This window comes from Humulus lupulus, chromosome 3 (genome assembly GCF_963169125.1).
Source record: "Humulus lupulus chromosome 3, drHumLupu1.1, whole genome shotgun sequence".
Classification (NCBI taxonomy): Eukaryota; Viridiplantae; Streptophyta; class Magnoliopsida; order Rosales; family Cannabaceae; genus Humulus; species Humulus lupulus.
The window spans coordinates 241,947,738-242,019,826 of record NC_084795.1 but is presented as its reverse complement, the minus strand read 5'-3'; the positions used below and the strand labels follow the sequence as shown (position 1 = coordinate 242,019,826).

Below are 72,089 nucleotides of genomic sequence, written 5' to 3'. Positions count from 1 at the left end.
AAAATATGTTTGTATTACATATTAAGTATGGCCATACAACTTTTTAAAAAGTTTTTTTTATATACGGGTTTTTGAGACATTTTGTTAAATGAAAACATTTATATTTCGCATTATTGAGTCTTGAAAATCTGGGTTGTTACAGTTGGTATCAGAGCTCGAGTTGAGCCGGTTCTATAAACAACCCACACGTACACTTCGCAAAGATAAACCGACACTCACTGTAAGTATTGTCTTTTCATATATGTTTCCTTTGCTTTCTTTTATTTACCTCAATTCTATAAATTCTAGGTTGTGGTCGATATACCTTAGATAGGTGACCTTGTGATAAGAAACCTACCCATGATCCCTATACTTAGGATCGATTACTATTGAATCTTTAACGATGAGAATCCGTGACGCTTCGAGTATGATCAACAACATCGGCGTGCCATTTGGCAATGGACTCATTACATGACAGAATTCCTTGATAGAGCCAACATACCCGAGTGACGGAGAGTGAGATATGCTAGCACTTATTTGAGAGGCTCAACACGTATATGGTTTTTTCATAGACATTGGTGACTGGATCGTGACACGTGGGATGACTTCCATTTGAGAGGCTCAACACGTTTGGGCCATGGATTGACCTATCTCTGTGGTTAATAGCATACCTCGAGGCAAAGCGGTAGAGCCAGAGGAGGATCTCGAGAATTTGGACGAGGATACCGACATAAAGCTGGATATCCTGATGGATAGCCTAGATTAGGTTATGTTGTGAGAGTCTTGTTGATATTTTTGTAAAGACCTTGCAAACATACTAGGTTGTAGGACTTTGGTGTAGTTGTAGCAGGTAGATGTAGAAACCCGACATGTAGTTAGGGTTCTCTTTTTGGATTGTCGTCCTGCTAACTAAAATCCTATGGGATGATCTTTCATGATCATTTTGTATTGATAGGTTATATCCTTGAATATTATGACTAATTGTTTTGAGTCGAATCATTATGGTTCTTCTTTCTTGTTTATGAGCAAAACTGGTATGCTGATTATTTGCTAGGTTACTATTCTTCCCTACTATACATTGTGGTATAAAGACTTTCCATGGTGCCTAACACTCGAGCCAGGGGAGGTTAAGCTGTTAATCAACCAGACCCAGTAGAGAGAGTGGTCGTTCATCAGAGGAAGGGTTCGAGATTGAGGACAAAGAGTACAACCAGAACCAAATTTGGCAACTCAGATAGAGGCTCTTTGATTTATGGTGGCTACCGAAAGGGAAAAGGTAATCTGCATTGATAATAACTTCTCATCCCTATGCGCTTAGGTGCTTTTCGATTTTAAATAAAAAAAATGGCAAGGACAAGAGCTCAAAGAGGAAGGGGTGTTGCTGGCTGAGGCCAGGTCATGCTTGCTGATAGGCTCAGAACACGCATGTCACTAGACCTCCAAATCAAGCTGCTAGAGTTCGCGAGATAGCCGAGTAGATAAATAATATGAAAAGGCTAGTGGAGACGCAGGGAGCCCAAATTTAAAGAAGGCAAAACAGACAGGAGGACTCTGATGCCCTCCAACAGATTAGGCCATGTGCCTCCTAGTATTCAACTTCTTGGATACGATAATCATAAAGGGGTAACCTAAGGCTTGTCTCGCATCTTCCCCTCAATGCCAGCATCCATCAAATCACTCATCCGATTTGCATATATCTTAACCCATCATTGCTAAAGTGGTAGGATTTTTAATAATTCTTACAAGATCTTCTTACGGTGTTTCATCATTTATTTACAGAGGTATACCTGCTACTTATCAATCGCATGTTCGAAACAAAATCTCGGTCATTACTCCACCCTAACCTTGGCTAACCAGCATTAATGTCAACTTGACATTCCATGTAGAACATATAAGTCCTTAGCCCTTCATCTATTGTGAGGTATAAATGATCACTCTTTCTGTGTATATACAGACGCACCCTAATCCATGATGCACGACATTAATATCCCATGTTCTAAGCAAGGACAGTGTCCACCGCATAGTCCTCCTGTACCAGTCCATCCCGTTCATATCCTAATACCATGACGTGTGAATCAACCCCCTATTCCAATCTCTGAGAATCGGCAAACAACTATCCATTTAGACAAACTTTAGATTTCTATATTACTTTAATCAAAGGTATAATAATTCCCAAAGATGATTCAGGTAAAAGTCAAGGTGTCACACTAGTCTCACCATGTTTCTAATCCCTTAAGGTGTTCCTTTAACAATTACTTTACGGTCTCTATCTTAAATGAATAATATGCAATCCCATCACTTCCCATAAGGTGGCCTTGAATATCTTATGGAGCCTTACCTATAATCTCTGCTTCCTCAACCTCAGTAATATCAATATATGTATTACTCCTATTCTGTTCTTAACTGGAAGTAGTCCAAATCATTCTTGATCGAGCTAGATATGACTTGTGCAAATAAATCCTTCAGTCTTGGCGATGGATATATATTCTTAACAATTGCCTTATTTGGCTTTCCATATACCGTACGTAATTTCATAGACTTGGCCTTCTGCTTAACCCATGGTGTTGATATGTCCTATGGTAAGATGCTCCGTTTGATCACCTTTAAGTCAAGTAACTCCTTTGACTGAACCCTTTAATTTTGGCTGCTCAACTAGTGTCATTCTTCATGATGTTTCTGGTATTGGTTCAATTCTTGATTTATTCCCATAGCACACTCAATTTCCTAGTCGCGACAGCAATCCGGAAAAATCCTTATAAACCCATCGGAAATCCCACTGACCAGCCCAATTTCCCTCTGGTCTAAATAACATAACCCTACTGGTACCTACCACCATGGCTAGGCATCCCGTAGTCGCAGTCGATTCCTCTCCTTTTAAATTCGAAGTCACCTTTCTTTCTTACAGTCCATGGTTTTCCCTTATTGGAAAACTAATCCATACTTAGGATCATACCGTGGTCATCATATAGCCATCCAAACCAATTCTTACTGCTAAGTTTCTACCTATAATACTCTATCCCATTCTATGGAAATTATCAACTTTCCTAGTAAATGCAAAATCTTGAGCCCCATAACGTAACATTTATCTGGTAGGTATCACATGTCTATATTTCTACTAAGAGGTACATAGCACCAAACTCAGACAGTACAATATAAGGAACAAGAACTAGAAGGCCAACCTGTCATTTTCGAGGGACTAGCCTAGGACTTTGGCTGCCTCCAGGTAGACTCTCGAGCTGAGGTCGAGCTATCTGTACTTCTTGGTTCTTCTATCTTCGATTCCAAGCAATTTTTCTTGATGTGCCCAACTATTCCACATAGAAAACATGCCTTCGCTCGGAATTTTCCCAGATGGTGTCTCCTGCACCTGACGCACATTGGATAACTTCTCCAGACCTCATTTTCGCCTTGGTGGCTGCCTTGAATACTATGACCCCTCTTGTCAGGACCAAAAGTTGTAAAACTATCAAGGGTTTTTCTTTTCTGACTACTGGGGCCTTCGCCCCTACCTGCTGCCGCAAATGGGGGTACCATTGCCTGAGTTTCCTGCCCCACGACACCCTCGCTTCATATCTCACCTCCTGCATCTCCTATAACAAGGGCCCTCCCTACCGCCTGAGCGTAGGTTTATATTTCATGGATTGGAGCGATCCTAACTTTTTGGGCCACCCCAAGGTTCAGCCCTCAAATGAATTGTTCCTTTTAGGCCACATCCATTGGTACCAAATCAAAAGCAAACTTGGTCGACCCATCAAATTCGTTGACATACTCTATCACTGTCCTATTGCCTTGAACCAAATTGATAAACTCATTGGTCTTCATAATTCGAATTGTGTCACAGTAGTACCTCTCCTTGAACAATTGTCTGAATTACTCCCAACCCATCGTGACAACATTCTCGGTCTGGGATACCACTTCCCACCATATTCAGGCATCCTCCCGCAGCATGTACGTGGCACAAGCAACTCTTTTATTTCCTTCTGCTCCTATATAGTCAAGGATGGAACTAAACATGCCCATCCAATGTTCATCTCTGAACAAATCTAAGCCCCCTTCAAAAACAGGAGGAAAATGCCTCTGGAATCTTTCATACAACAATTCCTACCTGCTTACACCCTCAGGCTAAACCAAAACTGATGCCATTGTCATCGAAATGCACGGAGTGACGTTCCCAGATTGAACCCATTGTCTAAACTACCTATTATCTTCCTCTTGCTTTTGCAGTCTAGCCTGCATGCTAGCAAACACCTGCTGCCAATCCCAGGGGGCAGATGGAGAATTCTGGTCCGACTACTATTCGCAACCCCAACATTAACAATGCCTGCTCCACTTGACTGCCTCAAATGCATAACTTCTAAATATGTCTACAGTCAATGACTCAATCCATCTATTATGGTGATCCAATCTAAAACCACTCCCCGAGAAGGGCCAGGGAACATAATAGCCACATACAATAATCATACCAAAATACAAATGTATAATGCTCATGCTCCCTATATTAATAAGCACATAAGGCAATTCAAATAAGCAACTAGACAAATATTTCACTTAATACCAACCGACCTTGAGTCGAGCTTGTCTCTGGGAACGAGTGTACATGTTCGGTCAATTTCTAGGAACCATAAACCTTGGCATGCTCTAATACCAAGTTGTAACGCCCTACTACCATAGAGTCATTACCATGTGATTTTAAAATGTCCATTAGCTCGCTAATCAAGGTATTAAACCAAAAGGTATGGTTAATTAAAACAAAGACTCGTTTAAATAAGATTTTGGTATTAAAGGTTAGACTTTCATTTAAATCATGAAAGTGTTACACTTGGATCCAAAAATATTGTTTAGAAACATATTTACAACTCAAAAAGTTACTTTACAGTCGACCTAAGCGACAAAATAAAACATTTATAACCTGCTCTGCAAAATACCCCAACCGTGGTGGTTAGGTAGGCCAAACATGTAAGCACCGCTCCATGCTCTCCAACTTATGGTTGATTGACCTTTTTCTTGCCCTTACCTGCACCACAGAGCACCCGTGATCCGAGGCCCAACAAGAGAACTTCAAAGCACAACATACAATAATTTATTTCAACAAATGAATACTTAATCAAAGACAACAAACAATTTACAAGTTTCTATTAGAATACATAATAGCACAATAGCACAACTGTACAGTTGCATAGCAGCAGCCTTCGCCAATTGGGGTACGCTATCAGGCAACAAGTTTGCATTCTTAACCGAGCAGGTGTGTACAACATACTTAGAGGGTCTCGCCCTGGCGGCCTCCATTCAACATGCTTAAAAGTGATCTTAGCCCTTTGCTGCTCCTGGCCTTTTTCATTCCTAACCTTTGCCGCCCTCGGCCTTTGCCGCTCCCACCTCTTGTCTCTCTCGGCCTTAGCCACTTCCGACTCTTACCGATCGGTCACAAACACATGTATGACATAATAGCTATAAAAAATACACATAGAACTACAGACAACATATCTCTACATGCACAAATAATTTTCTTAACTTGGGTCCCGAGCTGACAACCCAAAGCGATCCCGATCATTATCCCTAATCCCGTGCCTGAGCAGTAAAACCTAGTCACAATGTAATGATAACTAGACATCCATCAAGACCTGAACAATTAAGATCTTTGGATTAAAAATACTAGCCTTTGGGACTTTGAATTCTACTTAATGAGGTAGTAGAATCCTTCTCGGGCCTTAAGATTTGGGGTTTCAGAACTTAAAACCTCATTTTGGTCATTTTCCCTAATTTGAGATGCGGTCTGCCCCCTAGGGCTGCGACCTGCTGCAAGTCAGAAAGCCTTGGGCTTTCACCAAGGGGACACAGGCTGTGGTGCGCCTCAACCTACACTGCGGTGCCTGGGTAGAAATTTGAGGCTCCCAAGCCTCCAAGTTCACGCGGGTCACGACTTGAGCCCCAAAACCCAAAACTCATGCATTTCCACTATGTTTTCCCCCAACCCAACTCACCAAAACACACCCAATTCAACTCCTACTCTCAGAATTAAAACCAAAATTCTTATCTAGGCAACTTAATCAATACAAACACTCCAAAAACCAGCTCATAACCTCTTCAAAATCTAAAAATCATACCAAAAGCTTGAACCTAACCAAAACTTAACAAAATCACAGTAGAAACTTAAAATTTCAATACCAAAATCCTTTCCTCAATGGTTGATACGACCTTGAGCTATTTCCAAAGAACTTCATTCCTCCAAGTCTTTCAATTCCTTAGCCAAACTCCTCAAAATTCACTAAGGCCTCAAGCACACCAAAGAGAGGGAGATAGTTGAGAGACAGAAGGGGAGATATTATAGCTGAGATTGTTCTACTTCTTTTGAGTGTTTTGTTTTTGTTTCTCAAAGGTTCTAGAGGTCTGATTAGCTTAGGGCTATCGTCAGCTATCTAATGTCCAAAATGCACCTAAGTAGATTCCTTAATCCTTTAATGTCACCAAGGGCAATCCTGTCATTTTCCACATCCCACTAATTCTTCTTCGAGTGTTCTTATAATACCCCATTTAATCCTTCACATGCTTAAATATTTTCTAACTCACTACCTATTACCTGGTAAATCCCAAACACGTGCAATCTTCCCAAAATACTCCTAGGCTCCCCCGAGTCGGGTATTCGACCCCGTTGTGACTATTTCGCTATTCCGCACCCTAAGACCGTCTCGGAACACACATCACAAATAAATTTCCACAATCTCGTGGTATCAAGCATAACACACATATAATTCACATTTTTATGCCCTCAACAGGGCAAAATTACAATTATCCCCCTATTAAACAGAATGATCTCACATGCATATTTAATTCACCTAAATATGCATTTCTAATAACATAATCATTTAATCCACATAATAACATAATTAAATCAATTATTGCACTCCCAACACGCTAATCAAGACACTATGCCTTATTGGCCAATTTGGGACTTTAATGATACACTTATTAGGGAATAAGTCCAAATCCCTAGTTCAAACTAAAGCCCTAACTCTTGGGCTTAAATATTAACTCAATTCGGAAGTGGAATCGTCCCTTGAGCCCCTAAGAGGCCCCCTAGAACAGGTCCTAATACCCTCAAACTAAGTCTAAAAAAATCTCTGAAAACCCATGTTTTGGGGCACCTGGCGCATTCACGCCCACAGAAAGTTAGGGCTTTCTGGGGCACTATCGCTGTTGTGCCCTATCCTAGCACAGTCGCACTGGTAGCTTAGAAACCTCAAAATTAAACAGAATTCATAGGGTTCTGGGACACTAGCGCGGTCGCGCTAGACCCTAGCTCTGTCGCGCTAGGTCCCTAGAACCTAAAAATCGAACCCAGATTTTCATGTTCTTCCCCAAATAAACCCCCGTGATTTTAGAACATGATATCACAGAAAAAGACCCAAAAATTGACCTTAAAATGTAGCAAGCTCAACCTGAATCAAACAACAAATTCCAATAAAACACAATAATTGACAAAGTTTAGAGTTCCAAACCCATATTCCTACAAATATGAAAATTCTAAACAAATTCTTAATTTCCAATTAAATTCCAAGCATAATAACAACTAGTAAACATGTTTCTATCATTTACACACAACAACTAAGTAGATTGGGTTCCCAATTTCGAAAATTTAGACCCAACACCCAAATTCCCACCATGAATAAGCAAAGCATAGAAGGAAGAAAAAATAGAAAACAAATCTATACCTTTGCTGTAAAATTGCAAAATCCTATGCCCAAACATAGCTCCTAGCAGCTGCTAATCCTCACTTGAAGGCTTGAATCTCCTTTTTAATCCTCAATTTCCCAAAAAATTGACCTTTAACTTGCTAGTTGTGTGAGAGTAGTTTGGAAACTTGACGAAATAGAGGGAAGGAGAGGAAAAATGTGAGATAGATATCTCTAAGGGCTGCTGCCCAATTTTGTCTAATTTCTTGGTCAAATGACCATTATACCCTCCCCTCTAAACTTCTTTTCAAAGCACATCAAGGGCAAAATTGTCTTTAGCCTTTAACTCCCACTAAACCTCAAGTTATACCTCCAATTCCAAATTTTATCATCTAATCTTCAAAACATAAATATTTCTTCCAAAAAGTATTTAATTTACCAATAATTCCCAAAATAATGCATAAATCACAAAATACCCCTACGCTCGACCTGAGCCGGGCATTTACTCACATTGTGATATTTTATGCTAAAATTGCTCGAAACGACCCACTCGTGTTGAACCTCACAAATATCTACATAATAACGTGGTCCTAAGAACATGACTCACAAAATTATGATTATAACCTCAACAGGTCAAAATTACAAAAATGTTCATTTTTTTTAACAAAAGCATGTCTCTAAAGTTATTTAATACACATAATCATGCATACTTAATCATATAATCACAAAAACAACATAAATAAATTAATTCACATGTAATTACCCCACGTGCCCTCCCGACATGCTAATCAAAGATCTAAATTCTATTAGAAGTTTCCGAACGCTACACACTAATATGATATAGTCATCACAAGTCTTAGCATATAAGCACTTGTCCATGTTGTTGTGTCTAGAACCATTAGACACAATGACTTTGTCAAACTTCTCATACCATTGTTTTGGAAATTGTTTCAAACCATGCAATGATTTCACAAGTCTACACACTTTATGTTCATTTCTTTGAAGAACAGAACCCTTTGATTGTTCCATATAAACCTCCTCTTCGAGATCTCCATTTAGGAATACAGTTTTTGTTGCTATTAAAAGTGTAAATTAAAGAAACGCAACGGAAATGAGTTTTTAAAAATTTATTAATACCAGCCAGGTTCATACATACATAGATATATTAAATCACATACAAATATACTAGAGATTACCTCTTGAAGCCTATGAAGTATCCACAAATATTTTTGTATAGAACATCAATATTCCAATCCAGATTCTGAAAGCTCACACCTTGATCATTCATACCAATCCTCAAACACACAAGGACATGTGTGGGCATGTAGGATTCAAAATGTTAGTTTAGGATTCTCTAGATGTACTCAACATATGAGATTTGGAGAGGTTTGATTGAGAGATAATGTATCAGGTTTATAAAAACTATCGCTTTCTTTTTCATAGAGAGAGCCTCACTGTAACGTCCCAAAATACCTAATAAGGCTTAGGGCCTTGATTAGTGGGCCAGGATGGCAAACTATGGACAATTATGTGTTTATGTGATATTTATGAGTATCATTGCATGATTATGTGAGTTATATTATAATATGGCTTGATTTGTATGTTTAGGTGTATTAAATATGCATGTGGGCTCGTTTCTTATTAGAAGGGAAATTTTCGTAATTTGGCCCATTATGAGTATATTTGGCATATATGTGATGTATTTGTGAGACCACATTATAATGTGGATATATTAGGGTTACTTCGCACGAGGTGATCCTTGAGAGCAAGTTTACGGGAAAGTAAGGATGGGATTAATACTTCACTTAGGGTGAGTCAAGGGGTATTTTGGGTATTTAATACATTACTGAGATATTGGGTAATGGGAATGAATATTTGAGGATATAATGGGAGTTAGTGAGATGAGGAGCAAATTCTGGGAATTTTGACTATTTCCCCCTCAGGGGTGTTTTCGGGACCCCAAGCCTTGGGTTTTACTAAAAGTTACTTGAGCTCGAAGTAACCTGAGAGAAATAGATATATGCTCAAAACACTTTCTCTCTCTCTCCCGTTCTCCTTTTTACCGTTCTTTGCATTTTATAAGGAAACTCGAGTTTTATGACTCGGATTCAAGCAAGGTTAGAGTCGTAACGATTCTAAGGAAGATTAAAAGCTTGATAACTGGAGGATTTAACTAGAAAACGGCTCAATCAGATGTAATCCAAGCTTTAAGTTTTGAGTTTTTGAGTTTTTAAGCTTTGATTGGATTCTGTGTTTTGATGAGTTGTTTAAGACTTTGGTTTTGATGGTTTTGGGCCATGGAGTTGATTGGGAACTTTGTTTTTGGGATTTTGATATGTTTAGATAGGTTTATTGAGGGTTTTTAAATGAGAAAAACAAAGGAAAAGGCTGGGTTCCAGGTCGAGTCGCGACCCTGTTCTTGGGAGCCGTGACTCAGGCTTGACGAAGAAGATGCACCTAGCTGTTGGGTAGTTTTGGTAGCGGTGCCTGATAGGCGCACCGTGGCATGAGGCGCAGGCAGAAAAGAGGCTGGGTCTCTGTCTTGGGCGGGCTGCGACTTAGAGTATTGGAGCCACGATGCTTAAGGGGATTTTTTGTCTTTGGGAGATTTTGAGTGTGGGAATTAAAACCTAAGGGCTTGGGATCAATCCTACTACCTAGTTTAGTTGGATTTGACGTCCCTGAGGCTAGGATTCGGTCTGGAAGCCTTTATTTACTCATTATTGACAGGATTCTATACTTGATTGTGACTAGGTTATCGCTAGGGGCTCAGGATCAGGATCGTGCTTGAGGATTGTTCCTATTTTACATTACACTACCCATTATGTGATGTACATGATTACAGCTTGGCCTAAATGTTGAATATAGTTTCGATTGGGCATTGGCCCTGTAAATGAGAATGATTATGATTATGCCTGTACTTATTGATTAAGCATGTTGAATTCTTTGTATGTGGATACTTGTTATATGATAAATGCCTGTTAGCATTATACACTTGAGAAAAGCATTGACTTATTAGTCAAGGATGGAAATATCGTTGAGCGCTGGTCAAAAAGCATTGATTTAGGAGTCAAGGGCGGCAATAGCGCGTAGGGCACTAGTCAATATGATTAAATCTAATCATGAGCGTATCATACGCTTGTCTGATCTAATGGTCGTAGAAAACTAAAGCGCCAGGTACGCTGGACTAATTCCAAGGCTGGTTATACAAAGGATAGGGCAATGGGCCTCGGGGTGACTTATTAGTACCAGATCCTAGGGCGCTAAGCCCCTGAATGTTTTATTAATCATGTAACATGGTCAACAGGCCCTAATATGATTCAGTTAATCATTTATGTAGGTAATTTGGTCCCATATGACACTGCAGTCATTTATATGAATGGTATGCATGCATGAGTAGGGTTATTACTATCGGTCATGTATATTATGATTTGGAAATGTGTTAATCAATGCTTATGAGCATGTTTAAGTTTTCTTCCTCTGCCTTGGCTCACAGGTGCTATGTGGTTCATGTAAAGGGAAAGAAAAGTTGGACCAACCATGATTTTGAGAGCTTAGGTGGCGATGTGTACATATGCGGTCGCTTGACCACCACGGCCAAGGTTTCTCAGAGGAACTAGGGTTAAACCCTATTTTGCTGCTTTGGTCGACAAGTTGTAACTTTTGAGTTGTAATGACCTATTTGGAACTATAACCAACTTTGTAAACGTTATTATGGGATCTCATGTACAATTTAATATTTTAATGAAATATCCATTCCTTTTGACCGAAATTGTTAACCATGGACCATTAATTACATTTAGATGCACATTTTTGGTTTAATGACTCATTTAGCGAGTTAAGCACTATTTAAAATACAAGTGTAACGGTCTTGGCTAACCAGGGCGTTACAACTTGGAATCAGAGCGTGCTAAGGTTAAGGTTTCCTGAAGATAGGCTAGGCATGTACACTTGCCACTAAAGACAAGCTCAACTTAGAGTTCTGTAACTATTTATGTGGTTACGTGCTAAACTGTTAAAATAGGATATAAATGCCTAATCTGCATGCCTTATTAGGTAGCATGATATATACTGATAGAGCCTTGCCCTTGATTGCTGCATGATTTAAAAGGATGTGCTTATTAGCATTGATATTTCTTATGAATGCAAAGGAACCGCTTATTAGCATTGTTATTATATGGACATGTACGTCAAGACATGCTCATTAGCGCTATCATAGATACATGTATGCCAGAAAAATGCTTATTAGCATTATTAATTGTTATGAATATCAAGAAGTGCTTATTAGCTCCAGACTTGCATATGAATATGAATCGACATGCTTATTAGCATGATTGTTGAATGTGAATGACTATTTGCAACAATGTATAAGCTTGGAAGTATACTTCCAAGGCAGATTGAATAATCATCTGGCATGGAAGATCAGGGCTAGAATGATAGACAGGGTCAGGATAATGACTAGGGTTAGACCCCATCGCTAGCTCCTGAGAACTGGCTTGCTGATTTTCAAGCCAGGGTATTGAGGTAGGAAGAAGAAATTTGCCTCCTAAGACAACAACAGGTTCCTACAGGGAACATTTTACCAGAGGCATCGCCTGTGATAGTGCCAATAGTTGAGCAGCAGCCAGAGGCTGGGAATAAATGCAAACTTCTTTATGAAAGGTTCAGGAAACAACACCCTCCAATCTTTGAGAGTAGTGCAGATTTGGCTAAGGCCAACAATGGATGAGCATGGTTACCTCCATCCTAGACTTTATGAGGGTGGCTGGTAATGAGAGAGTGGCTTGTGCCACATATATGTTTTTTGAGGATGCTTGAATCTGGTGGGAAGTGATATCCCAGACTAGAAATGTTACTACCCTGGATTGGGAAAAGTTCCGGACTCTGTTTAATGAAAACTATTACAATGATGCCATCAGGGCGGCAAAGGATGAAGAGTTCAACATATTAATTCATAGCAACTTATCAGTGACTGAATATGCCCAGAAATTTGATAGATTGACAAAGTTTGTCGGGGAATTGGTGCCCACTGATGGGACCAGAAGGGAGAGGTTTCTCTAGGGGCTACATCCTATGTTAGCCCGGGATGTTCGCATTACCACTGTGCGAAGAGTGACTACCTATGCGCTTGTTGTTGAGAAGGCGCTCACAACTGAGAGCGCAGAGAAAAAAATCTGGCGCGAGAACGCAGCCAGAAGAGACACTAGGAGGGTGGGAACTCCATTTATGAGTTCAGGTAGGGGCGGGGGCCCCAGTGATCAAAAAAGGAAGGCTCCTGATGCCTTTCTAGCTCTAAGCCTTGACAGGAGACCACGTGGTATTACAATAGGCTGCCAGGGTGACAGTGAGGGCTGGAGGACTTTTCTAGAGTGCGCCAGATGCAAGAGGCGCCATATAGAGGAGTGTCGAGCAAAGACTTGCTTCTTGTGCAGGATACTGGGACACTTAACGAAAGATTTTTCGAAGGCAAGAAACCCAGAACTAAGATAGGTGGACAACTCGACCCCAGCTCGAGTGTTCACATTGACACAGGCAGAAACTGAGGTTTGTCCCTTAGTAGTCACAGGTCAGCTTTTTAGTGCTGGAACCGCTTATAATGTTTTGATTGATTCTGGAGCTACACATTCTTTTGTTGCTAGTAGAATTATTGATATACTGCATAGAACATATGATTATTATGCTGTAGGGTTTGGGACTTTATTACCCATTGGAGAGTTAGTAGTATCGAGGAGAGATGGGTTAGATCATTTCTAGTGATGGCAAAGAGTTGTTAGTTGATTTGATAGAGTTGGTTATGTCTGACTTTGATATGATTCTGGGTATGGACTAGTTAGTGAAGTATGGGGTAACCATAGATTGCAGAAGCAAAATGGTAGCCTTTAAGCCTGAAGGTGAGGATCCTTTTGTATTTTTTGGCACTGTGCATGGACCCTGTGTACCTATGATATATGTATTGTGGGCTAGAGATCTATTGCAAGGTTGTTTCATAGGATTCTTAGCCAGTGTGGTAGATACCACTAAGGTCGTGCCAGTGGGACCAAAGGAGACCAAATTAGTCTGTGAGTTTCTGGATGTGTTTCTAGAGGATTTACCAGGGTTGCCGCCACACGGAGAGATTGAATTTGTTGTTGAACCGGCACCAGGAACAGAGGCAGTGTCCAGGTCACCTTACAGAATGGTCCCAATATAGTTAAAGGAATTAAAGGTACAACTGCAGAAGTTGTTAGACCTGGATTTTAAGACCCAGTTTCTCACCATGGGGTGCACCAGTCATGTTAGTAAAGAAGAAAGGTGGTTCTTTAAAAATGTGTATTGATTACAGGGAACTAAACAAGTTAGCAATTAAGAACAGTTATCCTCTGCCAAGGATAGATGATCTGTTTGACCAGTTACAGGGTAAGATGGTATTCTCAAAGATAGATCTTCGATCTAGTTATCACTAGCTGAGGATCAAGGAGGGAGATACATCGAAGACTGCCTTCGTACCAGATATGGGCATTATGAGTTCTTAGTCATCTCCTTTGGATTGACTAATGCTCTAGTTGCTTTTGTGGATCTGATGAACATGGTGTTCAAAGATTACCTAGACCGGTTTGTGATCGTCTTCATTGACAAAATTTTGGTTTATTCTCAGTGAGAGTCAGAACATGAGCAACATATCAAGTTGGTTCTACAGAGGCTGAGGGAACAAAGACTGTTTGCAAAGTTCAAGAAATATGAGTTCTGGTTACCTTAGGTAACTTTCCTTGGTCATATTGTTAGTATGGATGGGATTAAGGTAGACCCAGCTAAGATTGAGGCAGTCAGAGATTGGTCAATGCCAAGAAATGCCTCAGAGATTAGGATTTTCCTAGGTTTGGCAGGTTATTACAGGCGATCTATGGAAGGGTTCTGAAGGATTGCTATTTCATTGACTAAACTGACACACAAAAATCAGAAGTTTGTGTAGTGAGATAAGTGTCAGAACAACTTCTAGGAACTGAAGCAGAGATTGATTACAACTCCAGTTCTGAGTCTTCCAACAGATCAGGAGAAGTTTGTGATATACTGTGATTCCTCAAATTTTGGTTTGGGTTGTGTTCTTATCCAGTCAGGGAAGATGATTACCTATGCATCATGCTAGTTGAAAGATTATGAATAGAGATACCCCATTCATGGTCTAGATTGGTAGCAGTGGTCTTTGCACTAAAGGTATGGAGGAATTACCTTTTTGGGGAGAAGTATGAGATATACACTGACCACAAGAGCCTGAAGTACTTTTCAAATAGAAAGACCTGAACATGAGACAGAAGCATTGGCTGGAGTTGGTGAAGGATTATGATTGTGAAATCCTGTATCACCCAGGGAAGGCCAATGTAGTGGCAGATGCCTTAAGCCGAAAGGGTCCGGGATAGATATTTAGTGCAAGACTGATATCCAGAGAGTTGGCAAAGGATATGACTAGAGTTGGTATAGAGTTACTGGTGGGTCGAATTGCCAATATCTTGCTATAGTCTACGCTATTAGAAAGGATAAATAAAGGTCAGTTGGGTGATCCACAACTGACAAAGATCAGAGAGGATGTCCTAGTTGTAGTGTCTATAGATTATACAATGTCAAATATGGGCTTGTTGAGATACAAGGGTCAGATCTGTGTTTTGATGGACACTATTATCAGATGGGAGATTCTAGATGAATCTCATATTACTCACTCTTTGCATCCAGGCACCATGAAGATGTATCAGGATATGAGATCGCTGTATTGGTGGCCTAGAATGAAGAGGGATGTGACAGAATATCTGGCTAATTGCTTGACATGTCAACAGGTCAAGGCTGAGCATCAGAGACCAGCAGGGCTATTAAACTTCTGGACATCCCAGAGTGGAAAGGGGAGGAAATCACGATGGATTTCTTTGTAGGGTTACCCAAGATCGTTGGTCAACATGATTCAGTGTGGGATTGGAACGTCCATACTTGGACGCACGGTGTGGCATGGTTCTTGCAGTTGCACACGATTCAAACATGGCTTTGGGATTTAGTATGTATATTACATTTATGTTTTCAATTCAATCATATAATGTGTTGATGGTACTAATGAATTTTCATTTGTTTACAGTATATTGATGACGCTCTGTACATGCTATGCTGCCGACGCCACTTTTATCAAGTCTCATTTCGACAGGATGCTGCGATCATGAACACTAACTTCCCCCAAGTATGCCTAGGTCATTGGAATCATTTCAAAGAGATCGGCACTAAGTATACATGGGACGACGATTATTTAAAAATGCTGAAGGGTGATGATAATTAGTTCCTCGCATCCTGGCACAATGTGAGAGAAGTATATTTTTCCTTGTACATCTGACAAGCTGTGCATTGGATCGCCATTGAAGTCTCCATTCCATTGTGGTGCATCTACATTTATGATTCCAACCATAGCGTGCTTAGTCCGACTCTGTTGGAGGTAGTGATCAAGCCTTGGTGCTTATTCTTTCCTTCGTTGTTATGGTGTTCTGGCATGTTTGACGACCATGAAAACCTCCAGACATATCCTGAGCAGAGAGCAAAGCCTTTTTCGTATTGTCGTATTTATCCCGAAGAGTGTCCTCAGACTAAGACAAGGTATTCCTCTATTTAATTAGTGTTTTTTGAAATCTGAAAAATTAAAGTTATTTTTTTCTTGTATTTACACAAAATAGATTATATGCAGTGGGGATTGTGGTATGTTTGCCATCAAACATATAAAGCATTTGGTTTCCAAGCTACCACTCGATACCGTTATCGATGAGAACATGCAACGTATCAGGACCAAGTGGTGTGTGGACCTATTCTATCAGAATTTGTCACCGTGATGCTCTTTACATTTTCTTGATACACCTCTTTTATAGTATAGTATATAGTTAGTTTTGTATATGGTTGTTTATCAAACATTATTTTTTGATAAAGTTATTAAATAAAAAACTACTAAATTCACATAATGTGTCTGCCTTGACAAAACTCAATGGGTCAAACGAACTACCTAGATAGGTAAAAATTAATACTTAACTAAATCTGCCTCGATACACATCAATAGGACTCGATTGGCCTCGATAGGTAAATTAATGCTTAAGCAAATCTGCCTCAATTGGCCTCGATAAGACTCGATTGGCCTCGATATGACTCGATAGGACTTGATATAGTCATAATAATACACAACAATATATGCCTCGATAGGACTCGATTGGCCTCGATAAGGTCATAATAATACACAACGATATATGCCTTGATAGGACTCGATGTGCCTCGATGGGTCCATATTAAGGCCTATCGAGGCATACCGATTACTTTGTCGAGGCCAATCGAGGCCTATCGAATCCTATTGAGGCAGAGAGGAAACATTTTTTGAAGAGCTATTTATTTAGATCAAAACTAACAAATTATTAGGAGAGGTACTTGAATATAATCAATTGAATTATTATAGAACACAAATTTTTAAAGCCTAGCCTTACATGACTTCCTATTGTGCCCACTCCACCACATCTGCTACACTGATGTAGCATGACGATCTTTTCCCCGTGTGAAGCATAGCGGTTTGTATTTTGCCTACAGTAACGCCCTACTTCATTAGAGTCGTTACTAAGTGAGTTAAAAACGTGTCTTTAGCTCGCTAATCGAGGTTATAGGTTAAAAGTGTGGCTAAACTATAATAAAAGTCGTTTAAAGGCATTTTATATACAAATGTGGTCATTCATTGAAAACATAAACTGTTATACATTTGGGATCCCAAAATACTGTTTAGAAAATACTTTACATCTCAAAATAGATTTAAGGTCGACTTAGGTGACAAAACAACTATTATAGTACATTTTCCCAAAATAACCCTGGTCGTGGCAGCCAGGTAGGCCGAACATGTACTTGTCACTCCACGCTCTCTATACTAATCGTTGGTCGACATTTCCCTTGCACTTACCTGCACCATAGAGCACCCGTGAGCCGAAGCCCCCAGCAAGAAAACTCAACATAAAGCATATAATACATAGATGACAATTCACAGTATATAACAAAATTGCCACAAGCTAAGCACATAGCAGCCAACACCATCCCAAGCGCTATACTAAGCCCTAGGATCGCGGTCTTTATCGAGAGGGTGACTTCAGTACCCTAGGAGGGTTTCGCCCCCAATGGCTTGCACTCTGCGTGCTCAACGCCGATCCCAGCCCCTTGTCGTTCCCAGCTCTTTGCCATTCTCGACCCCTTAGCTGTTCCCGACCTTCGCCGTTTACTCACACACATGCGTCACATAGCATTACTTTGACATATATATAAAAACATACTAAATATAAACAATCGGGCAATGTCCTGCAATTCAAACAATAGGGCCATGCCCTGCAATACAAATAATAGGGCCACGCCCTACCTAACGGGCACAATAATTTTCTTACCTTTAATCCGAGTGCTAGCAGTCAGGCAAGCAATCACAACTTCTGAGAATGATCCTCTCCTGAGTCCTAGCGGTAACCTAGTCACACACCAAAAGTAACGTTCTCGATACTACCCGATTTATTAATTGATCCCCAGAACCAACCCTGTGCTCTCGGGACCTCCCATTTCCCCCACACGAGGTGGTGAAATCATCCCCCCAGCCCCCTGGGCCTAAGCCCTAAAAACACAAATTTAAGGGCCCTGAAAATGGCCTACTGCCCCGGCATAACCTTACAGGAAACGCGGCGCTCAGCAGGGGCTCCCTGTCCTGAATCATCCCTGTGCCGCGACACAGAAGAACAGGGCCGCACGGCTCCTACGCGAACCAAAAAAACTGGGTTTTTCCACCATTTTTCCCTGAGCCAAAACTCACCCAAGTCATGCCCCTAGTGTACCCAAGTCCCAAAGGGTCCCAAAACTCCAAATAACACCACATACACAACATATATGCATCAAGACCCAATCCTAATTCACACCTAAACTCAATTTCAATCAATGGTTTAAAATTATACAAAAACTTAAGCCAAACAGAAAACTTTCCAAAACTTAATGGAATCCTTACCTTTGGATCAGAATTCGACCCCAAGTTGCCTCCAATGCCACTCCAAGCTTCAGTCCTCAAATTCCCAAGCTTAACTTCCTCAAAACTTCATCCCAAAACGCAAATTCATAAATCAATTTCACATTCCTCAAAGACAACATAAAATACCTAAACCACAGAAATGAAATGCTTACATCCTCTTGAATTTCGAATTTCCTAAGGCTTGGTGCTGTTAATCCTCCTCCACGACTTGATTCTACTCCCAATTCCACAAAATCCAGCTGCCTAGTCTTGAGCTCTCCTTTCCTTCTGGAAAACTTGAACCAAATGACCAAAAATCTCTAGAGAAGTCTAGAACGTGAAGGCAACTTCAGCTGTGGTTTATCTAATTTAGAGCCTAAATGACCATTCTACACCTCCTTCTAACTCACTTCTTTGCTAAACCTCAAGGGCAGCCTAGTCCTTTCACTCTTTGCGAAAATACCACCTTTCACTTATTATTTCATTAACAACAATAATTCTCAGGTTACTAGTAGTTACCAACCTCACAACTTAAACACCAAATTCGTGACACTCTACTAGCACCGCTGGACAGGATGTCCTCATGACGAAAACATCGTACAAAGCGCAAAATCACACCCTCAAATGCAAAAAATTAAATAACTAGTAGCAGAGTTCACTAACCTTGAGATAAATTTCGTTTCTTTTTCTTACAACTCCCCGGCAACGGCGCCAAAAACTTGATGGACCCAAAATAGGTATGTTTTAAATATTTTTAACTCGCAAGCACACGATTCGTATATGAAATATAGTGTTCGTGTAAGCATGAGATCGACCCCAAAGGGGTTGTCTAAAATAAAAAAGAAAACTATTTTAAATCAAAATTAATAAATTCTAACCTAGCTCCAAAGATTGATGAGATTTTTGTATCAAGAAAATAAAATAAAAGATAATAATAAAGAAATTAAAGACAATATATAAAAATAAATTAATAGTAGAAATCAAGATGGTAAAAGAAGATTATTAAGGTATTAGAATCCACAAAATATAAGTTCAATTATATTTATAAGTACATTGATTCCCAAGTTTTAGTGATAGTTAAAATAAATCAAACTATCATTTTCCAAATAGATTTAGAATTTTAAGCACAAATTACTTCTAAAAAGATAGGATTTTTCTTCACTTTTCAAAAATTATAATTTCAAAATATTTAATGTGAATCAACCTAATGAAACAACAAAAAATCAAATAACATTATTTATAAGGCAAAACATAATATTTTTGTTCTAAGCATTGGATGTGTACAATTTAATGACACATCTTACACAAAGAATATTATGTTTTTCCACTAATGAAGAACAAAGTGTAAATATGTGCTAACAATAAAAAATACATGATATTTAAGATGAAAGATGATATTTGAAAAAGAAAAAGCCATAAACTTTGTTGCAAAAAATGGGAAATCAACATACAAAATAAATACTATCACCTTAATAATCTTAAATAGATTAGAAACTCGTAACTAGAATAGAAATTACAAACAAAAAAATTAAAATCATAAATAGGAAAATTTGGAGGAGAAACCCCCAAAATTTTCCTCTAAAATCTCATAGAAAATTAACCAAAAAGAAAAAAAAAGATGAAGAGAATAGAGAGGTTTTGAAAGTGTAGAAACTTTGTGGTATGACCTCTTCTCCAAAAATTAACCCTCAAATCTTGAAAATTCCCTATTTATAACCAAAATGAGAGTATTTTAATCTAAGTAAATTAAATTGATTAAATTAATTAAATTAATAATAATATGGCAAATAGGGGTAAATTATAGGGTGTAATGATGATTTTGGGGTAAAATGTGTAGAAAAGTTTGGGTAAAAAATGGTATTTTTGGACAAAGTGACAAGGGGACCATTTCTGGGCTCAATGAAGGAAAGAAGGCAGCTGCATGGGGGCTGGTTGGGTGAGGCAGTAGCTGGGGATGTTGGGGGCTTCGGTGGTACTTGGCTGAAGGGGAAATGGGTCGTGACTGGCGTGGAGAGAAGCGCTGGAGGCAGGCGGGCCTGGCTGGCTGGGGGCTTCAGCTGGCATGTTGGGCTTCTGGAGGCAGGCCCAAAGGCTGGGAGAAGGAGACGGGCCAAGCTGATTGGCTTGAGCTTGGAGGCATCAGGGTGGCCTAGCTGAGCCGTGGGAGCTGGTGGCTGGAGGCTTCAAATTCCTCATTTGATCTTTTCTTTCTTCAAAAATGTCACTCTTTCTGTTGATTTCCTTTAAACAAAAAAATTCAAATTAATTTCTATAAAATAATATAAATTAACTTCAAATAAAATATTTTCAATATACAAATATATCTCATTAATTTAAAGAAAATATTAAATTAAACTTAATTTGTTTTGACACTTGAGTTGAATAAATATGCATTTATTTTTAACACTAAACACACAACAATAATTCAAATAATTAACTACAACATTTTACAACAAAATAACTATAAAAAGACACAAAAATAAATAAAATTAAAATAAACCTAAGAAAAATTAAAATTACTTAAAAACTATATAAATTAATTAAAAACTCAAGAACTAAGAACCAATTAGCATATAAAATGTGGTAAAATAACTGTATTTTGTAGAGTTATCAAAGTACTTCAAACTCTTACGTTCGGTGAATATTTCGCACATCTCGCCATATAAGTGATGTCCCCAAACCTTAAGTGCAAATACCACTGCCGCTAATTCCAGATCATGTGTAGGATACCTTTCCTCATACTCACAATTGACAACAAACTTCACATTGTCCGACGACAGACTCAGTACTTGAGCGGTGATGAGTCACCGTTTCAATTCCTTAAAACTATTCGCACACCTGTTTATCCATACATACTTAATGTTCTTGCGTGTCAGTTCAGTTAATGGTGTGGCTATTTTGGAGAATCCTTCGACGAATCGCCAGTAGTACCCTGCCAATCCCAAAAAGCTTCTAACCTCAAGTACACTACTCGGCATAGGCCAATCTCTCACTGCCTCAATCTTGCTTAGGTCAACCAGAATCCCCTCCTTACTGACAATATGACCTAGAAATGTTACTTGGGGTAGCCAAAACTCATACTTGCTAAACATAGTATATAATCTATGCTCTCTCAACCGTTGTAATACCAGGCATAGATGTTGCTTGTGCTCTGTCTTTGAATGAGAGGACACCAGTTTTTCATCAATTAACACGATCACAAACTTGTCCAAATAGTCCTTGAAGACCATATTCATTAAATCCCTAAAGGCTGCTGGGGCGTTGGTTAATCCAATGGACAGAAATAGGAATTAATAGTGTCCATACCTCGTGCGGAAAGCGGTCTTTGGTATGTCCTCCTCTTTAATCCTTAACTGGTGATAGCCTGACCAAAGGTCAATCTTAGAGAACACTGTCTTCCCCTATAGCTGATCAAACAAGTCGTCGATTCTAGATAGTGGGTACTTGTTCTTAATGGTCAACTTCTTCAATTCCCTATAGTCAATACACATTCTTAAAGATCCATCCTTCTTCTTGACGAACAACACTGGAGCTCCCCATGGCAAAAAACTCGGTCTGATGAATCCCAAGTCTAGTGTAGAGTCTAAGAACTTTACTTAGCTAAGTTAGACAGTAGTATAATAGTAATAATAGCATTATCTTTATGACTGTGGATTTTTGGTTTAGATCGGAATTTATTTGGACACTCATAGTAGTACTTGTAGATTTTCTAAGTTTAACATATAGTTTAGGAATATTAATTTTAACCTAAGGTTTGATTAATATGACTGATATTGAGGATACTATTTATTATACTATAAGGTTTAGATAAGAACCAATTAGATAATAGCACATGTTATGTATGGGTTTATTAATGATTATGTATTTTGAGGATTATATTTATTAAGGTTAAAATTTGAATACTCTAAGGTCAGTCAGCAGCTTTGAAAACGTTAGAGGGCTTAGTCAAGGCTGTTTACTCAATTTAAATTAAGCTAAAAATGTATAATTTCGTGTTTAAATAATCAGCGTTTGCCTATATATCGCAGCTATAGGGGGCGATATATCGCAGCACGAAGATACGAAAAACACGAAACGTTGCACGATTGCCTCGGGCATACTAGCCCAGGCGATATATCGCCTACAGGGGGCGATATATCGCCCCTCTTAACATATTTTGAAATTTTTCAAAAACGTTCACCATTCAAACCTTCAACCTCTTGATAAGTCTAGCATCTTTTTGAACGAGTCTTCAGCCTCTGCTGAACGATAATTCAAATTATTTTCACTTAAAAAGCCATTATTTTTATTCAAGTTAAATGAAGATCTCTTCATTCCTAAACTCTATAAATAGGACCTAGTACCCAACCATTTATTCATCTATTACTCTAAGTTCAGAGGCTGCAAGTTGCTAGGTGAGTGTGAGAGTGTAAACACTTGGGTTGGGAATTATAAGCTTGATCACTACAAGCTTACTAAAACACTTTGGAAGTAAGGTTCTATACACATTTCGGTGTAAGGTTTAGATTGATCATAGAAGTACTCAAGGTATCCCAAACTCTAGTCCATTTCTGTATTATATTCTTTAAGTTCTCATAATCTTCTACTCATTCTTACCTTATTCTTATTCTTGGTTAGGAAATCCAAGTTCTTAAGCACAAGGTTTTTGGTAAGTATATAGCATAGATCCTTCTTCACTTTCATCCTTTTTCTTCAATATACTCACCATATTTTAAATGGTTTTTAGGAGTGTTCCAAGGTCCCAAATCAGTTCTCATATCCCGATTATTTTGGTAAGGAAAATAGGATAGGATTTATGTGTTATATGCTTTTATATGTTATCTTATGATTTTATGTTATGTAACATGTTATGTTAAGTATGATTGTAGACTTGGGCATATGACCAATATGACTAACAAGCCCCAAATAGATTATGGGCATATGACTTGCTTAGCTAGCAAGACCCCACGAATCTAATGGGCATATGGCTTGTTTAGTTTATGGGACCCCAAGTAATAATGGCCATTATAGTATGTATGTGACATAAGTGTTATGGTATGTTTTTATGTTGCATTATGATTTTTTATGTATATGGCTATATGTTAGATTTTCCTTGCTGGGAATTAGGCTCACTCCTTTTTGTTTATATGTGCAGGAAAATAGTTCTAGTGGCGAGAAAGGTTCTTGGCAGCTTGGGGAATGTGTATTGAGGCGGAATGGATTCAAAGAACCGAGAGTTTCGATTTGAGGATGTATTTTTTGTTTCTTATGGTTTTTATATGTATTTTTCTGCATTTTATTATGTAATCTCTTTTTAATTATCATTATGTCATGTTTTGGTTTTAAAACAATGGGATCCCATATCCTAACTTAAATTTTATGTAAGTTTGACCTTTGTTTTTTTAAAGTTTTAATAAAGTTATGATCTTATCACTTGTCAGTGTTATTAAGAATTAGTGTTTATGTATAGTTTTCGTTAATGGTCCAAAAGTCTAGAGTAGTTTGGTCATTACATCCAGTGACTCTTGCAACTGAATCTTTAGTTCCTTCAACTTTACTAGAGCCATTCTATATGGTGTCCTAGATATTTGCTCCGCCCCCGGTGCCAACTCTATGACGAACTCGATCTTCCGATGTGGCGACAACCCTGACAATTCTGCGGGGAACAAATCGGTAAACTCACATACCAGTCTAGTCTCACTCGGCCAAAATGATACTACTTTAGAGGTATCCACAATGTTTGCTAGGAATCCTATGCAACCATCTTGCATCAGGTTTCTAGCCTTCAGTGCTGAAATCATAGGTACTCGCGGTCCACTCGCTGTCCCCACAAATATAAATGGTACCTCCCCTTTCGGTTCAAAGATCACAATCCTACACTTGCAATCAATCGTTGCCCTATACTTCGATAACCAATCCATCCCTAGGATCATATCAAAATCATCCATCGCTAACTCAATCAAATCCACAGACAACTCCCTACTATCTATCTCTACTGGCAGCGCTTTAACCCACCTCCTAGAGACTATCAGTTCCCCAGTCAGCAACAAAGTCAGAAATCCCCTAGCATACAAATCAATAGGTCTACAAAGCTGATCCATCACTCTCGTAGAAACAAATGAATGAGAAGCCCCTAAGTCAATCAATGCAGTAAAAAAAGAACCAACACTATAAATCTTACCTGTCACGACCGAGGGGCTAGCCTCAGCCTCAATTTGGGTCAAGGTAAATACTCTGGCAGGAGCGAGACTATAACTCGTTCTAATTATCATCAGTTGAGGGTCAAGGAGGGAGACATAACAAAGAATTATTTTTCGCACTAGGTATGGGCATTATGATTTCTTAGTCATGTCTTTTGGATTGACTAATGCCCCAGCTGCTTTTATGGATCTGACGAACAGAGTGTTCAAGGATTATCTGGACCAGTTTGTGATCGTCTTCATTGATGATATCCTGGTTTATTCTCAGTCAGAGTCAGAGCATGAACGACATTTGAGGTTAGTACTGCAGAGACTCAGGAGCATAGACTGTTTGCAAAGTTCAAGAAATGTGAGTTCTGGTTATCTCAAGTATCTTTTCATGGGCATATTGTTAGTAAGGAGGGGATTAAGGTAGATCCAGCAAAGATCGAAGCAGTCAGAGATTGGCCAAGGCCAAAGAATGCTTCTGAGGTTAGAAGTTTCCTTCGATTGGCAGGTTATTATAGACATTTCGTAGAAGGGTTCTCAAAGATTGCTACTTCATTGACTGAGTTTACACGCAAGAATCAGAATTTTGTGTGGTCAGACAGGTGTGAGAATAGCTTCTAGGAATTGAAGCAAAGGTTGATTACAGTTCTAGTTCTCAGTCTTCCAACAGATCAGAAAAAGTTTGTGATTTACTGTGATTCTTCACATCAAGGTTTGGGCTGTGTTTTGATGCAGTCAGGGAAGGTAATTGCTTATGCCTCATGTCAGCTGAAGGAGTATGAATAGAGATATCCCACTCATGATTTAGAGTTGGCGGCTGTGGTCTTTGCTTTACAGGTATAGAGGCATTACCTTTATGGGGAGATGTGTGAGATCTATACAGACCACAAGAGTCTGAAATACTTCTTCACACAGAAAGAATTGAACATAAGACAAAGGTGTTGGCTGGAGTTAGTAAAATATTATGACTGTGAGATTTTGTATCATCCAAGAAAGGCCAACGTGGTAGCTGATGCTTTATGCCGAAATGGTCCGGGACAAATTTATAGTGCGAGGCTGATAGCCAAAGAGTTAGCAGATGATATGACCAGAGTTGGTATAGAGTTGCTGGTGGGCCAGTTGGCCAATATTACGCTACAGTCTACATTGTTGGAAAGAATCAAGGAGGGTCAGTTGGGTGATCCACAGCTGATCAAGATCAGAGAGGATGTTTTGACTGGAGTATTCGGAGATTATACAATGTCTGAGATGGGTTTGTTGAGATACAAGGGTCGGATATGTGTCACGTTAGACATGGCTATGAGGCAAGAGATTCTAGATGAATCTCATACTACACCTTACTCTTTGCATCCAGGCACCACAAAGATGTATCAAGATGTGAGATCGTTGTATTGGCTGTCTGGGATGAAGAGGGGTGTAGTGGAATATGTGGTTAAGTGCTTGACATGTCAACAGGTCAAGGCTGAGCATCAGAGGCTGGCAGGGTTATTACAGTCTCTGGATATCCCAGAGTGGAAATGGGAGGACATCATGATGGATTTCATTGTGGGGTTACCCAGGAATGTTGGTCAACATGATTCAATTTGGGTTATTGTTGATTGCTATACCAAGTCAGCTCACTTATTGCTAGTGAGGACTACTTATCCAATTGATCAGTATGCAGATCTCTATGTAAGAGAGATCGTACGCCTTCATGGAGCACCGAGGTCAATCATGTCATATCAGGACCCCACTTTTAGTTCCAAGTTCTGGGGGAGTTTACAGAAGGCCATGGGAACACAGTTGAAGTTCAGTACTGCTTATCATCCTCAGACAGATGGACAATTTGAGAGGACAATCTAGATATTAGAGGACATGCTGCGAGCATGTGTGTTGGACTTTGGTGGATCCTTGAGTAAGTATCTACCTTTGATAGAGTTTTCCTACAACAACAGTTATCAGTGTACCCTTGGGGTGGCACCTTATGAGATGTTGTATGGTAGGAAGTGCAGATCTCCCATTCATCGGGATGAGATAGGAGAAAGGAGATACTTGGGTCCTGAGGCAGTTCAGAGGACCAGTGAGGCCATTGAGAAGATTAGAGCTTGGATGCTTGCTTCTCAAAGCAGACAGAAAAGTTATGCAGACCCAAGCGCAGGAACGTGGAGTTCCAGGTGGGAGACTACGTCTTCCTTAGAGTCTCGCCCTGGAAAGGGGTGAGAAAACTTGGGAAAAAGGGCAAGCTGAGCCATAGAATGTAGGTCCATTTGAGATCTTGGAGAGGATTGGTCAAGTGGCTTACAGGTTGGCCTTGCCTTCGACATTGTCAGCAGTGCATAACGTGTTTCACGTTTCAGCTCTTCTGAGGTAGCTATTTGATGTGACTCATGTTTTGAGTTATGAAGATCTGGAGCTTGAGGAAGATCTCTCCTATGAGGAATAGCCAGTCCAGATACTTGACAGAAAGGACAAGGGCCTCAGGAATAAAAAGATACCTTTGGTTAAGGTATTGTGGAGGAACAGCAAGGTCGACGAAGCAACCTAGGAGCTGGAGTCAAATATGCATAATCAGTGTCACAAGTTGTTCAGATAAATTTTGAGTATGAAATTTCTATAAGGAGGGGATAGTTGTAATGCCTTGAAATCCCTAATGCGGTTTAATGGTTGGATTAGTAGTCCGGGAGGGCCATAATTGATTTATTATGCCATTAAATGATTACGTGCATGTTTATGTGAATTATATTATAATATGATGTTAAATGCATGCACATAGATCCACATTTCAGTAATTTGGCCCGTGAGGGCATAATTGTATATTTGTATGCATGTCAGTGATTTATTGTTGAGGCCACATTAAAATGTGGATTTGTTCGAGTCATTCGGCATGAGACAATCTTTGAGTAACAAGTTAGCGGTTTGGTCATAACAGGTTTAAGTTCGGGGCTCGGGGTGAGTCTTGGGGTGCTTTGATGATTAGAGCATTACCAGGAATTAAAGGGTAATGGGATATGATTTTATTGGTATTTGAGAATTTTGGAAATGACGGGAATCGGAGAACGTTAATTATGGTTAGCGGGATTAGAGGAGAAATGACATTTTTTCCCTTACTATCCTTTATAGAGTTTTACTTAACCTAGGGGCAATATGGTCATTTGGCAAAGGATATATGTGATTCTAGTAAACTATAGAAAATTGAGACCAAAATAGAGCCTTCTAACGACCATCATCCTACTCCTTCTTCCTTTGGAATTCTTGAACCCTATTTGAAGAACCAAGCTAGGAAATCAAGTTTTGAAGCATAGAACTTTAGTTCATCCATTGAAGAGGACTCAATTGAAGCTTGAGGTAAGAACTCAACCATGAAACTTTAACTAAAATCTGTTTTTCTAATAGTTTTCAATTGAGAAATTTGAAGTCATTAGTTGAGAATTCATGGAGGTTTTTGAGAAATTTGGGAGGTGGGCCGCAGCATGGCAGAAGTAGGGCCGCATCCCTTAAGAGCTTTTTTGGCCAAAAATGTGTTTTTGTCATGGGAACTCAAACCTTAGGTCTCGGGATCGTTCCTACTACCCGGTTAAGTAGGATTCGACGTCCCGGAGGCTAGATCTTGGTTTGGGAACTTTTTATTATTCATTTTATTGATGGAATCCCATATTTGGTTATGACTAAGTGACTGCTAAGGGACTAAAAGACTGATCGTTCTCTAGGGTCGTTCTTTTATTAATTCTCGATCGAACCAGAGGTAAGAAAACTGCACCCCATATGTGACATGCATGGTTATTCATGAGGCATGTTGAGTGTTTAAATGTGGACATTGATTGCGAATCGAATGCTTAGCAAATCTTGCTCACTTGTGCATGGCACTGATTGAATAGTCAGAATTGGAAATGGTGTCAATATTAACTATGAAGCTGTGACTCATTAGTGAAGTTTGACATTAGTACTGAGCACTGGTCACATGGTATTGAATCATAAGTCAAGAACGGTCTTAGCGTGTTTAACGTAAGCCAACAAAGATTAGATCTAATTGACATCTGCATTGAATGACTCAAGTGCATTAATGCTGGACCGACCTCAAGTTCGATGAAAACTAAAATCGCTTGTCTAGCCTAAGGCTAGTCACTTAGAGCCAGGGCCAGAGAGCCCCAGTGACTATTTATTCACATGGCTATGGGTGCTAAGCCCATAGTGACTACCCATCAGTCACTCATCTGATTAGAGCCAGAGCCAGAGAGCCCTAGTGATTGTTTAGTCACATGGCTATGGGTGCCGAGCCCCGTAGTGACTTGTTTGTCACTCACTCATTATGGTTTACCAGAACCTCAAGTGTTAAATCACTCAACTAATTAGGGCTATATGCTCTTTCATGGTTAACATAACCACAATGTGATATTCACTCATCTGTTCAGGGCTATAAGCTTTGTGTGATTATAATGATAATCATTTGATAATATTTATATGCAGTAATGAGTTTTCTTGCTGGGCTTTGGCTCATGGGTGCTATGTGGTGCAGGTAAAGGGAAAGAAAAGCTCACCCAGTCTTGAGTGGAGAGCTTAGGTTGTGATGTGTACATATGCGGCCGCTTGACCACCACGGCCAAGGAGTTTCACAAAGGAACTAGGGGGTTTACCCTATTTTTGCCGCTTAGGTCGGCGGGTTGTAAACTTTAAATTGTAATGACCATTTTGGATTGTAAATAACTTGTAAACATTTTTTTATTGGCCCATGAACAGTTTTATGTTTTAAATAAAATATTTATCCTTTCCTTTTGATCGAGCTTTTCACCTTAGCCTATTAATAACACCTAGATGCACATTTATAACCAAAGAACTTCATTAGCGGGTTAAGCACGGTTCAAAGTTCACAGTAATGGTCTTGGAGTAACCAGGGTGTTACAAATTTTCCAAGCTTTCCAACAAACAAACTTTCCAGTTGTGCCCGACCTATCAAAGGCTCTGTAGGTCTCTCCCTCTCAGGCAATAGTTAATGGAGGGCTTCCGCAATCTCGTGCATGGAATTGTTACCCTCCTCCTTGCATGCCTCAAAATGCTCGAGCATTTCTTGAAAGTGCTCGAGCAGCGCCCGTTCGTATTTCTCCAGGTACACCAGGAGACGAGGAATATACTCCACCCCAGGCCCTCCACCCTAGGAATTTTCTTAGTGGCCAGAGAGGGTGAAGAAGAGATTTCAAGAACACGTGTGTCCTACGCCCGTGGAACCTCTCCCCTGGGTGAGGAGGTTTGTTGCTGCTTTGTGGGCGGGGGAGGAACCAGCTCCTTGCGAGGTCGTTGGGACCCTCCAGCCATAGGCTCGCTTGGCTCCTCGCCAAGCCTTAGTGTTGTGTGAGCGATGTCAGCCATCCCCATTTGGTCTGCAAAGGATAAAAGTAGACGTTAGCATTTATAAAACAATGTAAAGACAAGTATAATATGCAAAAAAGGTGTAAATTCGAGGACACGTAGACTTCTCAAGAAGCCCCATCACTAAGTGATTACTCTAGCTAAAGAATTGAGTGTGCAAACTCTCTCACAAGCCTACCCATCTCCTGGATAGTGTTGGTATCATATTGACAAAACCAGTTGGCATGGAAGGATGTCACATCTTCCAATGGAACAAAGCCATGCAAAGGCAATCTTCTCCTTGGGTGGTGGAGATAAGCATCGATAAGGTCCTAATAGTCTTAATACCATCTGCAGTCCAAGGACAGTCTGAGGTAAGGCCACACCAGAGGAGTGAAGGAGAAGCCCACACGTGCTTAGGACATACTGTTGGGAAAACTTATACATGATCTTTATTTATTTTCATGTAGATCTAATATTAACAAATTAATATGAGATAACCTAGAACATATTTCTAAAATTTAATTCAAAGAGAAACAAAGATAAGAATACTTGCAGTATACGCGACGGAATGAAAGAGTCATTCCTTCAGTTTCTCTAACTCTTGTATCCTTTTTGTCGTAGAGTATTATCAAGAAACTGAACCGTTCTTCTAATTTCTTCACAGTCTTCCAATGTATCCTTGGAATCACCTAGACTAGAGTGGTAAGTTCTCAACATATGAGATAGATACAGAGAGAAGAAGAGAAAATAACAAAGAGGCTTAGAAAATGACTTGTGTTTAGAGGAAATCTAAAAACTATCGAAAACCAGTGATTAAACTTATGTTTTGACTTCTGTCTAAGTACTCCTTTTATAGACTCAATTAGGCCATTTAATTTAATTAAAATATCAATAAAATAATAGGCAATTATCAACCCTAGGTCAAAATTATCATGGGCTTTAGGCTCATGAAATTTCCCATTTGATTATAAACCCATTGGACTTAAAATCAAGGCATGCATTATTTTCTATTGATTTAATTAATTAAATAATTATTTAAATACTTTATCAAATTAATTATTTATAATTTGAACATTGATTTAAACTTATTAATTTAGATACAAATTTATCTTAATTAATAAATATGCCCTAATTTCTCTTATCTTCTCAAAATTACATAATTCTGTGAAACTATCCAAAATTGACTTGGTCAACTTTGATAATTCTAATTGATAATTAAATCAATTAATTGAGACTATCTAGATGATTTTATCAAAGGTACAATGGGGACCATGGTCCTATGAAATCAAGTTCCAATAAGTTATCTTAAATCTAACAAATAAATTTACTATCTTATTAATTCCTTGTGACTCCATTATAGACTAGGAATTGCACTCTTGAATTTATAGAACGCTGTATAACAAATATAGATACGCTATAAATTATCCATTGTTACAACCACACTTGTCACTCAATGCTTTATAGATGGTCTACAATGAGATAGGACTAAAGTACCATTTTACCCCTCATTGTATTTTATCCTTAAAACACTTAGTTCCTTCTAAATGATATTTCAGTAAACTAATTTAATTATTGAAATGAGATCTCTATCATTTAACACCTTGACCCAAAATAAAAGGAAACCATCATTTCACTTCTTCATTAGAAGCTATAGATGTTCATATCTAAGATTAACACTCCCACTCAATTGTACTACCGAGTTCCCAAGATGTAAGTATGGGCTAGTTTGTACGGTAAGCTGGTAACGAAGAAGTCAAGGAACTCAAATAATACAATCAGTTAGAAAACTAACCACTCAAAATTGAGATTGAATTGACCTATGGTCAACTATATGATATGACTAGAATAGATAGTAATGGTATGTTTACTTATCTTATCAAATACATCCGATCTTATCTACTTTGCTATTGTTCTGGAAAGAACATAACACCACAATGTGTAAGTAGATCATATCGTAGATTGGCAAGTCCGTGTAAATCTTGTGCACTCACTAGTCTTAGGACTAACTTATTGTGAACATATAATCATATTTATATTCCCCTGTGATTACGTCACTATAAATACGATTAGATATATGCTCAGGATTTAATAGAAGTTTATATTAAACAAATAATCATGAAAATAAAAGATGTGAGCAAAGTGATTGACCAAGTCAAAAAATGATTTCTATTCTTTTATTGATAATAAAATGAGATTACAAAGAAATTGGGTTTTAATTAGGGCATAAAACCCCAACAAACTCCTACTTGCACTAATTGAAACTAATGCCTTAATTATACTAATCCCATTTCCTTGATGTGCTTATCAAAAATAGCTTCTGGTAGTGTCTTTATAAACGGATCCGCAAGATTGTCTTCAGATGCAATCTTCATAACCTTCACATCTCCCCTGGCCACATATTCTCTAATAATGTGATACTTCCTTTCTATATGCTTACTCCTCTTGTGACTTCAAGGTTCTTTCAAGTTGGCTATCGCTCCTGTATTGTCACAAAACAACACAAGCGATTTATCCAATTCTGGAATAACACCAAGATCTGAATAGAACTTCTTTAGCCAGACTATTTCCTTAGCTGCTTCTGACGCGACTATGTACTCAACCTCCATGGTGGAATCTGAGATTGCAAACTGCTTTACGCTTCTCCAAATCATAGCTCCACCGCCAAGAGTAAACACCATTCCAGAAGTAGACTTCCTATCATCGACATCAATCTGAAAATCTGAATCGGTGTAGCCTACAGGGTTCAGAACACCACAAATGTAGACTAACATATAATCCCTAGTCCGTCTTAAATACTTCAGGATATGCCTAACTGCTATCCAATGTTCCGGTCCTACGTTTGACTGATACCTGCTCACTACTCCCACTGCATAGCAGATATCAGGTCTAGTACACAACATAGCATACATCAGACTTCCAACTGCAGATGCGTAAGGAACTTTTCTCATTGCATTTTCCTCTTCAGGAGTCTGGGGAGACTGCTTCTTGGAAAGATGAATTCCATGGTGGGACGGTACACACCTTTTCTTGGAATTTGTCATTGAGAAACGTTCAAGCACTTTATCAATGTAAGCTGCGTGAGGTAGACCTAAGAGTTTGTTCTTTCTATCTGTGATGATCTGGATACTTAGAACATAACTCGCTTCACCCAAATCCTTCAATTGGAATTGAGTGCTCAGCCAATTCTTCACATCTGATAATTTCTTAACATTTTTATCAATGAGTAAGATATCATCTACATAAAGAACAAGGAATACCACTATTTGATTTGCCTTCAGTTGGTAAACACAGGGCTCATCAATTTTTTGTTCAAAGCCATAGGTTTTTATTATTTCATCAAACCTAAGATTCCAGGAACGAGAAGCTTGCTTAAGTCCATAGATGGACCTATTCAACTTGCAAACTTTTCCTTCTTGTTTAGCTACTTTAATTCCTTCTGGATGATCCATATAAATGACTTCGTCCAGCTTTCCATTAAGAAAAGCTATCTTGACATCCATTTGCCAGATCTCATAGTCGACAGCAACTGCTATGGATAGGAGGATGCGAATGGATTTCAGCATGGCTACCAGACTCAAAGTTTCCTCATAGTCCACGCCTTCTCTTTAGGTATAACCCTTTGCCACTAATCGAGATTTATAAGTCTCAATATTTCCATCAACACCTCGTTTCTTCTTATAGACCCACTTGCACCCAATGGCCCTAAAGTCACTAGGTGCTTCCACAAGATCACAGATGGAGTTTGAGTACATAAACTCCATTTCCTGTTTCATGGCTTCGAGCCATAGTCCCTTTTCATGGCTAGCCATTGCCTGTTTGAAAGACAATGGATCATCATCACCAGTGTCACCAACAACCATATTGGTTTCACCATCCAAACCATAGCGAACTGGGTTCCTAGAAGCCCTCCCACTATGACGAGGCTCCATGACTGTTTGCTCAGGAACAGTGGTACTTTCTTCATTTAAATCGACTTGCGTTGGTTGGACATGAAGAGTGGGAATTTCATCATCAACTTGCATTGATGATAATGGAACATTGGTTGGAATCAATTCTTTAACATCTCCTCTAAAACTACTTTGCTGCGTGGTTTGATGTTTCGGACATAGTCATTTTCTAGAAAAGTAGCATTCGTAGAAGTAAACACTTTTTTTTTCTGAATGAGTATAGAAAATTCAACCTCAAGTACCTTTAGGATAGTCAACAAACAGGCAAACTTTAGATCGCGGTTCTAGCATTCCCTCCTTTTTCCTCGGGACATGGGCGGGACACCCCTAGATTCTATAATGGCATAAACTGGGTTCACGACCATTCCAGCGTTCTAAAGGTGTTTTTGGGATTGATTTTGACGACACGACATTGAGAATGTCGTTCGTGGTTTCAATTGCATGTCCCCAGAATGAAGTTGGTAGAGTTGAGTAACTAAACATGCATCTAACCATTTCCAATAAAGTTTTGTTCCGGCGTTTTGCTACACCATTTTGTTGCGGAGTACCTGGGGTAGTAAGTTGTGATAAATCCCCAAGTTTAGTTAAATGATCTTGGAACTGCATATCCAAATATTCTCCACCCCTATTAGATCGCAAGATCTTTAACATTTTACCTAATTGGTTCTGGGCCATTGCTAGGAATTCCTGAAACTTTGAAAATGTTTCTGATTTCCTATGCACTAGGTAAAGACATGAGTATCTAGAGTAATGGTCAATATACTCAAAACCACCCCTGGCTTGTACATTCAAAGGTCTATAAACATCTGAATGCACAAGACCAAGTGGTTCTTTGCCCCTATCACCCTTTGCAAAGAATGGACGCTTGGTCAGTTTGCCTTCTAGACAAGATTCATAGAAAGGTAATTAACCTAAGGGAGTTCCCTCAAAGGCCCATCCTTTGTAAGTCTTTGAATCCTATCATAGCCAATGTGACCTAGTCTCAAGCGCCATAAATACGCCATATTATCGTTATCGGTCTTTTGACGTTTATTGCTCCTAGGTTTAGCTACTTTGAATAAATCATTGTGAAGAGCGAGGGGTTCGTTAGGTCGCTGAATATAAACCCTGTTTTCCAAACATGTAATTTACAATTGTGATCCATAGAAAGAAATAGATATATTAGAACTTGTGAAAGTCATAACAAATCATTCTAATTGCAACATGGAAAATGAAATTAAATTTCTTCTAAAATCCAGAGTAAAAAGTACATCATTCAAAATTAAAAATTTATTTATGAACTTTAGACGAGCTCTTCCTCTAGCTTGAACTGTAACGAACACTCCATTCCCAACTCTAAGCTTTAAGCCACCTTCGTCCACTTCCTCCCACAATTCAAGAAGTTGTAAAGAATTACAAACACGGTCAGTAGATCCAGAATCAATAATCCAAACAGATTTATCATTCTCTAAAATACATGTTTCCAAGATAAATGGACTATAATCATTACCTTTGTTTTTTGCTGCTAGAAACTTAGGGAAATCTCGTTTCCAATGCCCCTTCTCTTTGTAGTGAAAGCACTTATCTTTACCTTTCTTGTTTTTCTTGTTCTTCCCCTTAGGCGTCTGTGCATATGGTTGTGCACTCGTCTTTGCAGCCTTTGCAGGCTTTTGGTTTCTGAATGAATTGACCTATGGTCAACTATATGATTGAATTGACCTATACTCGCCTGTGCATATGATTGAATTGACCTATGGTCAACTATATGATATGACTAGAATAGATAATAATGGTGTGTTTACTTATCTTATCAACTATCAATATCGGTTCTGTCCGATGTAACAAATACATCCGATCTTATCTACTTTGCTAATGTTCTGGAAAGAACATAACACCACAATGTGTAAGTAGATCATATCGTAGATTGGCAAGTCAGTGTAAATCCTATGCACTGACTAATCTTAGGACTAACTTATTTTGAAAATATATTCATATTTATATTCTACTGTGATTAAGTCACTATAAATATTCTTAGATATATGCTCGGGATGTAATAGAAGTTTATATTAAACAAATAATCATGAAAATAAAACATGTGAGCAAAGTGATTGACCAAGTAAAAAACTGATTTCTATTCTTTTATTTATAATAAAATGAGATTACAAAGAAATTGGGTTTTAATTAGGGCATAAAACCCCAACACTTACCCCATCCCATACATGTTTAGTGTTATAAACTACTATGGGGGATTTACCTTGATTGATTGAAGAAGACTCAATCCTTGTCTGGAGCTCTTCCTTAAGCTCCTGGTCCTCTTGAGCTTCTTCAGCTACTCGAACAACTTGAGCGTTCTCAAAATGCTCCTCCAATAGATGATGATTATACTGGGCGCAAGCGAGCCCATCAACATAATTGATGTGTCGAGAAGCCACCTCCCATGAATGCTTAGAGTTCCGGAACTGAGACAGGTCAACGTTGCCTATGTGTTGTCCTTGTTAAAGAAGACCAGCAACAATTAAGTTCTCTTCCGGGACCAACTGGCATAGCTCCTACTCCGCGTTCGGAAGACGTTTCATCATCTGCAAGCAATTGTCGTATGCTTGAACGATGGGAGTGAGTCAATAAGGACATAACAAAAATGAATTGCTAAGTATTTGAAGGATAACTAGCCTCAAAGGGAAAGAGTGAGAGAGGAAAGAGATACTTACAAACCCTAGAGAACTCAAGGATAAAGGTACGGTTGGTCTGCGTCGGGAAACCATTTGTGAAGAAAAAATTGTCCTATTAATCCTATGCATGGCACTCATTGAGATGGGGAGCCTTATACACCATAGTCGGGTTGGTGTACTTCATCAGGATATATTACCCATCAAGGTCTCTATGCTTCTTCTTCGATATGACTTGAAAACTGTACAGGTACAAGATTTTAGTCGAAGAAGCCACAAGCCAGTTCTTCCTCTGGTACAGAATGTATGGGCCCGCGAGGACCCTGTACCCATTTGAGGAAAGCTAGAATGGGGAAATTCCAACATACTTCAGGAAATCCATGAAGTACTTGTGAAGGGGTAAAGGAGCTCCAGCCTAGAGATGTGACCGGCTCCAGGCCTAGAGGTCATTTACACTCTGATGTGCTCTCTCCATCTCTCGCCAAAGGCACATGAGATAGTCCTCAATCTCGTAGTGACTTTTCATACACTCCATAGCCCCAAAATGCTTTAATTTTCTGGGGAGTTGCTTCGCTTCGAACCCCGCGGCCTCATATTGCTAGGTAGCATGAAGGATTAGAGCTATGTTAACCTCATCGTCCAAGGTTCCCCTCACTGGGTCTAGCTCCCTTTAATTCTTGACGGATCAATTGAACAACTTTACAAATTCATATTGAATTTTGAACCACTATAGAAGTGAACGACTTAATCGCTACACTGGTCTCTCTGCCACCAGAGCTACCTCCCTGACCACGACCACCTAAGCATATCCCTGAGCTAGTTTCTATCTCTTATCTGGTTTCCTACCACCTTCTCGAGCCATGGCCAGTAACTCGTGGTCGAAAGCATAAAATCTCTACTGGTGTAGTTTGTGAAGTTCCTTGGACATCTGAAACAAACACCAATTAGTTAATCATCTTGACCCAAGGAAAAACGGGCAAAATATGAGATCTCGTAGGACAAAGTAGACGTTAATTTTTTTTTTAATATTTAATTATAATTTTTATATATGATTTAAATTAAATAGGTTATAACTGATCAGTTTTATTTTAAATAAAATAAAGATTAATTAATTAAGTTAATTATCTTAATAAAACTGAAAGAAGCGATACTTTTAGGAATAAGAAAAATAAGCGATTAAGTTGTTTTCAGATGTTTTGACTATCAGACTCTATCACAAAAAGAAACGATAGAATTTCCCTAAAAATAAAATTCTATACACAACATCCTCTCTCTCTTCTCAAACCTCTCTAGATCTCATGTGTTGAGTACATCTAGACAATTCTAAATGAACATTTTGAATCCTTCTTAACCACCACTACATCAAATACCCCATCCCATAACACATAAATATAAGTTTATTAAAAAAGTGTTATACTATCTAATGTAAAAATAAAAGCGGTAAATAATAAATAGTTAAAAAAAATGGAGGGCTAGGAAATTGCTATACTTTCTTTTTCCCTCTTCCCGTTCTATTCTCTAGACCTAAACCCAAAGCTCTCGTTTTTTTCCTCTAATCTAAAAACCCTGTCTCTAAGCCAGTCTCCTCACTCACTCTTCCCCGATCCCTCTCCTTCTCTCTCTCTCTCCTGCTCCCTCAACTACGACGGTGAGGGGATATACGAGGCTTCAACCACGGTGGAGGTCGACGAGGCTGGCAGAGGCTCAGCAGGACTGCCGGAGGCTCGACGACGTGGACTCGGAGACTCGTTGGTGCAGGTAAAGATCTCTCTCTCTCTCATTCTATTGGTGGGTGAAAGATTAATATTAATATATAATAATAATATTACACGATTCAACAATGGCAGAGATTACATGCGAGTGCGACAATGTCCCACCTTCTAAATACCAGTGCCAAGCTCTACTTTGCCCCCAGAGCCCATCTCTTTACCTCTTCTTCTAGCTTTGCTCGTAACCCTTTTCTCCGAATCCCTTCTTCCATTCCAAAGCCCATTTCTCCTCTCATTGCTAGGGTCTATCTTTCTTCTAAAGCTTCCAATCCCACCATGGGAGACTCTGTCGACGCTGGAATGGACGCTGTCCAGAGACGCCTTATGTTTGAGGACGAGTGCATTTCTGATTACCCTTTTTCCCATTTCTTCTTCTTTTTTGTTTGTCTTCTGGTGTGCTTTGTTTGGTTGCTTGGATTTTGAATAGGAAAAATTGTATTATTGATTTTTTGGGTTATATACTTCGTGGGTTTATTAATTTTTTGTTCTTCATTGTTTTATTTCAATTATTGTACTTTGTTTGTTTAATGTTCTTCTTCTTCCTTTTTTTTTCACTGTTGAGGTAACGAAGTATATATATCATGGGGCTTAATTTTCTTCCTTAATCTTGCTTCATTACCATGATTTGTTTTATGTTGTGTTTGCTTAATTTTTTTTGTTGCTACAACATTGCTATTATCAGTATCCCCTTTAAAATTTCAGCCAACCGATCTGAACAATTGTTGTGGTTAGAAAGCATCAAGATATTGATTTTAAATCTTATATCTACACATATGTATTGTGTTTGTTTGTTTTTGGACAGAAAAGTGAATTATTGGATTTTTTTTTCATTGCTTTGATCTCTTATTGTTCTTGTTATTATAATATTCCTTTTCATGCTCTCTTTGGCTGTTCAAAGTATGAGAAAATGAAAACTTGGGTTTCATTTCTTTGTTGTTTGTTTTTGGTAAGAAATGAAAATTCAGTGACTGACGTGATACTTTAATTGAGTATTAACTATAATCAAATGAGTTGAGGTCTATTTTGAGCCAAATATTCATGTGGTTTTTAGATTGGAGAACATTCAAAATCTGAATGCAAATTTTGAGTTTAGATCTACATATCTTTCTTTGTGTTGTACTGGAGCTGATTATGTTTCTTCATGTGAACTTTCTATAGATGCATTCTAGTGGATGAGAACGACTGGGTTGTTGGTCATGATACAAAATATAATTGTAAGTAAAATTTGATCTACACAATTCTTTTTGGGTATTATGTCATGTCTTTATGGTACTTTGCATTTTGCATACTCCAAGGCTTTTTATCCTTCCTAAATCTTATACCCTCTTTTGATTTTGGATACCTTCACGTTATGGAAATGAACTGTTTATTCATGTTTTGGGCATTCTACTACATTTTGAAATCATATAATTTGTATATAGATCATGTTCATTCTGTTGGATCAGCTGGACCTCTGTGGTTTGCTAATGCTTTTGTACCCTGTAGGTCACTTGATGGAAAAGATTGAAAAGGAAAATTTGTTGCATAGGGCTTTCAGTGTGTTTTTGTTCAACTCAAAATACGAGTTGCTTCTTCAGGTATTGCTTACAATATTTGAGGGACATCAAGCTATATGATTTGCCAATTAGGTACCCGAACCTTAGATCTTGTGGGAGCAAACAACAGACCTGACTATTTGAACTGCCCTCCTAGGTGCTTACATTTATAGTAATTAGTGTCATGTGAAGAACCAAGTCAAGATCTAGATCTATTAGGAGGGCATAAATTGAATAATTGTGTCCTATTCTATTTCCCATTTTAGTTTTCTATATTCCTGAAATTTCATGCACTCATGACCATGTCTACATATCTTTTCTTTGTGGGAAATGTTTCTTGTACTTCTTTATCTAATCTTCATGTTTGGTTTGATAGTGAGTTTGGAGCAAAAGTTGGAAAGGACCCTGTAAAATCAATATTATTTGAGAAAATGAAGGATACAATGGTATGATAACTTCTTACATGTACGGCTTTTCGTATGGAATTTTTTGTTGCTCCCTGATCCTTGGAAGTAATGACTTATTTATTATTTTTTATTTTTTGAAGAAAAAAGAATTGGAAGCCGAGCTGGTGAAATGTAACAGGGGCAGCTAGGCCATGTTGCAAAATAAAGTGAAAATTCATTTTTTTCATTAGCTATTTGATCTGCTTGCTGTTTTTTATTTTTCTTAACCTAGTTGGTAGTGATGTCTTCAGGTCTGAGCAAGACAAGGAGCCAGAAAAGGAGGTTGTATATGAAGTTGTGGGTGCTGGCCCATCTGAGGAATCTACATCTGATGGTGTGTAATACACATAGTCTATTAGATTATTCTTTTTCTTGGTTGATATTAAATGACGACAAGTAGGTGTTCTATCAGTGGGTAACAAGTGATTACGATTGTAGGAGTTTGACACTTTAGTTTTAAATTTATTAGTTTTTTTACTACAGAGATGTTGATTATTTAGCTCTCATGTTTATGCATAGTTTAACATATTTTAATTGTCAGCTCCTCAGGAAATAGATGAGTATGAGCTCGTTGATCCTGTTGATATATTGGCTCCTTTGGAGAAGTCTGGATTTTGGGATGGAGTGGTCAGTCTTCTTTCTTCTCTCCGTCAAACTAGTTCAGTTTTTTTTTTGGTTGTAGTGATTTAATTTAGGAATATTTGGTTTTGATGTTCCTGTACTGCTATTAACATCTTGTGCCTTATGTCACAGAAAGCAACCAAGTGGTCAGAATGGAACGAGGGTATTGCAGAGCTAACCAAGCTTGCTTCAACAAAAAGAATAGCACCCGGTGATTTCTCATAAATCTGTCGGACACTAAAAAAGGTACATTGTCTTTTTATGTTTGGGTATTTCGTTTGCATCGTTTATACCTCTATCTATTGCCAAGGATCTTTTTAATATTGCATAGTTAAGTGTTCAATCTGCTCCATTAAGTTTTAACTTCATGCTTTATATTCTTACTTCTGTTATAAGTTTATACTTGCTTTTTGAGTTGATGAATAAAAATCATTTAATTCTTTTTCTATACAGCTCATAACAGATGTTAATATCGCTGTAGCAGTCAAGGCAATTCAAGCTATTGGAAATCTTGCTCGGGGTTTAAGAACTAATTTCTCTGCAAGTTCACGCTTCCTATTGCCAGTTTTGCTGGTATGTTCATTTTTTGCTAGCTAAAAAAATAATATTATATCAACTTAAAATGCAAACAGACTGTTTGAATGTAACCAAGCTGTTCAAGTGTTCATTTACTTTTTTCCAGTTACTTACAACTGAGCATGGTGGTATTTTTTTTTTGTTTTGACTTGTACATTCATTCTTCTTATTAATAAAAGTGCACTTAGTCATACGAGTAGATTATTTTTTAGAAGTTCAAATGATGTTGATCGTAGCTTTGATTTGTATATAAAGTGATTTTTTTATTCAATTTTACTTTTAATATATATTTTGATCTGGTTTATCTCATATTTTTCTTAGAAATAATTTAATAAAGATTGAAGAAGAGATATTGGTTTATTGCATTTATCTAACTCCTTTGATTTATCTCTCTCTCTCTCTCTTATTTTTTTTTATAAAGGAAAAATTGAAAGAGAAAAAACCTGCCTCTACTGAGGCACTAAATCAAAGTCTTCAGGCAATGCATACAGCTGGGTGCTTAAGTCTAGCTGACATTGTGGAAGGCAAGTATATATTTATCCTACGCTGTAGTTCTTTAATTAAGAATTTAAAACTGCCCATTCTATCTTTCCTTTTCAAGTTTAGTTTGTTACCATTTGCTAGTGCTGTGATTGATAGGAATTTAGCACCAGAACAAGTTGTTGATTACTGGTACTCCATTACAGAACAGTGTGGAAGAGTTGTGGTAAATAATTTCTCTTTTTCACTGACACAGACATATAAGATTTTGTGTGTTCTGCATTGTTGTTAATTTGCTATACATGCATGTGATTACCCATTTAACAAAACAGTCCAGCTTGTTTGGAGTTTTATGTTTAGAGCTGATTATGTTGCCTGGGAAGTGGGAAGTATGGGAATAATTTTTGTTCTTCTCCCTCCACCAATTGTGATTATGAGCACATATACCAAATCTTTTAGCTGTTGGACGGGTTTAAACTCTGTGCTTAGTCATTCCTTTAATGTTTAAATTTGCAGAAATATTGAATTATTAAATTTGAATTTCTTATGTTCTATTTGATAATTTTTGGCATCTTTAATTATGTGTGGAGAGGTTGAAGCAGCTACAGTTTCTAGATATGCTAAAATTTTGACGTTGGGCAACTGTTTTGTTAGCTGTTATAGTGGAACCATCATCAATTTCATCTGGTGTCTAGATATCATTTTAATAATATATTTCTAAACTACTCCTGTTTCAAGTACTATTCTTTTTTATTCTTACAATGTTGTTGACTCTTCTGTCTTCTCTTGGATTTTATTACATTTTAGTTATCATAATCATTCTCTGAATTAGCTTCAATTCCTAGATGTTCTTCTTAGTTGAATTCTTCAATAAAATTTTGTTATTATAAACAAGAAAATTCATAACATAGTTGTACAATTACAGCTTATATTGTGACTGATAATAATCTAGAAAGGAGATTATGGAAATATAGAAAAAGGGAGGTGGATAAATTCTTGAAAACCCTTGCTTTATTGATTATTTGATTTCCTGAAATAAAATAAACAATATATGGATTTATATGTATATATATACATATGGAAAATGGGTATTTTGCTTATGTACTCTTGTTATGTCAGGTGCTTCACTTGCCTGCTTTATACTTTTGCTTGTTTGATGATCTGGGTGTTTTCTCACTCACTTTACTCTTGTATTATTTTAGCATTAATACAAGTTGATGTTTCTTTAAAGAAAAGTTGACTTTTGGCCAAAATATAAAGGCATGATCCGTTAAAAGCTGGACTATTGAACCAGCCCCAATGATGTATATGATATGAGACAGGGTGACTTTGAATATAGGGAAAAAGCACAAGCAGCTCTTTCCCAATTACTTCTTTTGTTAGTTTGATCATTTTTAGGCACAAGTGGTGGTGGAATTCACCTCCAGAACACTCTCAAGAGCTACTGCTCAATTCATTACGATCATCATGCTTCCTTCATTCTTCTATTTTGTATATACTAGACTATTTCAGCGCATCCACTATCCATCACTACAATTACCCACAAACCTCTCTACTATCTATATTCTATTAATGTACTGGGACCTATCATTTGCCTTTCTTTACTTCTGGAACTCCTCTTCTTGATTTATTCTATCCTGTTGGTTTTCAATTGATTTTGGTTTTATTATTGAATTTGTTTTGACAGGGAATTTAATGTACATATTTTATGGGTGTCTTTGTAACTTCTTATGTATAACATAATTCTTCCATGGAAATGCCAAATTAATATTGGTGGAAGAGATTTTTCTTTCTAGAGTTTTTTGTTTTAATAAATTAATATTCTTTAGCAACGCCAGTATTGTGATTCTAGTGTCCATGTTCTGTTAGTGTCTACTGGAAATTTGATATGTTATTACTCATAAGTTTACCATGGATAAAACTTCACCATTCCATATCAACATCATAGTGTGGTTGTAGTTTTCGTATTAAGCAATTGCTGAAACATTTGTGTAATAATTATTTTCAGGTTTCACTTTTAAATATTGTGGTTGAGTTGAAGAAGTGCTGCAATCACCCCTTCCTGTTTGAGAGTGAAAACCATGGTTATGGTGGCGACTCAAGAACCAATGATAGCAGTAAACTTGAGAGAATTATTTTGAGCAGTGGGAAGTTAGTTATACTCGATAAGCTGCTTGTTAGGTTGCATGAGACAAAGCATCGTGTTTTAATTTTTTCCCAGGTTTGTTTAAGATGCTATTGTGCTTGATATGTTTTTTGAGAGGTTGCTTGAAGCTATGAAGCTTGATTAGAGTGCAACACTTGCTGTGCTTAAACGTCTGTTTTGTTTTTCATTTGGATATAATTCTTTGTTTACTTTTACCATTTTTCTTACTATATTCTAGGAATTGTAGAGTCTCGTAGTCATAGGGCACTCTGTATCTAAGCAAGCCAAAATGCTTGTAACATTAATATTAAAGCCATAATTTTTTGATGTACCAACGTTCCAAGTATTAGCAACATTGTTCTTCTGTTATTTTGTAATAATGGCATGTCTTTTTCAATTGGCATGTTACACCAACATGCTTATGTCTCTCTATGAATTATGTGTTCCTCACTTTATGTCCAGTTCTTGAACCATGGTGTCCAATGTACATGATATTTTGTAGGCATCAAAGCACTTTGGTTTCATTCTTCATTTGACATTCAGTAGAAGAATCCTAAAGTACATGGTTTTTTTTAGGCTTCAAAGCACTCTGGTTTCATATTTTCATTCTACATTCAATGGAGGAATCCAAAGTAGATGGTTTTTTGTAGGCATCAAAGCAGTATAAGAATTTTTTTTCTATGCTCTTTTGTCAAAATTAACAAAACTTAACATGTAGTTAACTTGTTATGATCTGGAATTATGTTTCTTGATGCTATGACTTTGTCATGTATATGGTTCCTTGGGTTACTGAGTGTATGGTTTTTTGGTTCCTTGGGTTACTTTGTGAGAGTTGTGATTTATTTCTTTACTTATTTTGAAAAGGCGAGACTTGTTATTCTACGCTCTTTTAATTGTTATCTTCATTTTGATGACCATGTTAGTTTTCTTTCATACTGAAGAAAATTATAATGCCAATATATCCAGATAAATAAAAGGCATGTTGTCGATTTTTAGTGTTCCTGTATCTTTACTATTGTAGTATGGGAGTTATCTATCTAAGACTGTGATTATGTCTTCGCAGTATATTGTATTACTCAATGCCCAGATAAGTATTTGCTGATGGTTAAATTAATAATACTGATTTATTGCAGATGGTAAGAATGTTGGATATACTAGCAAAATATATGTCACATAGAGGGTTTCAATTTCAAAGGCTAGATGGCAGCACTAAGACTGAACTGCGTCAGCAAGCAATGGATCATTTTAATGCACCTGGTAGTGATGATTTCTCCTTCCTTCTTTCAACTCGGGCAGGTGGCCTAGTTATATACCTTGCAACAGCAGATACAGTTATCATATTTGATTCGGACTGGAACCCTCAAAATGACCTACAGGTTTGATTGAAATGAAATCTCCTTTCAATTTTTTAATTTCTTTTGGGTATTTTATGTTATTTTTTATGGGTTTTTTCATTGCAGAATATAATAAGAGAAAATGGTTTTACTTAATTAATGCGTTCATTTTCAGGCAATGAGTAGAGCTCATAGAATCGGCCAACAAGAAGTTGTGAACATCTACAGATTTGTCATAAGCAAAAGTGTTGAGGAAGATATCTTGGAGCGAGCTAAGAAAAAGATGGTTGATGATATTCTCTTCAAATTCTTGAGAAATTTGTTTGCTTTATAGAGTCTAATAATGCCTTTTGTTTTCTCTCACAAGTTTTACTTACATCTCTACATGTATCATTTAGGTTCTTGACCACCTGGTGATCCAGAAATTGAATGCAGAAGGAAGATTAGAGAAGAAAGAACCAACGAAGGGGAGTTATTTTGACAAGGTACGGGTCCTGTGGGGGTGTTTTGAAATAGTTTCCTGAAGTAGTTGGATTATGTACAAATTTTTTTTTTCTGTTAAAAAATGATAAAGTAGATTATCAGTGGGTGATTAGTTGTGGTTATCTTTCCCCTGGCCCTACAACTCATTTCCCAAGCCCCTAATTCTCTTTCTCTATACATCAATATTTAATGTAGAGTAACCCAAGAGAGGTAGCTCCAATGGTCAAGCATGTGGTTTGCTTCCACAAGGTTGAGTCCCTCTTGGGTACCTACGTTGCAATTGTAATTGCTATAGTTTTCTGGTCCCCAAATATTGTAGGGTTAGGCAGGAAACTTTGTTTAAAAAAAAAATGCAATGTAGAGTTTCTATTCTATTTTTCTCTCTTATGTCATCTCTAATTGCCATTTTCTATTGCACCATTGTAGAATGAGCTTTCAGCTATCTTGAGATTTGGAGTAGAGGAACTTTTTAAAGAAGAGAAGAATGAAGAAGAAAGTAAGAAAAGGCTCTTGAGTATGGATATTGACGAATTTAATTTAAACTTTATATGCTTACAAGTGGAAACTAGCTTAAGTCTTATGTTCTTAATAATAAAAGGACTTTTTTTTTTACAATGTGCAGGTATATTGAGATGATTTCTTAGGAGCAATTCTTGACAACATTTGTAGTTGAGGCCTTTAGAATGGAAGAATGTATTTCACTAATTTTTGTATACATTTCTTGTTTTGTATTTAGTGATAAAGGAATTTGAATTGGGCATAAATTATGTTGTAATATGATTTCTTAAACCTAGACTAGTAGACTAAATATTGTAATTACATTTGAGTAATTAATAAAAATCTATTTATGTTACTTTATTTGACTTCAACTTTCATATTTGTTTTCCTAATTTTGTGTAAGTAAAAAAAGATTATGTTTCTCTAAGCTAATATAACACGTGTTATACTAAAGTGTAGTATAACACAAAAAATGTGTAATACTAAAGTATAGTATAACACAAAAAAAGTGTTATACTAAAGTGTAGTATAACACAAAAAAAGTGTTATATAATCGACTATAAATAACATAATTCAACACTTATCTATATATTAAAATAACACAGAAATTGTGTTATCGTTGACAGTACAATAACACATCTGTATAACATTGATAAAATGTTATGTTAAGTACCCTGACCTACGATAATATAGTCGGTCTTAACACATCAGAAAGTGTTATCGTATGTTTTGATAACACATTTTCAGTGTTATTAAAAGCATTTTTTCTTGTAGTGCACACACATCCTTGTGTGTTTTAGGATTGGTCTGGAAGATCAAGTTGTGAGCTTTTAGAATAAGGATAGGAAGATCGTTGATTTATTGAAAAAAAAATTTTGGACTCTTGATAGGATACACGAGGTAATCTCTAATCTATTTCTATTTGATTTAATATATCTATATATGTATGATCCTGGCTGGAATTAATAATTCTTAAAGGATCCATTCCGCTGCGTATCCTGATTTATCATATTTAATACTAACAATTGGTACCAGAGCAATCTACATATAAATATATTTATATATATATTAGATGCTATGAGGGTTTCTTGCATTTGTTATATGTATGTTGATATATATGTATTTAATGGATGGATGTGTTTTTTGAATGTATGGTTGAATGATGGATCGTTAATTATATGGTGTTATTGGGTTAGGACTTTAAAGTTCTAGATCTTGTGTAAGCCATAGAGGGCATAGGACTTTTGTAATCTTTAGTTTTTGAAATATGAGTTTTAAAAAAATCTGTACACAAGAAAAAGAAGAAGGAGAACCCGAGCCTCCAGCCACACGCACTAGCCACATGCAGTCCCTGGGACCCGAGCCTTTCGGCCCTAGCCCCTGCATACTGTGTGTGCAAGCCCCACGACCCAACTCCCCTACTGCATGTGCAAACCCTACGACCCAACTCCCCTGCTGCGTGCGCGAGCCCAATGGCTCGAGCCCTACTAGCTGTGTGTGCTAGCCCCTTGCCTCCCCGTGCCCATGTGATGGCCCCTACACCGTACCATGATGTCGAGCCCTAGTAGTTCCACATTGCCTCCAGCCTTAGTGATCTAGGGCACTAGTCTTTCTACCCATGTTAGTTCTTATTTTTGTGCTATTAGTCTTTTATTGAATTAGTTTTTAAATTGTTTGAATTTAAAAGATTAATTATCTTATTTTATTTTTGTTAGAAAAATAAAAATATATTTTAGTTGATTAAGATTTAATCTCAAGTTTAAATAATAATTATATTTCGATTCTTTAATTATTTAAATTCAACTAAATTAAAAAGATGATAAAAATTGTTATTTAATTAAAAGTTAGTTTTAAATACATCAATTAATTAGAAAATTAGTTTGTAATGAATTAGTTGTGCCTAATAAATTCCTAAGAATTATAAAGAAAGCCTAAAAGAGAGGATGCACATTCTTGGAGTCTTGCAAATAACTTAAGGCCTAATTTCATAATTTTATTTCTATTTTTTCAAAGAGTTGTAAATTTAGAAATAACTTAAGGTTCATCATTTATTGTTTTTATTTATTGTATTTATTTAAATAAATATTAATTAATGTTTGATTGATACCATGGTCATGCACTAGTCAATTACAAGCCATTCATGAAACCCAACACAATTTTCATTAATCATGTATGTTTTATAAAAAAATTGATTGTTTATGATTGTCCTAATTGTTTATATGAATTATTTTGGAGAAATCAATTTCATGTAAGCTACTAATTATTAAATTAGTTGAAACTTGGTAAGTCACACCACAATAAAGGCAATAGTATTTTATAGGACTTTAAGATAACCAACTTTATTTAAGAATTGTTTTAGTAAAGTTAGATGAATGTAATAGGTAATTATTTAGATCACGTCAATTCTAGAAACAAGGTGTTTTATAATAAAATGTATTTTGTAATTAATTACATTCATAGGATTATTAATAAATTAGTAATTAATTTGGAATTAATTGATTAGTTTAATAAATCGCATTTTTCTAAAATAGTAAGTAAGACGAACAATGACTTAAAAGCAATGTACTGGTGGCCATGAAATAAGCGTGACATGGCAGGGTATGTGATGCGGTGTCTCACTTGTCAGAAGGTTAAAGTATAACACCAGAGGCCAGCAAGTTTTCTCTAACCCTTCAGTATCCCAGAATGGAAATGGGAAGACATAACCATGGACTTTGTCGTAGGATTTCCAAGGACCCCAAAGCAACATGATTCAACTTGGGTGATAATCGATAGAGTCACCAAGTCAGCTCACTTCCTACTAGTTAAAACAACTTATACAACAGAGCAATATGCAGAGTTATATGTAAATTAGATCGTTTGACAACATTAAGTACCAAAATCTATAATCTCTGATAGAGGGTCTGTGTTCACTTCAAAGTTTTGGAAGAGTTTACAACAAGGTATGGGGACGAGGCTTAAACATAGTATGTCCTTCCATCCCCAAATAGAGGGTCAATTAGAGCGAACAATACAGATTTTGGAGGACATGTTGAGGTCTTATGCACTCGACTTTTTGGGATCATGGAGTCAATATTTACCTCCAATAGAATTCTCTTATAAAAATAGCTACTAGTCTACTATTGGGATGGCCTCGTATGATATGCTATATGGACGCAGATGTAGAACATCCCTACATTGGGATGAGGTGGGGGAGAAACAGATTCAAGGCCCATAAGTAATGAGAGAGGCCACTGAAGTATTCACCAAGATTAGGCAAAGGATGATGACTGCTCAAAGTAGACAGAAAAGCTATGCAGATCTTGGGAGAAGAGACAATGAATTCTCAATAGGTGATCAGGTGTTTTTGAGACTATCACCAATGAAAGGGCTTATGCGTTTTGGGAAGAAGGGAATGCTAAGCCCAAGGTATATAGGTCCATTTGAGATCTTGGAGAGAGTTGGGAAAGTTTCCTATGGCTTGGCTTTACCACTAGCGCTCACTGAGACGCATAATGTGTTCCATATGTCCATGTTGAGGAAGTATTTGCGTGATCCTTCCCACGTGTTGAGTTATGGGTTGTTTGAACTCAAGTAGGACTTGAGTTATGATGTGAAACCAATGCAAATCTTAGAGAAATGAGTCAAGGAACTAAGGTTCAAGAAGATTTTGCTAGTAATGGTCCCGTGGAAGAATTGTTCAGCTAGTGAGGCAACTTGGGAGTTGGAAGACGACATGGGAATGTTACCCCGGGTTGTTTGGTAAGGAATAATTTCGAGGACCAAATTCCTTTTAAGGAAGGTAGATTGTAGTGAACCAAATTTTTTTATTATTTTTTTATTTATTTAATTTTTATGTTTTAGTTTAATTGTTTGATTTCTTAGAAAATATTTGAATTATTATTTTGTGTGAATTAGGATTTATTGATTTATTGTGTAGTGTTTGTTTAATTATTAGTGTTATATATTATTAGGTGTGACAAAATATGTGATTAGAATAGGTTACATTTTTTATCATGAAATGTGCGTGTGTGGATATTTGTTTTATTTTTCTTAAATTAAGAAATTAAAAAGGGAAAAGAATGTTAGTTGTCATCTTTTGGGATAAGATGACAAGAAATATCTATTGGATTATGTTCACATTTGGATAGGGTTTAAGTGAGGTGTAAAGAGAGGAAATGATGGAATTAGGCTTATTTGGTGAGATAGGATTGGAGCTTTCACACTTGGTTTCATTTCATAGGGTTAGGTCACTAGGGTTTACAAATAGAAGAGAATGTGAGCATTGGAGGCCCTTTTTGTTGGCTACCAAGACTTGGAGAGAAAATGAGGGAGAAGGGCACAAAAGAGAGAAAGAATAAGAGAGAAGGAAAGAGGGGAAGGAGAAGAAGGAGGCTAGGGTTTCAAAATCCTAGGTATGCTTTCATCTTTGTGTTTTTTGATTCTCTAGGAATAGCTCTTTCCCTCCATTCTAAGTATTCTTTTCTTTTCTTGTCTTGTTGGGTTCGAAATCCTAGGTGCCTAAGGATTGATTTGCTTTGTGTTCTTGAACACTATCAAGAAAGGTAATGGGAATTTCTAACCACTTTGTTGATTTGATGTTCTTGTATTTTGTTTATGATTTTTCACATGTTGACTTGAGAAAATGTATTTATAATGTATGATGATGTGTTGATAATTTTAGTCCTCATGAGTATATGTTTTTGTAACGCCCTGGTTACCCCAAAACAATTACGGTGAACCAGAAATTTGACCCGCTACCCGAGTCCTTTGGTTAAAAACGTGTTCTAAGTGTCATTAACAGGTTAAGGTGGAAAATCAATAAAAAGGAAAGGATATATTTTATTGAATACATAAAACTTTCCATGGGCCCACAAAATCTTTTACAAATTATTTACAACTCAAAAAGGTCATTACTGTTTCAAAATTACAAACTGCCGACCTAAGCGGCAAAAATAGGGTAAACCCCTAGTTCCTTTAAGAACTCCTTGGCCGTGGTGGTCAAGCGGCCGCACATGTACACATCACCACCTAAGCTCTCCACTCAAGGTTGGATGAGCTTCTCTTTCCTTTTGCCTGCACCACATAGCACCCATGAGCCGAGGCCCAATAAGAAAACATAATAAAGCATGATATAATATCAACAATGATCATAATAATCATTTAGGACTATCAGTCCAAACAAATAGGTAACAGTCGCAAAAGTCACTAAGTTAGGTTTAGGTCCCTTTAGCCTTGTGACGACAGGGTCACCGGGGCTTAATAAATAAGTGAACTTTTATTAGTTCGAACAAGATAGGTGCATGGTGACTAGTCACCAACATAACCTTCCTCATGACCTTAGAGTCATAACCCTAGAACAGCATTCCCTAGCAATGTGACAAACAGTCACCTGGGCCATTGGCCCTGGCTCTAGTAACTAGTCTTAGACTAGACAAGCGCTTATAAGTTCATCGACCTTAGGGTCGGTCCAGCGTTAATACCTTAGAGCCATTCAACGCTTATATAGATTAGATCTAATCTTCATTTGGCCTTGCGTTCATAACGCTATGCCATTTCTGACTCTTAGGTCAATGTCCCTGACTAGTCAGTACATATACAAGTAAACAACATTCGCTAGCATTTAACAGACAATCCATGTCCACATTTATCAATCAACATGCCTCAATACAATCACGCATGTCACATATACACAGGGTGCAGTTTTCTTACTTCAGGTTCGAGCGAGAATTAATATAAAAACGACCTTTGAGAACGATCAACCTTTTGGTCCCTTAGCGGTGACCTAGTCATAACCAATTATGGGATTCCATCAATAAAATGAATAACAAAGGGTTCCCAAACCAAAACCTAGCCTCCGAGACATCGAATACTACTAAACCGAGTAGTAGGATCGACCCCGAGGCCTAAGGCTAGCATCCCCGAGCCAAAAACCCATTTCTGGCCAAAATGCCACTAAGGGCTGCGACCCTCCTTGGCCATGCCGTGGCCCGCCCCTCAAATAGAGGAGGCCTCCTTTAGTACCCTTCAAGGGCCACGGCCCTCCTTGGTCATGCCGCGGCCCAACCTTCAGTTCAACCAAGACTCTGATTTTTCTTCCCTTGCGATTTTCCTTGGAACCAACCTTTCAAACACCACTCAAACATCCAATACAACCCCTAAACTTGATCTATAACACCCCCTCATCAAAACCGAAGTTAAACCCCAACCAAAACTTCCATTAATTCCAACTATCCACAAAGAAATCACAAGTTGAAAACTAAAGCCAAAACAGAGCATACCAGAAAAGTAATGACTGGAAACTTACCTCAAACTCAGGTTGTGATGCTCATCAATGGTGGAACATTCTCCCAAACTCTCAAGGTCTACTTCCCAAGGTAGAATCCTTAACAAGAGCTCAAAAACAAATAATTCATATCCCGTTACCCTTTAATTCCCGGTAACGCTCTAATCATTAAAATCACCCCGAGACTCATCCCGAGCCCCGAACTTAAACTCGTTATGACTAGACTGCTAATCAATATTCCAAGATTGTCTCGTGCCGAATAGCTCGAACAAACCCACATTATTATGTGGTCACGACAACATATCACCGACATGCATACAAATATACAATTATACCCTCAACGGGCCAAATCATCATCACACCCCTGTAATTAAAAATGTGGACCCACATGCATGCATTTAACACCATATTATAATATAATTCACATATACATGCATTCTATCAATTAATGGCATAATTAAATAAGTATGGCCCTCTCGTCCTACTATTCTTGCCATTAAAACACATCGGAGAATTCAGGGCATTACAACTATCCCCTCCTTACAGAAATTTCATCCTCGAAATTTACCTGAATAGCTCGGGATACTGACTCTGCATATCTGACTCCAACTCCCAGGTCACTTCCTCGACCTTGCTGTTCCTCCACAATACCTTAACAAATGGTATCGTCTTATAACTCAAAGCAGAGATCTGGCTCAAGCTCCAGACCCTCATAACTCAAAATATGGCTCACATCAGATACATACCTCCGAAGAGCTGAAACATGAAATACATTATACACAGCTGACAACGCTGGAGTCAAAGCCAATCTGTAAGCCACTTGACCAATCCTCTCCAGGATCTCAAATGGACCTACAAATCTAGGACTCAGCATGCCTTTCTTCCCAAACCTTCTCACCCCTTTCCATGGCGAAACTCTAAGGAAAACATAGTCTCCCACTTGGAACTCCACGTTCCTGCGCTTGGGATTTGCATAGCTCTTCTGTCTACTTTGAGAAGTAAGCATTCGAGCTCTAATCTTTTCAATGGCCTCACAGGTCCTCTGAACTGCCTTAGGACCTAACTATCTCCTTTCACCTGTCTCATCCCAATGAATGGGAGATCTACATTTCCTACCATATAGCATCTCATAAGGTGCAACTCCAATGGTAGACTGATAACTGTTGTTGTAGGAGAATTCTATCAAAGGCAGATACTTACTCCAAGATCCACCAACGTCCAGCACACATGCTCTCAGAATGCCCATCTGTCTGAGGATGATAAGCAGTATTGAACTTCAATTGTGTCCCCATGGCCTTCTGCAAACTCCTCCAAAACTTGGAAGTAAAAGTAGGGTCCCGATCTGACACGATCGACCTAGGTGATCGATTGAGGTGCACGATCTCTCTCACATAGAGATCTGCATACTGGTCAACTATATAAGTAGTCCTCACTGGCAAGAAGTGAGCTGACTTGGTGTGGCGATCTACTATCACCCAAATAGAATCATGCTGACCAACTGTCCTGGGTAAGCCCACCACAAAATCCATTGTGATGTCTTCCCACTTCCACTCTGGGATATCCAGAGACTGCAATAATCCTGCCTGCCTCTGATGCTCAGCCTTGATCTGTTGACAAGTCAAGCACTTAGCCACATACTCCACTACATCTCTCTTCATCCCTGGTCACCAATACAATGATCTCACATCCTAATACATCTTCGTGGTGCCTGGATTCAAAGAGTAAGGTGTAGTATGAGATTCATCCAGAATCTCTCGCCTCAAAGAAGTGTCTAGCGAAACACATATCCGCCCCTTGTATCTCAACAAGCCTATCTCAGACACTGTATAATCTCTGGATGCTCCAGCCAGAACATCCTCTCTGATCTTGATCAGCTGGGGATCACTCAGCGGACCTTCCTTAATTCTCTCCAACAGCATAGACTGTAGCGTAATGTTAGCCAACTGGCCCACCAGCAACTCTATACCAGCTCTGGTCATATCATCTGCTAACTCCCTGGCTATCAGCCTCATTCCATGAATCTGTCCTGGACCCTTCCAGCTTAAAGCATCAGCTACCACGTTGGCTTTTCCTGGATGATACAGGATCTCACAATCATAATATTTTACTAACACCAGGCAACGCCTTTGCCTCATCTTAAGATCTTTCTGGGTTAAGAATTACTTCAGGCTCTTGTGGTCTGTATAGATCTCGCACTTCTCTCAATAGAGATAATGCCTCCATATCTTTAAAGCAAAAACAACAGCCGCCAACTCTAAATCATGAGTAGGATATCTCTTTTCATACTCCTTCAACTAACGAGAAGCATAAGCAATTACCTTCTCTGATTGCATCAAAACACAGCCTAAACCTTGATGAGAAGCATCACAATAAATCACAAACTTCTCCTGATCTATCGGAAGACTCAGAATCGGAGCTGTAATCAACCTCTGCTTCAGTTCCTGGAAGCTATTCTCACATTTATCTGACCACATAAACTTCTAGCTCTTGCGTGTCAGCTCAATCAAAGCACTAGCTATCTTTGAGAACCCTTCCACGAAACTCCTATAATAACCTGCCAATCCAAGGAAACTTCTAACTTCATAAGCATTCTTTGGCCTTGGCCAATCTCTGACCGCTTCAATCTTTCCTGGATCTACCTTAATCCTCTCTTTACTGACAATATGCCCAAGAAAGGACACCTGAGACAACCAGAACTCACACTTCTTGAATTTAGCAAACAATCTGTGTTCTCTAAGCCTCTGTAGAACTAACCTCAGATGCTGCTCATGCTCTGACTCAGTCTGAGAATATACCAGAATATCATCAATGAAGACGATCCCAAACTGGTATAAATAATCCTTGAACACTCTGTTCATCAGATCCATAAAAGCAGCAGGGGCATTAGTCAATCCAAATGACATGACTAAAAACTCATAATGCCCATACCTGGTATGAAAAGCAGTCTTCGGTATGTCTCCCTCCTTGACCCTCAACCGATGATAGCCAGAACGAAGGTCGATCTTAGAGAATACCTTCTCACCTTGCAACTGATCAACCAGATCATCTATCATTGGGAAAGGATACTTGTTCTGAATTGTCAGCTTATTCAGTTCTCTATAATCAATACACATTCTCAGAAAACCATCATTCTTCTTCACAAACTGAACTGGCGCACCCCAAGGTGAGAAACTAGGTCTGATAAAACCCAAATCTATCAGTTATTGCAACTGTACTTTTAATTCTTTCAACTCAGCTGGGACCATTCTGTAAGGCGCTCTAGACACTGGCTCCATCCCTGGTCTGGAAACACATCCAGAAACTCACATACAAGTCTGGTCTCCTCTGGTCTCACTGGCATGACCTGAGTGGTATCAACCACACTGGCTAAGAACCCAATGCAACCTCCTTGCAATAAATCCCCAGCCCTCAATACAGAAATCATAGGAATACGAGGTCCATGCACAACACCAACAAACACAAAAGGATCCTCACCTTCAGGCTCAAAGGTGACCATCTTCCTTCTGCAATCAATGGTTGCCCCATACATTTCCAACCAATCCATACCCAATACCATGTCGAAGTCAGTCATAACTCACTCTATCAAGTCCACAGACAACTCTCTACCCTCCACTGTCACTGGTAAAGATCTAACCCATCTCCTGGATACCACTAACTCCCCAGTGGGTAACAGAGTACCAAACCCCACAGCATAGAAATCACAGGGTCTACACAGTTTATCCATAACACTACTAACAATAAAAGAGTGTGTAGCACCAGAATCAATCAAAACATTATAAGGGGTTCCAGCACTAAGAAGCTGACCTGTAACAATTGAGGGAGAAGCCTCAGCTTCTGCTTGAGTCAATGCGAACACTTGAGCTGGGGTCGAGCTGTCCGCCTTTCCGGGTTCTTATTTTCTTGCCTGAGGGCAATCCTTTTTAAGACGACCCACTGCTCCACATGAGAAGCAGGCCTTTGCCCTACACTCTCCCAAGTGATGCCTCTTGCATCTGGGGCACTCAGAATAAGACTTCCAGGCTTCACCATCACCACGGGGCCGCCTATCAGGACCGGGAACTAGGAAGGTGTCAGGAACCTTCCTTTTCTGATCACTGGGGCCAACACCCCTACCTGAACCCACAAATGGAGGACCTGTCCTCCTGAAATCCTTTCTGGCTGCACTGTCACGCCAGATCCTGTTCTCTGCACTCTCAGTTGTGAGTGCCTTCTCAACCACCTGTGCTTAGGTAGTAACCCCAGCCACAGTGGTAATATTGTAGCATGCAGATCACTCTCTTCTGGTCCCATCAGTGGGCACCAATTCCATGGCAAACTTTGCCAAGCGATCAAACTTTAAGGCGTACTTAGTGACTGACAAATTCCCCTGAAGTAGCCTGATGAATTCCTCTACTTTAGCTGTCCTGATAGCATCATTATAATACTTCTCATTAAACAGAGTCTGAAACTCCTCCCAACTCAGGGCATTAAAATTCTTGGTCTGGGTAATCACCTCCCACCAAATCCAGGCATCCTCTCGAAACATATAGGTGGCACAGGCCACCCTCTCGTTACAAGATATCCTCATAAAGTCAAGGATAGTGGTAATCATAGTCATGCATTGTTCAGCCTTGGCAGGATCTGCACTGCCCTAAAATACTGGAAGTTGTTGCTTCTTGAACCTTTCATAGAGAGGTTCCCATTTATTTCCAACTTCAGGCAGCTGCCCAGCTGCTGTCACTGACACAGGAGGTGCTTCTGATACACTGGCCACACTAGGCGCTTGCTACTGTTTCAGGAGTCGAAGCTCTTCTCCCTGTCTTGATATTGTTGCCTGCAGATCACTCACTATCTGCTTCCAGTTTACAGGAGTTGGCTGTGGAATTTGAGACGGGTCATTCTTCTGACCCTGACTGTTATTATTATTCTGGCCCTGATCACTCTGGCTAGCTGAAGTATCTGTCTGCCCTGGATTCATTCTTATCTGACACCTTCCTGGAATAATGATCAATACGGGCAGTCAGGTAGTAATAACTAAACCTCTTTCTGACTTACGGTCCAAGAATAAGCAGACAATTATCATATACCACAGTCATACAGTCATACAGGCAGATACATGTTTATAGCATTTAACACTTAGCATGTATCGCATAATAGTTCACAACCAATCATACTAATAAGTATGTTCCAGCAATCTTAGTACTAATTAGCAGACATTTTCTGAGGATATTGTAACGCCCTGGATAGCCAAGACCGCTACAATATGTACTTATAATGGTGCAAGACTTACTAATCAAGTTATTATTTTAAAAACGTGTCACTAAACATGTAAGAGCTAGGGTTAAAAAGGTTTTGGTCTCAAAAGAGATTTCATATATTTAAACTGTAGTAAACATGGGATCCCATAAGAAAACAAAGTTAGAATAAGTTTACAGACTCCCAAAAGTACATGAGTATTCACTAGCCATACTAAGGCAAAACAGACAGTTTTTCAGGTCTCACGTCCTTGCCTAAACCTCAACCGTGGCGGCTGAGCACCTGGCTATGTACATTCAGCTCGCTGAGCTCTCAAGTCAAGGTTGGCCTAATTTGCCCTTCCCTTTACCTGCACCACGTAGCACCCGTGAGCCAAGGCCCAGGAAGAAAACATCATATATAACTCAATTAATGATAACAAACAATTAACTCATTATGCATGTATTCCCATCAGATAATCCAGAACAGATACTCAGCACATACAGCCAGATTCAAGATACAATCTATCACATATAACACTCATATCACATAATATTTAGGGCCGACGACTTAGGTCGCACCCTCTGTTTAACCCACTAACTCTGGCCCGCTTAAACCGAGCTCAGTGCATAATAAGCTGTCCTCTGCTACCAGTGGCCTAGCCGCGCTCTTTGCGCTAGTGAAACCCTTGGCACCCTTAGGCCGTTGGTTCACTAAATGGCTTGCATGGCATAATACCATCTTTTCAAGCGTTTACAATAGGGAGCCCTTAGTCCCCTCACATATAATCAACCAGGTGCAATTTTCTTACCTTTAGTCTGTACAGTTATTGAATTACGAGCAACGCCCCTCAAGCACGATCCGTTCCCGAGCCTAAGCCTTTATCACCTAGTCACAACCAAAGTATAGGGTTTCATTAATACTCAAATATAGGTTTCCGGTTACAAAACTAACTCCCGGGAATCCAAATTCCACCTAGAACGGTGGTGAAACCAATCCCGAGCATACTAGACCACTTTCCCATGCCTAAAACCCTCAAAAACTCATGTGTGCAACTAAGGGCTGCGGCCCTTGAAGCTTAGCCGTGGCCCTAGCCTCAAAACAGAACCAAGCCCATGCTGAACAAAACACGCGCCGTGGCGCCCTCCCATGGTCGAGCCTCCTTGGCCCTTTTCCATCCTAGGGCCGCAGCGCTCTAGAACAGAGCCGCGGCCCTCCCCTTCGTGCCCACAAAACCCATCATTTCTAAGCTTGAAACCTCACCTTAAACCATCCCAAAGCTCCCCAACTAACAACCAATTAATCCCAACTCCTTTAGCATGACTTAAACAACACAATTCCACAGAAAACACAGCCTAACACACACTAATCTTCTCTTTTCAATTTTTTAAACTCAAGAGCTATAAACACTCAAACCAGCCACTAAAATCCAATTTAAAACCTCTAAACCATGAGTTGAAACTTTCCTCTTCTGTTGAACCACTTCACCAAGCCAAAGCGAAGCTAAGTCTCCAAGTTTCCTCCTCAATTCTGCCTTAAGACATCAAAACCATGTTTTCTTCAACACTTAACCAAAACCCAGAATTCTAACCACAGAGATGAAGATTAAAAGCTTACCTTAACCCTGTTTTAGTTCCTGATTTACTCTTGAGCTAAGCATCCAAATCACCCCCCTTCAATCCTCCAAACTCCAGCTGAATTCTAGCAAATTCTCTTTAAGTTTCTGTGTTTCTTCCACTTGTTTTCCTTGAGAGAGAATAGAGAGGTAAGGCTGAGAAAATAAGGTCGGTTTATATTTTCTAAGGGCTTCCTTATGTCTATCTTACTTGTTAAGTTAATCCCGAGGCTCGGGGTGCTGGAACCGTCCCCGAGGCCAAAATGGAAAAATCCCCCAATATTCCCGCCTAGACATCCTAACCTTAAATATATCTCCATATATTTATTGTCATGACCCGATACTCCAATTCACTACCCGATACCTAAAATACCCATGACTTGTCCAAAGTCACATCTTAAGCCCCGTTGTGACTTTTCCCCCGCTATTTGACCCTAGGATCGTCTTGAGTCGTGCCCTACAAACCTACCACATAATAATGTGGTTCTCACATTTATCACGTATATATAAATATCACATTACCACATAATATCATCAATTATTATATAAACATTACTAAACATATAATTACTCATTTAAATCACAATTATTCCATTAATGCCCTCCTGGCCCACTAATCAAGGCCCTTAAGCCTTATTAGCAATTTTGGGTCGTTACAGATATAATATTTCAGGGCACAATTTCAACATAGTGTGTCATGCATACAGGTAAAGCATATATACCATATTTAAGTAGTTATGTATATAACTACATAAATAGTTACCAAACCATGAGTCGAGCTTGACTTTAGTGATGTGTGTACATACCCAGCCAGTCTATAGGAACCTTAACCTTGGCATGCTCTGATACCAAGTTGTAACGTCCTCCTTACCCCTGAACAATTACGGTGAACGGTGAACCGAAAATTTTACCCGCTACCCGAGTCCTTTGGTTAAAAACATGTTCTAAGTGTCATTAACAGGTTAAGGTGGAAAATCAATAAAAACGAAAGGATATAATTTTATTGAATACATATAACTGTCCATGGGCCCACAAAATCTTTTACAAATTATTTACAACTCAAGAAGGTCATTACTGTTTCAAAATTACAAACCTGGTGACCTAAGCGGCAAAAATAGGGTAAACCCCCTAGTTCCTCTGAGAACTCCTTCGCCGTGGTGGTCAAGCGGCCGCACATGTACACATCACCACCTAAGCTCTTAACTCAAGGTTGGGTGAGCTTCTCTTTCCCTTTACCTGCACCACATAGCACCCATGAGCCAAGGCCCAGCAAGAAAACACAATAAAGCATGATATAATGTCAACAATGATCATAATAATCATTCAGGACTAGCAGTCCAAACAAATAGGTGATAGTCGCAAAAGTCACTAAGTTGGGTCTAGCTCCCTTTAGCCTTGTGACGACAGGGTCACCGAGGCTTAATAAATAATTGAACTTTTATTAGTTCGAACAGGATAGGTGCATGGTGACTAGTCTCCAACATAACCTTCCTCATGACCTTAGAGTCATAACCCTGGAACAACGTTCCCTAGCCATGTGACAAACAGTCACCAGGGCCTTTGGCCCTGGCTCTAGTAACAAGTTTTAGACTAGACAAGCGCTTATAAGTTCATCGACCTTTGGGTTGGTCCAGCGTTAATGCCTTAGAGCCATTCAACGCTGATATCGATTAGATCTAATCTTCATTTGGCCTTGCGTTCATGACGCTATGCCATTTCTGACTCTTAGGTCAGTGTCCCTGACTAGTCAGTACATATACAAGTAAACAACATTCACTAGCATTTAACATACAATCCATGACCACATTTATCAATCAACATGCCTCAATACAGTCACGCATGTCACATATACACAGGGTGCAGTTTTCTTACTTCAGGTTCGAGCGAGAATTAATATAAAAATGACCCTTGAGAACGATCAACCTTTTGGTCCCTTAGCGGTTACCTAGTCATATCCAATGATGGGATTCCATCAATAAAATGAATAACAAAGGGTTCCCAAACCAAAACCTAGCCTCTGACACATTGAGCAGTACTAAACCGGGTAGTAGGATCGACCCCGAGGCCTAAGGCTAGCATCCCCGAGCCATAAACCCATTTCTGGCCAAAATGCCACTAAGGGCCGCGGCCCCCCTTGGCCATGTCGCAGCCTGCCCCTCAAATAGAGGCAGCCTCCTTCAGCACCCTTCAATGGTCGTGGCCCTCCTTGGCCATGCCGCGGCCCAACCTTCAGTTCAGCCAACACTCTGATTTGTCTTCCCTTGCGATTTTCCTTGGAACCAACCTTTTAAACACCACTCAAACATCCAATACAACCCCTAAACTTGATCTATAACACCCCCTCATCAAAACCGAAGTTAAACACCATCCAAAACTTCCATTAATTCCAATTATCCACAAAGAAATCACAAGCTGAAAACTAAAGCCAAAACAAAGCATACCCGAAAACTAATGGCTGGAAACTTACCTCAAACTCAGGTTGTGATGCTCTTCAATTGTGGAACACTCTCCCAAACTCCCAAGGTCTATTCCCAAGCTAGAATCCTCAACAAGAGCTCAAAAATTACAAAGGAGATGGAGGAAGGAGAAGGTATGGGTAAGCTTCACTAACTTGCTCTGTTTTCCCCCTGTTTCACAGCCTAAAGAGTTTATATCTATCCTAGGGGTAAAATGACCATTATACCCCTAGGTTAATTAAGGGTTTCTAAAAGCTCCTAAGGGAAAATTTGTCCTTTCCAACCTATCTCGTTAATCATAATTAACACTCTCTAATTCCCGTTATCCTTGATAATCTCAAACACCAATAATTCATGTCCCGTTACCCTTTAATTCCCGGTAACACTCTAATCAATAAAATCACCCCAAGACTCATCCCAAGCCCCGAACTTAAACCCGTTATGACTATACCACTAATCAATATTCCAAGATCGTCTCATGCCGAATAGCTTGAACAAACCCACACTATAATGTGGTCTCAACAACATATCACTGACATGCATACAAATATACTATTATACCCTCAACGGGCCAAATCATCATCATACCCCTGTAATTAAAAATGTGGACCCACATGCATGCATTTAACATCATATTATAATATAATTCTTATATACATGCATTCTATCAATTAATGGCATAATTAAACAAGTATGGCCCTCTCGGCCTTCTATTCCCGCCATTAAAACACATCAGAGAATTTGGGGCATTATAGTTTTAGTGTTGGTTTATGAATTATTGTTATGATGATCAATGTATGTATATGATATCTTCAGTTGAAACATGTTAGGTTTTAATTAAAATATTGGAAACAAGGGTACATTTTTGGGGTATAGGTTTCGACCATAATTTGTATATCAGTTTTGGTGTTTTTCTTTTATGTGATTATATTTGTAAGATGAATCATGAGGATAAATGATTACTATATAAGTTGTTAAATGTTTTCATAGTTTTTATTTTGAATTATGTTGGTGCATGCTAGGTTTGTTAATAATATGAGGATAATTGTTGCCTTGCTTTACTGTTTGTGTAACAACATGCTAAGTTTATATTTGTGATGCCTAATGTTGTAATTTTGATACGTATGCATGAATAAAATGTAGGCAGATCGTGTGTTTGTTTTCCTTGAGGTTTCGGCCATGACATTGTTTTAGGCCTAGGTATCTATTGTAAATTGATTCAAGACATGATGAATATTTATGTACTCAAACTAATAGAAAAGCATGCTAGGTTTTGTGTATTATTATTTATTTTTATGAGCATGGTGTACTATGATTCTTATCTTGGTGATTTGAATAAAGAAGCATGATGTGATTTTGTGGAAAACTTGGCTGTTAAGTCTTTTGTGTATTTCGGCCTAAGCTATATTGCATGGTGTGATATTGTATGTTGACGGTGAAAACTCGTCAATGATGCTAAGTTAGAAAAATCAAAGTATATAGCGTATAAATGAAGAACTTCAAGAACCTAATGAGAAACTTAGAAAATAGTTGTAGAAGGAAATGGAGAAAAGAACTTGTATTTCTCTTGATACAAAGCTACAGTGTTTTTCCAACCCCCCTCAATGATGAAGTGAGGTTCCCATTATAGTGGGCTATAATGGCCCCTAATACATTGTGGTCACGGGGGACCAGAATAATTATAAGTACATTGTCACGGAAGTGGCCTTAAACGTAGTGGCACAGGTGGTGGTGGTGTCGGCCCTGATACATGGTCAGAGACGTGCAGGTAGTGCCTCCACGATTGGTACTAACTTGTACTGTAATGCCCTACTTCCTTAGAGCCGTTACTAAGTGATTTTTTAGACAAAACAGTGTGCAAAGAACTCGCTAACCGAGGTTTTGAGACAAAAGTGTGACTAATTAAACTTTAAGGCTGTAATCTTAGAAAATGCGTCGTTTCATTTAAAACTGCTAGTACTAAACCTTTGGGATCCCAAAAATAAGGTTTGAAAACTATTTACATCTTGAAATAAGTTTACAGTTGATAAATCATAAAATCATAGATTATTACAGCCATTTTCAAATAAACCCCCAACCAAAGCAGTCGGGCAGGCCAAACATGTACGCGTCGCTTCACGCTCTCCGTACTCATGGTTGGTTGACTCGGTCTTTGCCCTACCTGCAACACGAAGCACCCGTGAGCCGAAGCCCAGCAAGAAAACCCATGCAGAACATAACATATGCAATGTATAAAGTTGTATCATAACAGATAATCCACAGATAAACAAGTCAACCATTAGACTAAGCAAACACATGTATCCACCGGGCCCCGCCCTGATTATAGCATAACACATGAATCCACCGGGCCCCGCCCTGATTATAGCATCCCATGTGCTAGGTGTTACTTTCGGCCCACGGCCGCCCCGGCCTACGCCGTACTCGGCCCTTGCCGTTCATTTCATCATAATCACACATATAGTACATTTGAAATAATCATTCACACACATCATGATTCATTTAAAGTTAAACATTTGCACATAATACAATCTGGGGCCATGCCCTACAATCACACAGTGGGGCCATGCCCTATTCTCGGGTGTTACGGTTTTCTTACCTTAATTCCAAATGCTTTAAATAGAAAAATGACGGCCCCCGAGCACGATCCACTTCCCGAGCACTAGCATAACACCTAGTCACAACCAAGATAATGGATACCAATAAGATTAATCTGCAATGAGTTTCTAAACCAAGTTCTAGTACTCGGAACGTTGAAATTCACCAAACAATGTAAAAGACTCAACCCCGAGCACCCTAGGTTAAATTCCCAAGCCCAAATTCTCAAAATCCCAAAATTCCTTAAGCGCCCCGGCATGGCCCCCAAACAGGGCCACAAAAACGCCCAGAAACAGGTAAGGGCCGCGGCCCTACAAGGACCATACCGCGGCCCGCCCTCCATCCTCAGCACAACTTAGCCTTCAAGGGCCGCGGCCCTCCAAGAACTATGCCGCGGCCCGACCCTTCGAACCCAGAAAAACCCACCATTTTCAAGCTTAAAACCTCACCTAAAGCCATCCCAAAGCTCCCAATTCAAAACCAATTAATAATCACAACATTAGGATGGTTTAAACAACACAATTCCACCAAAAATCCAACCTAACACTCACCAAGATCCAAATTCCAAATTTCTGAAATTTCAAACCTAAAACTCAAAACCAACCATAGAAATTCTCAATTTCAACCATCAAACTTTAATTTAAACCTTACCTCAGTTGTAGAATCGCTTCCCAAAGGATCCCATGACCTATCTTCAAAGTTTCAAGCCTCAAACTCCACCTTGAATATCAAAAACCCATAAACATTCACAACCCAACAAAATCTCATAAATTTAACTTGAGAAAAAGAATTAATTGCTTACCTTTACCCTGATTTGTTCTTGGTTAACTCTTGAGCTAAACCTCCAAATCCCACCATCAATTTTCAGAAATTCAAGCTTGATTTCTCCTAAGATTTCTGTGGATTTCATGAAAGAAAGAGGAAAGAAAGAAGAAGAGGAGAGGGTGGAGGCTGGGTCGGTTTCTCTAAGTCTCCAAATGGTTTATTTGTTTTGTTTTTATAACTTAAGTTGGTTACCTCAAGGTTCGGGGTACCAAAATATCCCCGAGGCAAAAATGGTAAAATCCCCCAGTATTCCCGCCTAGACATCGTAACCTCAAATATATCTCCAATTATTTATTTTCATAACCCAATATCAAAAATACTCCTTGACTTGCCCAAAGTCAATTATAATGCCCCGTTGTGACTTTCCCCGCTATTCAGCTCTAGGATCGCCTCGTGCCGAAAGTTACCAATCACGGAAATACCCACATACCACTGTGGTCTCAACAATCATCACATATTAATATAGTTATGCCCAACATGGCCAAAATTACAATTATGCCCTTCAAACACAATCCGGGCCTACATGCATACTAATATACATAGTCATGCATCTCAAATAATCAAATAGTCACATAACATGCTTTTAATCATAATCATGCATTTAATTCCTAAAACCACACATAAATCCCAACCTGCCCTCCTGGCACACTAATCAAGGCCCTTAAGCCTTATTAGCGAATTTGGGTCATTACATGTACTATCACTACCTGTCTAATAAAGACGTCACAGTCACGCCTCTATGCTCCTCATGGTCATACAGGCCGTTCCCGTACACGTGCCTTGTACCTGAAGGTTGCTCTTGTATATCAAAGATACACCCTTGCTCTAAGCCCCTTTTTATTTTGATAAGTATAAGAGGACTTGTAGCCTTGAGTGAGATAAGCATGTGGGAGTCGCGCCCTGTTGGTGACACCTTCCTTAGAAAATAGAAAAGGGCCTCATCAGCGAGGCATATGCTTATATCATAGAGGTGTGGCCTCGCGAGATCATGCCCTGTCCTGGGCACCTAGGCGCGCTCGAGGCATGGCCTGGCGAGATGGTGCGCAGGCCTGGGCACCTAGGCACGGCTGAGGCATGGCATGCAATGCATGCCTCGCGAGAAGGTACGTGGTCGTGGCGTGGCCTGCGAGGCATGGCTTCGAAAGATGGGATGGTGCATTTTCCCGGGAACCTAGGTGTGGCAGAGGCATGGCCTACGAGCCGTGGCCTTGCGAGATGGTGCATAGTCCTGGGCACCTAGGTGCGGCCGAGGCGTTGCTTGCATTGTGTGGCCTTCCGAGACGGTGCGCAGTCTTGGGCACCTACGGGCGGTCGAGGGACAGCCTGTGAGGCGTGGCCTCGCGAGATGGGACGGTGCACATTCCTGGGCACCTGGGCGCGGCAGAGGCTTGGCCTCGTGAGATGGTGTGCGGTCTTGGGCACCTAGGTGCGGCCGAGGCATGGCTTGCATTGTGTGGCCTCGCAAGACGGTGCGCATTCCTGGGCACCTAGGCACAGCCTACGAGGCGTGGCCTTGAGAGATGGGACGGTGCGCGTTCCTGGGCACCTGGGCACGATAGAGGCGTAGCTGCGAGACGGTATGAGGCACGTGGTCCTGGGCACCCCTGTGTAGCCTTGCAAGACGAGATGTGGCGTGAGGTCCTGGGCATGCCTGTGTGGCCTTGGGAGATGATGATGTGCGACTGGTGCCACGAGGCGGCTGGGTGCATGACACCTAGGCATGGGTCCACAGGACCTTCAACGAGGTAAGCAAGGTGAAGTGAGCTTGGGCCTCACGTGGAGTGAGACAAGTCAATCTCACGAAGGCCTGGGTCTTTCAGGATCATGTCCAATCTGTGGTGTTCACACTTGCTACGAGAGAGCCTTTAGTATTTCTTGTAGATTTCAAGGTGCGATGCATTTGGGATGTCCGTGAGATTTTGAGGGTGTATGTGAGCCTATCATTGTGCTTCGCAGATCCCAAGGCGAGTGCCAAGGCCAATCATTGACCATTGATCAAGCATCGGATTTGATGGCTAAGATGAGCCTATGGTTCTTATAAATAGGCCTTCATATCTAGCCTATTATTTACAGTTTATCTCCTTAGCTTAGTGGTTTTGGAGTCTTTACTTCTTTCAATAGGTAAGGGGTTCGATCATCCACAACTTCACATTGGTTATCCTTCCCTTTTATTATTTGAGTTTATTTATTTTATGCCAATATCCACACAGGTCCTTGGGGACTAAAGCTCTTCTCTCCTCCATTTTTGAAGGCGCAAATCTATGACCCTTCACATTTTTTCAATCACGGCAGTGCTTTGGACCCTTGTCCTCCTTTTGACTGTGTCGGTACTTTCGACCTTCTGCCTTCCTTCAACAGTGACCACGCCCAATCTTTCTTACATAAGGTATACTTTCTTTCTTTGTGTTTTGTAGCAATCCCTTCATTTACACATGCACCCTTATTACCTACATGACAAGGTTCCATGGCATGTGAGGGGTCGTCTGGTGCTCCTCTGGGGGTCGAGTTTGTAGACTTATCTTTAGACTCAGAGTCCCCTAAAATCGACCCTCATCAAGACTATGACACTTTGAGGTAGGCCCGTATACGTCACCTTGAGCATATGGCTGAACTTAGGCATAAAATCTGGGTAGTGGAGAGCGAAATAGACTCAGTTTTAAGGGGTGATGGAGTTTCTTTCCTCTTTGACCTTAGCGACCACATAGCAAACCATAGGGTGACCCTTTTGGATCTACAGATGGAGTTGGAGTTCATGGAGGGAAATCTGCCTGAACCTCATGCCCCGTTCTCCCCTTATGGTTGTCATGGGGTCATCCCGGGTCCCCCTCAACCCTTTTTTTCGATTCACCCTTGCTTAGCGCTTCCACACTCAGCAACTCAGTGGAAGACCCTTGCTTGGAAGAAAAAATGGAGGGTAAAGTGCCCTATTTCTACCTTACCTTTTTCCTTTGGTTTTGCAGATATGGCAAAGAGAGTGCGGTAGCAGGTGGATTCCGAGGCACAAGATTCTAGTCCTTTATTGGCGTCTTCTATTGTGTCCAATGTGTCGGAGAATCGCATTGGCAAGGAATACAAGTTTTATGTTCCTTCCAATACCTGTCGGGTCGATAACCCCCCCCGCCCGAAGGGGAGTGTGGCCATGAGCGAGCATATCTTGAAAGTGGGTGGGACCATTCCTTTCACCCATTTTTTGTCATGATGATTGATCAATTCAACCTTGCTTCGCTCCATCTGGCGCCTAACAGCTGGCTGACCTTAAGTTGCCTATACATGGCGTTTACTGAGCTCAATCAACATGCTCCTACGGCTCAAGAGGTACATTGTATTTATAACCTCATGCCAACCCCTAAATCCAAAGGCTTCTATTTCTTAAAGAAGGCTAATTCCCGGGTTGCCCTCATAGAGGGTTCTGTATCAAACCCGGGGTCCTGGAAGCAGGACTTTTTCTTCGTAAAAGTTCCCTTTTTCGTACGTGAATGCTATCGCTCCTCCCCAAGTATGTACTTCAAGCTTGGCTTCCTTTTTACTTTGAATTGGTTATTTTGGAGTTTTTGCTTATATTGGTAATTATGTTGATTGTGAACAGGATTTTGGTGACCTTGACATTCCCCAGTCGAAGGCAGCGACAGGGGACAAACTCCTCGATGCTGACCCTGCCAAGAAAATGGCCGCCAGCCTCTTCACCGTGGCAAACCTGAACCGCCACAACTTATCAGTGGTATCAGATCCTAATGCGTTGTGGCACATTTTTGAGCAAAGAAAGAAAGCGCCTTTAAATGAGAATCACTCTGATGGGGGCGACGCAGAGTGGGTGCCCGAGGAGGTTTCACCAGAACCCAGGCGATCATGCCGATCATCTCTGTCTCCTAAGGGGTTCCATTCTTTGGCTCCTATGGACCATGACATGGCCTATCACTCCCGCGGTTCGCAGGCCATGCTAGGGAGCTTCGTGTGTCCCTTTTTTGAGGAATATGATACTCTTCCTCATGCTCCCCTCAATCCTGGTCCATCAGGGGCTCATTTTCCCGGTGTTCCTGCGCCCTCCTCCTTCGGTGAGCGGGTCTTCTGTCCATACCCAGCCAGGCGTGCCTGACTTGGAGGGGGCACCCTGGGTGGGTTGTATGGCAACCTCTTATGGGTAGCGGTATACCCGGGTTGCCGAGGGTCTTCCTGAGACTGATTGGAGAAGTCTTGGGAATTTTTCCATGTTGGATTTTGGGGAGACTCTTGTGCGCTCCACAACTTGGGTGAGTTCATGTGTCTTACATTGGCCTTACTCTTTTTTTCTTGTTTTGAATTCTTTGTTTGCTCATCATCATATTATTATTTTTCTTATATATGGGTTTTTTTTGTGCAGGCTTTTCTGGTGGCCCAACGCTTCCCCGACTCGGCGCATGACCTCTCCTTGCGGAATGCTGAAAGGGACCGGTTAACGGTCAGGGATCAGGAGCTTGAGAGGGAACTCACTGATACCAAGCTTAAGCTTGAGAAGGCCCTAGTGAAGGCCTCTTCATCGTCAAAAAAGAAGAAGAGGGCAAATGCCAAGGCCGTGATGCTGCAGGAGAAGGTTGCTCACCTAGAGGTCGATCTTGGGGGAGCGGAAGCTAAGGTCGCAATGCTGCAAGAGATGGTCACTCTCCTAGCAGAAAATTTGGCTGAAATCGATTACAAATCCATAGAGTGCACCCTCTATGGAATGTGTAGGCGAAATCCTAACTTCGATTTCTCCTCCTTTGGTGAGTACGCTGTCGCCAGGGTGGCTGAGTGGAATGCTCATGGCGAGAGGCTTTGAGATTCTGCTTCTGCGATATTATCATTTAATTCAATTTGGATGTATGCTCACTTGAGCTTATCATTCATTTTTTTGTTGGAACTTTTATAAGTCCTGCTATATTATTGCAACTCCTTTCTTCTGTATATATATATATATATGCGATTATTTGTTTTGGTTCCTCTATGTTTGAGGTCCTTTTGAGCCCGCAAAAAGGGGTTCGATAGGTCTTTTTTTTATATGGATTTTTATTTATCATGCTTGAGGTCCTTTGGAGCCCATACGAAGGGGTTCAATAGGTCTCTCTTTGGTGCACCTTAATTGTATCTATAAGGATATGTTGACCCATTGGGTACTAGTCATCCTTTTATATAATTTTGCGCACGCTTATTATTTCTTGCGTGAAGCGTCCTTCTCGTCATTATGCATAGTACTATTTTTGCAAGGGTCTCTTTTAGGACCCTTTTTGGCTAGACGGCATGGTGGCCGCGCTAGGCTTATTGGTGGATGCTTTTCCTGAGGCCTTACCTCCCGTGGAGGTATCAGCCTTTATTGGGAGGCCCTTCTTGAGGCCTTACCTCCCGTGGAGGTATCAGCCTTTATTGGGAGGCTCTTCCTGAGGCGTTACCTCTAGTGGAGGTATCAACCTTTATTAGGAGGCTCTTTCTGAGGCCTTTCCTCTCGTGGAGGTATAAGCCTTTATTAAGAGGCTTTTCATGAGGTTTTTCCTCTTGTGAAGGTATCAACCTTTATTAGGAGGGTCTTCCTGTAGGACCTTTTGACCCTCTTGATGTTCATATGGGTAGCTAATCCTTGTGAACTCGAGAGATGCCTTGCAAGGTTTTCTTCCTTATTCTTTTTATAAGGGTCTCTCTTTTATAACCAATTTTGGATGTGTACCCTTCCTCCCAAGTGGTTGGTGAGATTTATCTCGTCGGGCACTTTGGTCATTTTGCTCATTAACTTTGATAATTCCAATTGGTGATAGGTACAAAACTTAGATACGTGCTCACGTAAATGAGGGGTGTGACATACCAATAAAAAACATATTCATTAAAAATAAGAAGAGTACATAGGTATTTGTGGCGACGATGTTCTTACTACATATCAGGGCATCTAAGTTACCCCTCTAATTCATAGCTATTGGGGGGCTAACTATGGTAGCCCTTTTGATTTATCATACTAGAAGTGGAGCTTTACCCGATGTTCTCTCTCAGGCGCATATGCATAACAATCGATTTTGATCTCCTCAGTGACTTTAGGGTTGAACTCTCTCGAGTTTGTGCCCCCGTGCACTACCATCGCCATAAGTTATGGTAGTCTCATGACTGTGCAAAGGGACGTGCTATAACATTCCCTTGCTTCTTTTTTTTCCCTTTTACACTCGCCACCCCCCAAGAGTTGGGAATTTTATGGCCAAGTGGTATACTGAGGTTATCGCCTTCAATTTTCTCAAGGAGGGTCTCCCTAATACCGCGTTGAAGGCTGAGTAACAATTTACTACGATAAAGTTTGTCATGACAGTGGTCTATCTGGGCGGCTCTCCCATTGTGAGGGCTAACTCAATTGTGCCCAGGGGTTGTATCGAGTCTCCAGTAAACCCATACAGGGAGGTGTCACAGGGCTTTAGGTTCTTGATACCCAGTCCCATCTTCTCTAAGGCCGGATGATATAGGATGTCTACGGAGCTTCCATTGTCCACCAGGACCTGATGTACCCTCATGTTTG

At 39.3% G+C, this 72,089-nt stretch overlaps 1 protein-coding gene and 1 long non-coding RNA gene across 2 annotated transcripts; both read left to right on the top strand.

Annotated features, from left to right (window-relative positions):
• Positions 1 to 38,434: 38,434 nt before the first annotated feature.
• Positions 38,435 to 40,488, top strand: LOC133825509 (isopentenyl-diphosphate Delta-isomerase II-like). The gene is made up of 4 exons (XM_062258439.1): positions 38,435 to 38,839; positions 39,660 to 39,715; positions 39,987 to 40,078; positions 40,303 to 40,488. The coding sequence occupies exons 1-4, from the start codon at positions 38,601 to 38,603 to the stop codon at positions 40,486 to 40,488; spliced, it is 573 nt and encodes a 190-aa protein (XP_062114423.1). The 5' UTR covers positions 38,435 to 38,600.
• Positions 40,489 to 45,616: 5,128 nt separating this feature from the next.
• LOC133821577 (uncharacterized) lies at positions 45,617 to 46,095 on the top strand. Its single transcript, XR_009887680.1, has 3 exons — positions 45,617 to 45,681; positions 45,815 to 45,925; positions 46,038 to 46,095. It is a non-coding gene; the product is annotated as an uncharacterized LOC133821577 (long non-coding RNA).
• The last annotated feature ends 25,994 nt before the right edge of the window (positions 46,096 to 72,089 follow it).

What these genes read in the sequence shown, in the direction of transcription:
- LOC133825509 (XM_062258439.1), top strand. Translation starts at nt 38,601, where the DNA reads ATGTCCCACCTTCTAAATACCAGTGCCAAGCTCTACTTTGCCCCCAGA. An exon ending in TCATGATACAAAATATAATT is followed by an intron (nt 39,716 to 39,986) that starts GTAAGTAAAATT and finishes TGTACCCTGTAG; the next exon opens with GTCACTTGATGGAAAAGATT. An exon ending in AATACGAGTTGCTTCTTCAG is followed by an intron (nt 40,079 to 40,302) that starts GTATTGCTTACA and finishes TTCCCATTTTAG; the next exon opens with TTTTCTATATTCCTGAAATT.